This window comes from Leucoraja erinacea, chromosome 9, assembly GCF_028641065.1.
Source record: "Leucoraja erinacea ecotype New England chromosome 9, Leri_hhj_1, whole genome shotgun sequence".
Classification (NCBI taxonomy): domain Eukaryota; kingdom Metazoa; phylum Chordata; class Chondrichthyes; order Rajiformes; family Rajidae; genus Leucoraja; species Leucoraja erinaceus.
Window position 1 is genome coordinate 21,940,948 of NC_073385.1, and position 72,089 is coordinate 22,013,036.

The following is a 72,089-nucleotide window of genomic DNA, read 5'->3' on the forward strand; positions in this document are numbered from 1 at the left end:
ATGGCTCCTAAGAAGATGTTAGATGGGTGAGAAAATTTAAAGTTACTTTTTGTCAAAAATCAAATGCAAACGTAGCCTGCAGGAAGCTTATATATTAGGAAACCCGCAAAATATTGGAGGAATTCCTTCTCTCCAGAGATGCTGCCTGACCGGGCTCGCTGAGTTACTCCAGCATTTTGTATCTCCCTTCCATTTAACCCAGCATCTGCAGTTCTTTTCTACACAAGTAGAATCGTTGAATTGTTGCAAATGCACAGTGAACCAAATAGCATTCCCTTCTCTAACCTCTCCCTGCGAAGATCCGCAGAAGTTGTCCACTCTGATAATTACATGATTTCAGCTATTGGAAGCCAAATAAATAAATCCAACAAGATTTTATGGAGAGGAGTTGATATAGCCGACATGAAAACCTGGGTACACTGTGCCCTCCATAATGTTTGGGACAAAAACTCATTGTTTATTTATTTGCCTCTGTACTCCACAATTTGAGATTTGTAGAGAAAAAAAAATTCACATGTTGTTAAAGTGCACATTGTCAGATTTTAATAAAGGCCATTATTATACATTTTGGTTTCACCATGTAGAAATTACAGCAGTGTTTATACATAATCCTGCCATTTCAGGGCACCATAATGTTTGGGGCACAGAAATGTCATGTTTTGTATTTTGTTGCGTAACCTTTGCATGCAATGACTGCTTGAAGTCTGCGATTCATGGACATCACCAGTTACTGGGTGCCTTCTCTGGTGATGCTCTGCCAGGCCTGTATTGCAGCACTTCTTTAGTTTGTGCTTGTTTTGGGAGTCCCCTTCAGTTTTTTCTTCAGCACATAATAGGCATGCTCAATTGGGTTCAGATCAGGTGATTGACTTGGCCACTCATAAATTGACCATTTTTGAGCTTTGGAAAAACTCCTTTGTTGCTTTAGCAGTATGCTTGGGATCATTGTCTTGCTGTAGAATGAACTGCCGGCCAATTAGTTTTGAGGCATTTGTTTGACCTTGAGCAGATTGGATGTGTCTATACACTTCAGAATTCATTATTCTACTACCATCGGCAGTTGTATCATCAATGAAGATAAGTGAGCCAGTACCTTCAGCAGCCATACATGCTCGGGCCATAGCACCTCACCACCATGTTTCACAGATGAGGTGGTATGCTTTGGATCTTGGGCAGTTCCTTCTCTCCTCCATACTTTGCTGCCATCACTCTGATATAAGTTAATCTTTGTCTCATCTGTCCACAAGACCTTTTTCCAGAACTGTGGTTGTTCTTTTAAGTACTTCTTGGCGAACTGTAACCTAACCATCCTATTTTTGCGGCTAACCAGTGGTTTATATCTTGCAGTGAAGCCTCTGTATTTCTGTTCATGAAGTCTTCTGCAGACAGTGGTCATTGACAAATTCACACCTGACTCCTGAAGAGTGTTTCTGATCTGTTGGATAGGTGTTTAGGGATTTTTCTTTATTGTAGAGAGAAGTCTTCTGTCATCTGCTGTGGAGGTCTGCCTTGGCCTTCCAGGCCCTTTGTGATTAGTAAGCTCACCAGTGCTCTCTTTCTTCTTAATGATGTTCCAAACAGTTGATTTTGGTAAGCCTAAGGTTTAGCATCAGCTAACAGTTTTATTCTTTTTTCTCAGTCTCATAATGGCTTCTTTGACTTTCATTGACACAACTTTGGTCCTCATGTTGATAAATAGCAATACATGTTTCCAAATGTGATGGAAAGTCTGGAGGAAAGACTAGGTGCCGTGAGCTCTCTTATATCCAGCATTAAGGAGCCATTTAAACATACCTGAGCAATTACAAACACCTGTGACGCCATGTGTCCCAAACATTTTGGTGCCCTGAAATGGTTAAAAATGGCCTTTAATAAAATCTGACCATGCACTCTAACCACATGTGATTTTTTTTTTTCCCTTTTTTTTTCTATTACAAATCTCAAATTGTGGCGTACAGAGCCAAATAAATAAATGATGGGTCTTTGTCACAAACATTATGGAGGGCACTGTATATTCATTTAATACAACATATTGTTGGCTGCTTTCTTTTTCATCTTAAACATCTTTCATCTTGGACCTGGCCAAGTCCTTCCAGCATACCTCTTTTTATTACAGATTATAATGTCCACAGTTTTATCTGCTTTCTAACATTTTTCAAATAATATTGATAGAGGACTTTAAATCGTATGTGTATGTAAAACAAGTAGGCAGAGCATCATTTAAAAACTGATATGGTTTATTCCATCCTCGTGCCAAATACAAATAATTTGATGGATATTAAAGCATGTTTTCACGCTCTGTTTTGAAAGGGCCGCAGCAGGTTTTGTACAGATGGAGTTGGTTCAATGTTCCATTTAATCCTGGCATATCTGTTCTCCACCTTTTCCCCCCCATCCCTTAAAACCCATACCTAACATTGCTCCATCTATAAACCACAATAGATGGTTTTGGCACCAGAATTTTGTTTATTCTATTTCCTCTTTTTTCTTTTGTGATTATGCCAAGTCCTTACTCCTCAGTTCAGATGGTAGACTGTTTTCCTTTCATCCAGAATTCAACAGTCAGCACCATATTGATGGTGATTAAGCATCCCTGAGGACAATATTAAGGCTACTATTATCTATTCAGATAATTCTTGTACATTATCTATCGAACACACTGCATGGATTTTCATTCTTGTGGCAAGTTGTTTCAGGATGTACGTTCACAAATATTTTGTCTGAACGCAAAGTTGTGATGTAGCACCAGAACTGGATGAATGATGCGGCCATTGTGTTGAATCTTTTTCTCAATAATTGAACGATAGGAGTGGGGAAACGTACAACATCCAAAATGTTGACTTATTATGGTTATTAATCTTACCAAGGCCATCACCACTCTGAACTCTGCACTGAACACACAGCCCCCATTGCCAATATTTTGTACTGCCACAACACTATACTGTGAAATATTGCACATTATGACTTGACAACGTTTTCTTGCCATTTATTATTTATCTGATACGTTGGAGCTCCGCTCGGCCAGTGCACCTGAAATATCGTTGTGTGTATTTACAATGACAATAAGGCGTGTTATTAAATTCTGTTTCACTGCCAGTTGTGGCCATGAAGCAGAATTCTTGGCTCCATTTTAAAGTGCAAGGAGGAATTTATGGGTGCTTCCAACATAATATCAATTTACCATGACTGGCTTTCTTTGTGATATACCTGGTAATTGAGCGCAACAGAGAATTGCAGTTGATTTTGTCGAGATTACATGTTTGTGCTTGGGTTGGTGAGAGGGGCTGGGGCGTCTTGACATCGAAAGGGTTACATAAAATGCCATCAACCATAATAATATTTATTCGTCCAATAAATGAGAAAAGGCTATTTCAATAGCAGTTAAGATAAACAATGACATTTTAAGTGAGTGAATTTTACTTTTCAGCCCCCAATCATTTTAAATTATTAGTGACAGAAAATATATGAATGGGTGCATATTTAGCTGGCAGGTGTTATATGCATCAAGATGGAATGACAAAAGTCACACAGAACCTAAATGTGGCCAATCAAACCTTCCATCTGTAGATTTGTGGAATGATATTTCCAAAGGACAAAGAGGAAGGAAAGCTTTTGCATATGAAACCAACTCATCAACAACCTAAATGTTGTCTGCTAAAGGCATTTCAGGTTTTGAATAAGATCTCGAGTCTCATTTAGCATCAAATGTAATGGAAACATTTGTTCCCATCTATGGAAAGTATTAAGATTAAAAATGCATTTACAGTCCCCTCCATTGTGTTTGGGCCAAAGACCCATCATTCATTTATTTGCCTCTGTACTCCACAATTTGAGATTTGTATTAGGAAAAAAAAATCACATGTGGTTTTCATCCCATCATCTAAATCGTTAATATATATTGTAAATAGTTGCGGCTCCAGCACCGAGCCTTGCGGCACTCCACTAGCCGCTGCCTGCCATTCTGACAGGGACTCGTTTATTCGTACACTTTGTTTCCTGTCTGCCCACCAATTCTCTATCCATATCAATAACCTACCCCCAATACCATGTGCTCTAATTTTGTCCACTAATATGTATGGGACCTTATCAAAGGCTTTCTGAAAGTCCAAATACACTACATCCTCTGGCTCTCCATCCATTTTACTTGTCACATCCTCAAAAAATTCCAGAAGATTAGTCAAGCAGGATTTCCACTTCATAAATCTAAGCTGACTTGGACCAATCATTTTACTGCTATCCAAATGCATGTTATTAATTCTTTAATAATTGACTCCAGCATCTTCCCCACCACCGATGTCGGGCTAACTGGTCTATAATTCCTTGTTTTCTCTCTCGCTCCTTTCTTGAAAAATGGGATAGCATTAGCTACCCTCCAATCCACAGGAACATCCTGAATCTATAGAACATTGTAAAATGATAACCTATTTCTCCACGATTTGTAGAGCCACCTCCTCGAGTTCCTTGGCATGCAGACCATCAGGCCCTGAGGATTTATCAGCCTTTAGTCCCATCAGTCTACCCGGCACTATTTCTTGCCTCATGCTAATTTCTTTCAGTTCCTCTGTCTCCCTAGACCCTCTGTCCTCCAGTACATCTGGGAGATTGTTGTGTCTTCCTTAGTGAAGTACCTGTTCAACACTTCTGCTATTACCTTGTTCCCCATAATAACCTCACCTGTTTCTGCCTTTAAGGGACCCACATTTGTCTTTAATAATCTTTTTCTCTTAACATACCTAAAAAAGCTTTTACTATCCTTCTTTATATTCTTGGCCAGCTTACCCTCGTACTTCCATCTTTTCACCCTGTGTTGCCCTTTTTGTTACGTTTTGTTGTCCTTTGAAAGTTTCCCAATCCTCTGGCTTCCCTCGACCCTTTGCTATGTTATACACCTTTTCTTTTAGTATTATTCCATCCCTAACTTCCCTTGTCAACCACAGTTGACTCTTACTCCCCTTAAAATCTTTCTTCCTCTTTGGAATTAAATGATCCTGCATCTTCTGGATTATGCCCAGAAATTCCAGCTATTGCAGTTGGGGGCACTGCGAGCTGGCTGCCCTGCCAGCAGCTTGTTCGTTATTTCAACTTTTTTTTGGTATGTCTGAGTGTTTGTTTTGGTGTCTCTCGGTGTGTCTTTGGTGGGGGGGGGGACAGTTTTTTAGTCACTTCCTCGCTGGAGAGGCGATTTTTTTCATGTCGCTTCTCCGCCTCCCCCTCGCAGCCTATCTGCTTGGATTGGAGCGGGCTTTTCTGGAGTCAGGCCCAGAGCTTTTCCATCGCGGAGCGGGGGCGAACCCTTGCCAGGGGCCGCCAGAGAGGAGTGCTCCGATCGTTGGCCTGGTGACTTTGACATCATGGGGCTGTGGTCTGCGGAGCTTCCAGCCGCGGGCGTGGCGTGGACTTACCATCCGGAGTCTGGGATCCCTTGCCGGGGATCGTCGGAGAAGAGCGACTGCCGGCCTGCGGTCTACAACATCCTGAAGCCGCGGTCTTCAAGCCACGGAGTGTGGCACTCCAAGCTGTGGAGTGTAGCACTCCAAACCGCGGAGTGTGTTCGACTGTCCCGACGTCGGAGTTTCAATCATCCCGGCCTGTACATCTGGCCGTCCGCAGCGGTGACCACGGAGGGTTTTATGGCCTCGAACAAAGGAGGAGGACTGACTGAATATTGTTGCCTTCCACCACAGTGAAGAATGCTGTGGTGGATGTTAGTGTTGAATTTTTATTGTGTATTTGTTCTTTTTTTCCCACTGTATTGCTGCATGGCAAATTCATTTCACTGTACCTTGGTTGGTGTATATTCTGCTTCTTCTTGCGCATGAAAAATAAAACAAAGGAATAGTTGGATCTCAAGCTGGGTGTTGAGCAGCCAGGTTGTTGGTGCATGTGACGAATAAATTTGACTTTGACACCGTCATTCCTGCTAGGATCCTTTTCCAGTCGACCTTGTCCGCCTCTTCTCTCGTGCCTTCATAGTCTCCTTTGTTCAACTGCAACACTGACACTTCTGATTTAACCTTCTCCCTCTCAAATTGCAGATTAAAACTTATATTATGGTCAATACCTCCTACTGGTTCCTTTACCTTGAGTTCCCTTATTAAATCTGGTTCATTAGACAACACTAAATCCAGAATTGCCTTCTCTCTGGGAGGCTCCAGTACAAGCTGCTCTAAGAATCCATCTCAGAGGCACTCTACAAACTCCCTTCCTTGGGGTCCAGAACCAACCTGATTTTTCCAGTCTACCTGCATATTGAAATCTCCCATAACCACAGTCGTATTACCATTGTTACATGCCAATTTTAACTCCTGCTGCAATTTCCAGATCTGTTTTGGGGCCTGTGGATAACTCCTATTAATGTCTTCTTACCATTACAATTCCTTAATTCTAACCACAGCGACAGTCTCTATGTCACCCCTCGCAAAGGACAGTCAGAGGTACAGTCATTTACCTCTTCCCCCCCCCTATAAGTTAGTATACCTATATCATGTTCTCCCTCAGCCTGGTCTGCTTGTAGGAAAACAAATGTAGTCTGTCCAATCTCTCCTCCTGCCTAAAAAGCACCATTCCAGGAAGCAACCAGCTGAATCTCCTCTGCCCTCTGAAATTCAATCACGGCTTTTCTGTCGTGTGGTAAACAGAACTGTACACAATACTACAGGCTATGGCTTATCCAATGTTTTATAAAGTTGTACTGCGACCTCCCCATGTTTGTATTTGCTTTGGCATAAAAAAGCAAGTAACACATGTTCTTTGCTATCTTATTGACATATGCTGCCCTCTGCAGGGGCCGTTGGACATGTACACCGAGGTCCCTCTATTTCCCAATATATGCAACTCCTGCATTACAGTTGTTTAAGTGCCAGAAATATGTCCTTAAAGAATTCACAAATCAATACCCAAAAATTTGAGAGAGAATAGAATTCACTCGGAGAAAATGTATGTGGGGACAAAAATAAAATAAAAACATTTTTTTCAACGTGTGTTTTTGATGCAAGTCCAAAATGACACAGCTTCGCGTGACAATTGCGATATGAACTGTTTTCTAGGAATGCATCACCATCCAGCCTCTAACCCGCTGCATGATGCAGGGGTTCATCTGCACTCTGCAAATTCTTGCAGTTCTTTTTCTATTTCCTTACTATATTAGTCCTCCCAAAGTGCATTAAAAAGAAATGAAGACGATTGAATTTCCTAACTGCAATCCATACACATTGCTTTCCCCGAGGGTAAAACTAAGCCCCTAGCTAACTTCTGCATTGCTGTGTATTATTAAGTTATTTAAAAAAAAAAAATGTTTTAACCACGTTTTCCTTTCCAGATTTAGTGTCTCACCCTATTCATTCCAATAGTTTGAATTTCCCCCTCACCATACCTCCTCCCCAATTGTGCTCAGACTCTTTTCTGACTACTCTACATTCGAATAGGTACATGGATAGGAAAGGTCTAGAGGGATATTGGGCATGTGTGGGCATAGGGCATCTCAGTCGGCATGGACAAATTGGACCAAAGGGCCTATTTCCCTGCAGTACAACTCCCTCCAATTCATGAACTTCCTTGGAAAATATTCTTTCCATCTACATGGGTTTATATATGCATCAATGATGTTGAACTTTCCTCCATGCACCACTCACAAAATCAGGTGGTACACTATGCATTACTTCCTTTATCTTTGCCATGCTAAGCTATCGAAGTGACACCGCATGCTACCTGGTCTCTTTGGTTTCTTGGACTATTCTGCTGCATTTGCATAGCAAAGTGGCAGAGTTAATTCCATGTACTGATGCATGTGCCAGTTTTATTTTCATTCCCACTTTTGCAACAACACCTTTATAATTTGCTTTGATCAGTTGTAGGCCGCTGACCAACATTAATTTTCAGATCTGGGGCTGAGTGAGGGGCTGTAACTGTCCTCTTTAACAAGGGCGAATCCCAATGTCTTGTTGGCCATCTAGTGACTGACTGAAGTACAGTGAAGCAAATTCTTGCATTCATCTGAGTTTAAGCCGTCCATGGCTTTATCCATAAGCAAAGATTTTACAAAATGTCTTGTGAGCAAATCATGGGAAAATTATTTGGTCAAGCAAGGCTTTCTACATGAATGCAGAGTTCTGTTTTGTGTATTTTGCCTCATCAAAATAAGCAGATGAGGGAAGTTGACATCAAATAACTTGGGAGCAGTATGTTGCCGCCCTTTTAATCTGTTGTCATTTCTTTTCTGAACAGTAGAAACATGAAGGCTTTTGTTTCGCCCAATTTCTACTGTAAGGTCAAATTGGCAATCGGAGAACTTTGTAATTGGAGTATTCAGGGAGGCGATACAGTGAAATTCTAGAACAATCTATATACTTATAAAACTCTGATCTTGGATGTGGATGTATTTATTTGTGCATGTGTGTCTTGTTAGTCTGTGATTCACATCTCCTCAAACACGATGTGCTAACGGTGACATTTTTACATATTCCGAGAGATTTACCTCATGATCTCGAAAATCGCCTCATCTGAAAATTTGATTATTTCCCGAGTTTATTTAAAAATTGTTCACAAATCTGAAATTTTTTAAAGCTAACGACCTGATGACGTCACAGCCGCTGAACACGAAGTACGCTCGCGTCTCGGCTCGGGTTTCCCGAGAGATGCCGAGACGAGCGGCCCGCTGCGCACTCTTTTTCATGCTTGCGCATCGGCGCGGCTTTCCTGAGAGCAACCGAGGAACACCCGAGTGATGACGTCACACACCGCAGCCCAGCCACCGTCCCCCCAGGACTCTGGATTGAAGCCCCGCCACGCCGCAGGTTTCTTAACCCTGCGCTGAGGTGACGGGACCCGAAGGGTCCCCCTTTGTCTAGTTACTATTAAAAGGAAGTAGTATAAAATGTCTTGGTAGGCTGAAAAGTGGATAAATAACAGGACCTGATAAGATAAATCCCATGCAGCTATGGGAGAGGATTGCTGTGGTTCTAATAGAAATGTTCAAATCTTCTCAACCTCATGACTGGAGGGTATGGAATGCAATACCTCAGTTGGGAAATGGTGAAGGACCATATTAATCTGCTATTGAATTTGCAGGGATTTATTGCATAGATGCGATAATTTTGTTCAAGTGCGAATCCATGACTCATTCTGCTTTTCAAAGAAGTGACTAAAGAGCCTGTCCCACTTGGGTGTCATTTGCACGTCATTTACGCAACATTTGCGTGTGGTGACGCGCGGTCGCAAGCGGCACCCCAGGATTTTGGGGTTCACAAAATCTTCAAGCGCCACCTGCGTGACGTGCAAATGAAACCCAAGTGGGACAGGCCCTTGTGTACAGTGATTCAGAACAGTGTACATTGATACATTATGTACAGTGATAGCCCTTATTCAGAAAGTATTCAGACCCCTTCACTTTTTCCACATTTTGTTACGTTACAGCCTTATTCTAAAGTGGATTAAATTCATTTGTTTTATCATCAATCTACTCACAATACCTCATAATATAAAAGCAAAAACAGGTGTTTAGAAATATTTGCAAAGTAATTAAAAATAAATAACTGAAATATCACATTTACATAATTATTCCGACCCTTTGCTGTAACACTCAGAATTGAGCTTCGGTGCATCCCGTTTCCATTGTTTATCCTTGAGATGTTTCTACAAGTGGATTGGAGTCCACAAGTGGTAAATTAAATTGATAGTACATGATTTGGAAAGGCACACACCTGTCTATATAAGGTCCCACAGTTGACGGTGCATGTCAGAACAAAAACCAAGTGGTGAAGACGAAGGAATTGGCCGGAGACATCCGAGACAGGATTGTGTCAAGACACAGATCTGGGGAAGGGTATAAAACAATTTTGGCAGCATTGCAGGTCCCGAAGAGCACAGTGGCCTCCGTCATTCTTAAATGGAAGAACTTTGAAACCACCACGTCTCTTCTTAGAGCTGGCCACCCGGCCAAACTGATCAATCGAGAGAAAAGGGCCGTGGTCAGGGAGGTGACCAAGAACCCGATGGTCACTCTGACAGAGCTCCAGTGTTCCTCTGTGGAGATGGGAGAAAATTCCAAAAGAACAACTATATCTGCAACACTCCACCAATCAGGTCTTTATGGTAGAGTGGCCAAGTGGAAGCCACTCCTCAGTAAAAGGCACATGACAGATCACTTGGAGTTTGCCAAAAGGCTCCTTAACAAGATTCTCTGGTCTGATGAAACCAAGATTGAACTCTTTGGACTGAATGCCAAGTGTCACGCCTGGAGGAAACCATGCACCGCTCATCACCTGGCCAAAACCGTACCTACGGTGAAGCATGGTGGTGGCAGTATCATGCTGTGGGGATGTTTTTCAGCGGCAGGAACTGGGAGACTAGTCACGATCGAGGGAAAGATGAACAGAGCAAAGTACATAGAGATCCTTGATAAAACCTGCTCCTGAGCATTCTGGACCTCAGACTGGGGCAGAGGTCCTCCTTCCAACAGAACAATGCCCCTAAGCACACAGCCAATACAACACAGGAGTGGCTTCATGACAAGTCTGTGAATGTCCTTGAGTGGCCCAGCCAGAGCCCGGACTTGAACCCGATAGAACATCTCTGGTGGGACCTGAAAATAGCTGTGCATCGACGCTCCCCGTCCAGCCTGACAGAGCTTGTGAAGATCTGCAGAGAAGAATGGGAGAAATTACCCAAATACAGGTGTGCCAAGCTTGTAGTGTCATACCCAAGAAGACTTGAGGCTGTAATCGCTGCCAAAGGTGCCTCAACAAAGTACCGAGTGAAGGGTCTGAATACTTATGTAAATGTAACATTTCAGTTATTTATTTTTAACTACTTTACAAAAATTTCTAAACACCTGTTTTTGCTTTTTCATTATGGGGTTTTGTGTGTACATGGATGATAAACAAAAATGAATTTAATCCATTTTAGAATAAGGCTGTGAGGTAACAAAATGTGGAAAAAGTTAAGGAGTCCGAATACTTTCTGAATGCACTGTATATCGTTGAAGGTACAGTGATTGATATGGTCAAGCAATTTGACAGGGGTGAAAGTTCCTCTCGCCAATGTTCCCTTTATTGTTAGCCTCCAGTACAAGTTTCTGAAATTGCACCAATAAAGAGTGCAGAAATGTTTACCTTCAAACCCTTTACTAAAATATCTGGCATTTCAAAATGTGATAAATCTCTAATTAATCAACTGAATAATCGGCTTGTCAAATTGTAAGGAATTTGTCTGGGGAAAGTTCTGGCTAATGGCATTCAGAAACAAGTAAGTATGGATTTGAAGGAAAGTTGTATCTTTACTACATTGAATTTGTACACGGAGAATTGTGTTGGAGTACATTTGTTACCCGTCTATTTTCAATTTTGATAACTTCTCACATGGCAGATTGTTCAGTGTCAAAGCTCGTGCACATTGGAAAAACTGGCACCAGGTGGAGAAAGCAAAATATAATGCTTGATTGGAGATTGTGTGATGTTCAGCACTGTTTTCAGTACTGGATCCTTTGACATTTGTGATGTAGATAGGGGTGGTGGAGCATTACAGCAAGTTGAGCACAAATCCTAGACGTTCAATCCCGACTCCTGGTCCTGTTTGTATGGATTTGCACGTTCTTCCTGTGACTGCATTGGTTTCCTCCTCGTGCTCATATTTTTTCCCTTAATATTCCAAAAAACGTAAGAGTTGGTGGTTTATAATTGGCCACTGTAAATTGCCGCAGTGTGATTCTTTGGGGGTGGGCGTATAATCTGAATGTAGGGTGATTAGATTTCAATTTGTCGATACACAGCATGGAAACACAGGCCCTTCAGCCATGCTGACCATCAATAACCTATCCACATTACTTCCATGTTACCCCATTTTCTTACCCTCTCCCCACACACTAGGGCGATGTACAGAGAGATCAATTAACCTACAAATCCACACATCTTTGGGATTTTGGAGGAAACCGGAGCAAACCCATGTGGTTACAGGGAGACTGTGCAAATTCTACACAGACAGCACCAGAGGTCAGGATCAAACCTGGGTCTGGCACTGAGGCAGTGGCTTGGCCAGCTGTGCCGTCCCTAATTGTGTGAAAATTAATGCTTGATGGTTGACATGGGCCACAGGGCCTATTTCTTATAAATGTAGGGGGCCACAATTAAGTTTGCTGATAATGCCAGAATGTTCTAAATGGGAGACTGAGGTAAGCACAAAAATGGCAAGCTGAAATTGATCCAGTTAAATGTGGCACAGCAAGATAGGAACAATAGGTGATTAAGGTGACATACAGAATACTAGACGGGGTGGGAGATTGCAACCTTCACGTGGTCCGCCCGGCTTCAACAAATGCAATCAACCTGGCGTGTACAATCAAGTAAGATCAAATAGAACAAGTTGTCCTACAACATTAGGCTGTGCACGCCATACACAAGAAGACGACTAAACTTTATTAGCTGAACGTAGAATTAATGAGAGGGGACATAATGGCAGTTCTATTTTAAAGATGGAAAACCCATGACTTTTCTTTGGTTGTGGTCACCAAACTACATGTTGGGAAAGCATCCTGAAAGAGTATGGAGAACATTTTTCAATTGTTGCGAATTGTAGCTATGGGGATCAATTTGCCGAGGATGCAGATGTTTTATTAGGAACAAGTAGACAGGAAAGATCTGAGGCATTTAAAATTGGAAAGCCGACATAGTACGCACAGGGAGATAACTAACTTAAAAAGCTCAATATATTTAATTGAACTTCACTTCAGTCTACTGGAGTCATGGGATCTAAAAGTAAGTTATGGCTCCTCAAGTGCTCATCTTAGTACATATACTCATCTTCTGCTCACCATTAAATTGTAATAGCAAACAAAGTAAGGATACTTTGAATATGTGTAAACCACCAGTACATTAAATAGATTACTTATATCTTTTGAACATTTATGTTACCACTTTAATAAACAGTTTATGGGTTTTCTAGTCGATTTATCCTCAGTTAATGACTTTGGTTATAAAGCGATAAAATAGGCTGTAAAATCTTGAAAATCAATAACATTGACACGCTGAGTAAGCCTGGTCCACGTGTTTATTGAAGTAATGAAACAATACAGTTAGTGTTCGATCCAACCACAAATAACAAAAGATGACCGAGTAAAAACAATCCAAGTTGTACGGTACAATTTCACGCGCAAAGTTTGGGATCACTTCATTCAAGAACTGTGCAAGGCCAGGAAATGGCAGGGATAGGAGTGTTGTGTTGGAGGAAAAGGGAATAAAGAATTTATAACCTACATGATACTTAATTGGGAGTTAAGTGACAAAGTGCTTTAGAATCAAGACAGGGAGACCAAACGAGCTCTTCTAATACAATGGATTTGTTACATTTACACTCTTTACTACTTACACAATGCAGAATAAGCAGCATAATTATGACTTGTTGCTATGATTTTAGAGCATTAACTTACAACTACAGTAGGAATTACGTGCGCTGGCGAACAAGTGACTAATCAATAATATTAAACTGCACATTAAAAAGAGACATTGCCCATATTTATGTTGCCAACATTCGATTTCCAACAAACAGTTGCTTAAGAGGAAGTCAGGTCCTCATCTGTTCAGTATAAGCCATTCTAGATTAAAAATGACATGTACAAAGTGATTATTTGTGTATGCATTCCATGCCTAACCTTCATTTTTAACTACATAATAACTAAAAAATTAGTTGGAGCTCCCATTTCTTAAATACGACAAATATAACTGCAAAACATATTGCATAAAGAACTGCTGGTACTTAATAAGAAAATATATTTTGTGCAATTGTGGCTATAATTAACGGCTGGCAAAGCAACAGGTAGAAATCCTAGAGTGAATCATATAGACATGATCTTGCCGCTCCGGGTTAAAGAATGTTCATGAAAAAAGCTGCTATAATCCCTTTTAATATTTATTCAATATCTTAGAGTGATCGCTATTAAATTCAAGCATTAGACACAAATTTCAGTACTTATTAAAATAGACCACCAAAATATGTTTACTTATAGGATGTGTCATTGTCATACATTCCACCTTCCTGATGGATCCCAAGCATGTCCATATGCCTTAAAGCATCAAGTATCCATAAGATATTCAAACCGAGTTACAGACTTGGACTGACAATGCAAATAAAGAGCAGATTATGGGCGAGGTCAGTGGAGGAGTACCGCTAACTGAAAAGCTGCAGTAGCCAGGCTTTTATAATAATCAGATTTAGAAAATATAAATAGACTGCTTTGGGTGCTGGGGCTTTGCCATTGTTCATTATTTTGTTCGGGTCTGTGACCTTAATTGACATGATCCAATGCTCTAAGAACATCTTCACCCTGAAGCAGGGTTCTGTTGCCTTGAATAGGTGCATTCACTTCACAGTCATAGTTGGTGAGTGTTGGCAAGCTATTGTCCTCTGCTGAATGAGCCAGAAGCCTGGCTACTATATCTGAAAGTAAAAAGATTAATGTGAAAATAAGAAAGCATTACATCAATTAAAAAAAAAAATTAAAAAAAATTGTTCAGAAAGCAAAGCAATGAGATGTAATATTCTAATTGGCCATCATTTATTTGCTTTACATAACAGTAATGTGGCATTTTCAAAAACAAATTATCTTGTAAATTAACATTGAAATGAAATTAAATTGCCTACATGCCATTATGTCCATCTTGGGGTAATTGGCCCTGATGTAATGGGACATTAAAGTAAAAACAAAATCCCACATTATCCTGGGTATCTTTTATGCCAGAGAACTGAACTGTTTTGAATGTAATCAATGAAACAAGCTAGAACACTCTAAGGGAAAGATGAATTACCTTTAATGAAGACACCTCATCTCCTTATTTTGGTCCAATGTAACATCGCTTACTGATTCTTATTCTGGATTCTTAGCTAGGGCATCTTCCCCACACAAGAGAATTTAATACAGGTAATTCTGCTATAATGCACGTTTAATGACGCAAATTGGATATCACATGATTGTTCAATGAGGGAACACTTTGTATTACGTGGTTCTAATTGGTTATAATGCAATTTCAATCGGGAACCAGAGAACCACTTGTTACTTTGGAAATTAGGAAGCAGAAAAAAACTGTCTTGTCCCCATTGACAATTTTTATATTGCAATTTTCTATAACCAGGTTTCTTAGGAACACAACTATCATATTATAGCCAAACGACTTGTATTTTCCACTGAGCTTAACTGTTATTAAATTCAAGGAAAACTGGCTTTAACTACTTTCCCCTATAGTGACAGATCCACCATTCAAGTGTGCTAAATCTTTATGGTGTACCATTTAAAGTAAAAGATTGAAAAAGTACCAGTGGAGGGGTGGTCCAATTTGTCCCTTTCCACCCAGAACACCCTCTCCTCTGGTACTTCCCCTGCAACTGCAGGAAATGCTACACCTGCCGCTTTACCTCCCCCCTCGACTCCATCCAAGGACCCAAACAGTCTTTCCAGGTGAGGCAGAGGTTCGCCTGCACCTCCTCCAACCTCATTTATTGCATATAACATATAACCATATACCATATAACAATTACAGCACGGAAACAGGCCATCTCGGCCCTACAAGTCCGTGCCAAACAACTTTTTTCCCTTAGTCCCACCTACCTGCACTCATACCATAACCCTCCATTCCCTTCTCATCCATATGCCTATCCAATTTATTTTTAAATGATACCAACGAACCTGCCGCCTCCACTTCCACTGGAAGCTCATTCCACAGCGCTACCACTCTCTGAGTAAAGAAGTTCCCCCTCATGTTACCCCTAAACTTCTGTCCCTTAATTCTGAAGTCATGTCCTCTTGTTTGAATCTTCCCTATTCTCAAAGGGAAAAGCTTGTCCACATCAACTCTATCTATCCCTCTCATCATTTTAAAGACCTCTATCAAGTCCCCCCTTAACCTTCTGCGCTCCAGAGAATAAAAACCTAACTTATTCAACCTATCTCTGTAACTTAGTTGTTGAAACCCAGGCAACATTCTAGTAAATCTCCTATGTACTCTCTCTATTTTGTTGACATCTTTCCTATAATTGGGTGACCAAAATTGTACACCATACTCCAGATTTGGTCTCACCAATGCCTTGTACAATTTTAACATTACATCCCAGCTTCTATACTCAATGCTCCGATTTATAAAGGCTAGCATACCAAAGGCTTTCTTTACCACCCTATCTATATGAGATTCCACCTTCAAGGAACTATGCACGGTTATTCCCAGATCCCTCTGTTCAACTGTATTCTTCAATTCCCTACCATTTACCATGTACGTCCTATTTTGATTTGTCCTGCCAAGGTGTAACACCTCACATTTACCAGCATTAAACTCCATCTGCCATCTTTCAGCCCATTTTTCCAAATGGCCTAAATCACTCTCTAGACTTTGGAAATCCTCTTCATTATCCACAACACCCCCTATCTTGGTATCATCTGCATACTTACTAATCCAATTTACCACCCCTTCATCCAGATCATTGATGTACATGACAAACAACAAAGGACCCAACATAGATCCCTGAGGCACCCCACTAGTCACCTGCCTCCAACCCGACAAACAACCATCCACCATTACCCTCTGGCTTCTCCCATTCAGCCACTGTTGAATCCATCTTGCTATTCCTGCATTTATACCCAACACCCCGCTGTCGTTAGGTGTCATCTTCTCTGCATCGGCGAGACCAAGTGTAGGCTTGGCGACCGTTTCGCCCACCACCTCCGCTCAGTCCGTACTAAACAACCTGATCTCCCGATTGCCCAGCACTTCAACTCCCCTCCCATTCTGAATCTGACCTTTCTGTCCTGGGCTTCCTCCATTGGCAGGGTTATTTAATTTAAATATTTTTAATGCACCATCTTCCATCACCTGCGAGGGAAGATCATTTCAAAGATTCATCATTCCTCTGCAGGGAAAAAAAAAAATCACGTGCCTCTGTTTTAAATGAGTTCCCCTTTGCATTGTAGTTATGTGCCTTTGTCCAAGGCTGAAAACAGGTATATGAACAGGAAAGATTTAAAGAATTATAGAACAGGATGAGGTTGACAACTTGGTTAGCCTAATCGTATTAGGCCAAGGGCATGTTTCCATGCTGTAGAGCTGATTTTCCCACTTATGAACACATCCTAACATCTTATGACTCAGCAAAAGTTAGAAATTAAAACATGTGGAATTGGACGAGTGGAGACTGAATATGTGGTGTTTTCATTGCATTGGTGTACACTGATTACTTTCCCTTTAGAAATCAAAGAACCACCACGGAATTAATTAGTGCTCCCATCCCTTTGATCTGAAGGAAAGGTTCAAAAATTGCCAGAAAAACCAACAATCTTATTTTCAAGTTCTTGTTTTATTTGTTACACCACATGCTGAATAATATGCAGATAACAGTCAATGGGAAAATGATAATTAGATAAGGAAAGGTTTTACTTGAATCTCAACATTTACCAGTGGGTAACAACACAAGTGTCTTCTGTTCACTGCCATTAGCTTCAAATCCTTTTGCACGCTTCCACGTGTGTGGTATACTGACTGAAGGGTTCGTGTCACTTGGGAACAATAATTCCTGTTAAAAACAAATCATTTCAAATTTATACTGCATATTCATTGGTACCACTACATTGAGCAAAAATGCTTGATTAAAATATTATTTCAGCATGTTACCCATGCAAGTGTGTACATTTGCAACACTTCAAAGCATTTAATCTCTGCATGCAATATATAATTCTTCATAATCACGGGCAATGTGATTATGAAGAATTATATATTGCATAATGCCCAGATTATGGGAATAATCTGGGATTATTCCATCCATCCCAGATCCCTCCAGCATTCCCAAAGAGTCCATTCCCACCCTGATTGCTCTTTCCAGCCACACCGGCTCTTAACTAGCACTGCTTCAGGTTTATTTGATTTCCACTTTAATGTTAGCATTCAGTACTCGTAGTTTCTCCAAAGTAGAAGAGATTACATGTGCAAAATATCTCCATACAGTTTATTAGGTCAATGCTGAGCTTCCAGTTGCCTGCCACTTTAATTAACTGATCTCTGTCTTGGGCTTGCATGCTTTGAACAGTGTTTCCAGGCACGCAAGAGTCCTCGGCACTGGGTACCGATTGTAATTGAGTTTAGATGGCAATCCTTTCCAGTCTGCAATGGTGCTGATACAAAGCCATCAACCTGTAATATTAACTAATTTTCTTTCCACAAATGCTTCCTGAATTACTTCAAGCATTACTGAGATTGCCAGTAAGGGAAATAATTCCACGGTTCCAATTTTGCCTCAATGCTCATTTATCTCTGGTTTACATTAGACAGATAACTGTGCTCGCCCTCTCTGAGCTGACATCATCACCTATGTTATATCCACCGTTCCATCTCTGTCTCCTGTCAAACATTCTCCTCCACCAATTTAATACACTTTTGTAAAAAAATTCAGTTACACCTGAAATGTTATCTGTTTCTCTCTACGTATTAGCATGGATTTTGGTCTGTAGAAATTGACAAAAGCTTTTTGAAACCTAGGAATTATAATACATTTTTGCTTTAAATTCGATAATGCCGTAACTTTTTATTTTTAGTTTCAATGTGCCCAAGATAATCGGAGAGGATATGGACCGTAACTTTTTTGTTTATTCCTGGTCCTTTTGGTTTCAGATGTGTAAATATTTTTAAACTGCAATGCAAAATGATCCTTGCCCAAATAGTTGGAGATAAGACTGTATGCAGGAATCTTGAGCAAAAAACAAATTGCTGGAAGAACTCGGTATGTCGAAGCTTCTATTACTCTCCTCATCCCAATCTCCTCTCCACTTATCCTAGTTACTATCTCCTCCTTTCTGTTATCCACCAATCAACCCCTCCTTACCTGGATCCCCCTATCACTTGCTAGCATTTGACCCACCCCTTACCTCAATCCACCACCAGTTATCCCTGGTTTATTTGATCAATTTAAAAAGGGGTCCTCAACCAACGTCCTTTTAAAGCAATGAATGCTTTAAGCATATGGCTGATTTAACTAAGCCTCAACTGCTTTTGTATATAAGGTTTCGCCCCATATCAAGAATCTACCAGCATCTGGAGAAACAAGATATTGCAGATGCTGGTTTAAAAAACAAGGCAAAGTGCTGGACTAGATACAAAAAGCTGGAGTAACTCAGTGGGACAGGCAGCATCTCTGGAGAGAAGGAATGGGTGATGTTTCAGATCGAGACCTTTCTTCAGGGTCTGAAAAAGGGGCTTGACCCGAAACATCACCATTCCTTCTCTCCAGAGATGCTGTCGGTCCCGTTGAGTTACTCCAGCTTTTTGTGTCTATCTTTGACTTAAACCAGCATCTGCAGTTCCCTCCTACACAAAGTAATGGTGTGATTTGGCTGGTCAGACAGGACCTCTGGAGAAAATGAATGAGTGACGTTGTGGGTCAGGACCCTTCAGCCGGATTGGGGGTGGGGAGCGGAGGTGTAAAAAATTAGGAGAGGAGAGACAAGACAAAGCCTGATAAGTGGATCCAGGTGAGAGTAATTTTTGATAGGCAGATGGTTAGACAAAGGCCAGATCGTTATGCTTATATCCTTATGCTTATACCCTTTGCTTTTGGAACTCTGGACTTCATCCTCTCCCACCCCATTTGGTCAAAAGTAAGGCCCTGACCAGAAAAGTCACCTGTTCATGTTCTCCAGAGATGGTGCCTGATACAAGTTACCCCAGCATTTTTGTTGTCTTTTATCTACCAACATCAGCCCTAAATATTCCAAGACACTTTGTGTATGTTAGAAAGACTATAAAGTTTCAAAATATGTTAATTTATCTCCATTAAATGGCAGAGGAACTAAACACCCTGTAGAAATCAGATAATTTAATTGGGTCTCTTTGCACACTTTCAATCACAGTGAAGGACAACCTACCCATTCCAGGTAGACACAAATGCCTTCTCTCCAGAGATGCTACATGGCCCGCTGTTACTCCAGAATAATGTGTCTACCTTGGATTTAAACCAGCATCTGCAGTTTTTTCCTACCCATTCCAGGTACCAGTTGAAGGAACTGTCCTTTGAATTTCTCCCATCCCCTAAAATCACTTACCTGAACCATGGTCTTACTAATGCCTCTTATAACTGAAGCGTAAACCAACCCCTCACATTTTAAATTTCCCATTGGAATGAATGGCTTCCTTAATTACTTGCTATACATGCATACAGGGTTTCCTGCCCCCTCTGCCATCCCTCACAATTTACACACGATGTGTCTATTATCCCTGTCAAAATGGAGAATTTCACATGTTCTGTCAGAATTTTGTCAGTCTCCAAACAAATCCATACACCTTCACAGATTTTTATATCTTGTTCGCAACACTTTTCTGCTGAGCTCTGTACCAGCTGTGCATTCATTCATGCCATTTAGACAAATTGTAAGAAACTGAAGTCAAGCACCATCGGTCACCACCTGGAAAAATACTTATGCCTACTCTGTTAGCAGGCTACCTTCTAGCCAAGTCATTCTGTTTGCTCCCATACCAATAGCATTTATTTTCTAAACTAATCTTTGATGTAGCACCTGAACGTGGCTTCTGGAAATGTAAGAGTACATCCATTGATTCACTACAGCAGGGTACTTCTAAGAACTCCATAAATTAATCAGACGTCATTTAACCTTCACTAAGCATTGTTGACGATTACCTTTCTGAAAAAGTTAACTATGCACTAATCCAGAGGATTTTTTTGAAAAGATCATAGCATTAACAAATCTTTAAGGATAAAATCCATTAGTTCACAATGATCTGATAGCCTTGGGCTCAACAATTTGCTCAGTACTACTTCCATAGTGATTTATTTTGAGTTCCACCCTCCCTTCCAATCCCAAAATAAGGATAATTTCTGGGATGTTCCTTGAAACCTCCATGGCGAAGACTGCTGCAAAATATCTGCAACTCTTCATTCATCTACTTGTTTTTCAATATCCCCATACCCTTATAACTTCAACCACTTCTAGTTATTGTATAGAATCATACCATATTCTTTTGTGCTGGAATAAAAATAATTAAGCAGAATTACTACGAAGAAAATGATAAAACTACACCTACAATTCCAACTGCTTGGAACAGGGAAGCTGCATTTTCCAACTTTCGTTTCTTAGGTGAATTGTGCAAAACCACTGTCTGAGGGCTCGGGTCTTCTGTTGGAGCTCTTTCTTTTGCAGATCTTGAGGCAAACAAAATAGTTTTAGTGCAAATATATTATTAAACATCTATCAATATCAGACTTTTGAAATCCTCTAGTGCATGCTGCACTTTCTTTGAATAGTCCACTTTGATCTGTTCTACACAAGTTCATAAATCATAGGAGCAGAATGAAGCCATTCGGCTCATCAAGTCTACTCCGCCATTTAATCATGGCTGATCTATCTTGCCCTCTCAACCCCACTCTCCCCGTAACCCCTAACACCCTTACTAATCAAGAATCTGTCGATCTCCACCTTGAAAATATCCATTGACGTCCTCCACAGCTGTCTGTGGCAATGAATTCCAGATTCACCACCCTCTGACTAAAGAAATTCTTCCTTATTTCCTTTCTAAAGGAACACCCTTTTATTTTGAGGGTTTGGGACATTACCCATCCTATGCTTTACTACATCAACAAGACATTTTTTCCCTTTTCCTTTGTTAAATTTGCAGTAAGGGTCCCATGCTTAGTAGAAGCCGAATTTTATTGAATGAGGAAACATTAAGGATGGGCCAGGGAGACTTGCTATCAGACACCACAAAGGCGTCTTGGTTAAATATCTGCGGACATAGGCAATTCATGAATGTACAATTCAGCTATCAATTGACCACATCAGTGGCTTTATGGAATGAACTGGTAGACTATTTTACAAGTTTAGTACATAAATAAAATAATTCTGAAAGCAGCACAATAGAACAAAACAATAATATTAAGAGAAAACTGTTTTGGGGGTCAGGATAGAGAAAAGTACTACAGCGGAAAATTTAGGCAGTTTCTTGCTCAGTGCTGTAAACTGAAGTGCACAAGAAGTCTGGTATTTTCTGTTAGATTTGTTTCCTATCCCTCCATTTTTCATGTGCATTGTGGCTGAATGCCTAAGTGGATCTCTTTCTTGACTAGAGACCTGAACTAAGAGGTTTTTATTGTAATACTGTCTGAGTGTTTCAACTTGTGCTAAAGAACACAAATAACACAATAAAGATATTATTTGTTAATATATTTTACTCACTATTTGATTAATTGACATGAATAGCACAGGTGAATTTAAATAAATGTACGTAAAGGAGAATGAACGTGAAATCCAATCATGGACTGGTTGAATAACCTTATTTGTTCTGTAAATTTTGTGTAATTCCCTCACTATTTACTTGCTGGTGTACATGCATGACAGAGATCTGTTATAATGGTGCCAAAATTGGGATCACCTGACTGCCTGCAGGGGTCGTCAACACTGCCAAAAGCAAGTATCATTGGCAAACCTAAAATAGCCACTTCTGTTACCTTTTACTGTAATTAAGCAACACCTTCACAGGAGATACAAGACTCTGCGGATGTGAAGTATCAATCTGCTGTGTCAGTGGTCCTTTCCCTCCAGTTCGGACAGGTGAAGCTGTTCTGCTGCTGCTCTCACAATAGAGTGCTTCTGGGCAATTATCCATTTCATTTACATGTATGCAAGATTTAATTGCATTCACAGGCTCAATCTTTTCCACTTGGTTCAATGTTTGCGTATTCTTGTGTGGAGTGTCTTTAACAGATGATCCAGCTTGTGGGAAGATGTCAATCACATTGTTCATGCTTTGTGTGCTGGGAGGGGTGGCTGGAGATTCCGTAAGTGGTGAAAGTTGGTCCAATGACCGAAGCTGAAAGTCATCATCCATTGGTATGTATGGAGCCAGCATCTCCAAATCCAAGTTATCAATGTCCTAGTGAAATGAACCATTTTATTCAGTCATAATATACGTAGATTTGCTATATTTATTTCTTGGCTAAAATAGACAGCATAACTAAATTCAAATCTGATTCAAAATCTATCTCACTTTAATTATTTCATAGGTATCTTTACAATTAGATAAAGTTAAGATCCAGCAACCCTCATGCCTGAATTCTCTTTTTCCACAATCTATAATGTGAAAAGTTCAACTAAATGTGTCTTGTGGTATCTTGATTATAGTATGCTCAAGTAGCTGATAATCTATTATACAAAAGGAACTGGAATTTTCTGAACTTTTTTGTTAAATTTACTTTTTTTTTTTTGCAAAGTACATCATTGTACATAATTTCAGCAATATTTGAATGTCATACCTGAACAGAGAAGGGGGTTTTGGCTTCCGGATCAATTGCAAAAAGCTTTTCCACCATGTCCAATTTGAACTCATTAGACATTTCAGTGTCAACATTAAAGCAATAGGCTGGAGGACTACTGGGCTGTGAAAATAATTAACAAAGTTCAGTTAATTAGATGAAGAAATAAAAGTCAAATAGGAAACAAGTACTCCTAAAATTAAATTTATGGATTAAAATTAAGGTGGAAAGAGTGCTGCTCGGGGTTCGAGGCCCTGAGCTATAGGGATAGGTTGATAGGCTCTGACTTTATTTCCTGGCGCGCAGGAGACTCTGGGGTGATCTTTTATAGAGGTGCATAAAATCACAAGGAGAATTGATAGGGTGAATGCATAGTCTTTTATCCACGTTAGGGAAATCAAGAACCAGAGAACATAGGCTTAAGATGAGAGGGGCATGGTTTAAAAAGAAACCCGAAGGGCAATCTTTTCACGCGGAGGGTAGTGGCTATATGGAACAAGCTGCCACCAATGAACTAGTCGAGGCATATACTGTAAATGTTTTTAAAATGGCATTTTAGCAGGTACAGGGACAGGAAAGGTTTTGCAAGATATGGGCCAAACATAGTCAAATGGGACAGGCCTGTATCGGGCATATTGGTCAGCATGGACCGTCTCTTAGAGAATAACAAAATGTTGGCAGTACTGTAAAAGCACTTTACTCCAGACAACCTAACTGCTGCAAAGACAGCGGTTGAGGAGGAAGTCTGCCCCTGCGTATTTGTTCCTTATGTTATGTTCCTTGAAGCATTCTAAATGTGCAGCTGCTTGTAGGAACTACTACAAAAAAATTGCAAACATTCACAGAATACTGAATAAAACTGATGTACTTGGATATCTTGTTGGAAAACATATAGCAAGAGACTTACTTGTGTTGAATTGTGAGTGGGGCCAAGACAGGAGGATTTGCTTGTTTGCTCATTAATTTGTGGAATGGTAAATGAAAATTCCAGTGGTTCTTGGGTTGTTTCAAGCTTGATAATTGACTCCAAGGCCGACTCTGTGCTGTTGCATAGTGGCTTAACTGCATCCGAAGGAGGAAGGGGTGACAGTGCCAAGTCTACCGTCTTTCGGTCAGTGGCGGAGGGCAACATAACATCATTGTACAGAGAGACCTCATCAAACTGCTGTATTTCTGAACCTGAAACAAAATGTATTAATGGCATTTAGAATTTGCACAATGCTATCAAGCTGCTCTTCAAACAACAACGTTTATCAGTCAAAATCCTATCGTTAATACTTTTTGTGAATACTCTGCATAGTTACAAAGACATAATTTAGGATTCTCCTCCTAAAGCTGAATGTTACGTCTTTATAATAAACAATTTTACAATTAGCCACTCACAATTTCCCAAACAATATTACTAAAACTAATTGTCATTAAGATATGGTCATTGGAAAAATGTAGCTAAATCGGTTAAGTAGGTTTGAAGTGAATGTTAAAGAATGCCATAATTTAAATTTCTGTGAATTAATCTTTGGAGATTTATTTCATTTTGTAAAGTAAAAAAAAAGATTGTTTAATTTGTACACAATTCAGACACTCCACGACTTGTGTAAAAGTTACGTTCTACTTTAGTAGAGGCAAGTCAGAATCACCTCAAAATTAGATAAAAACAATGAACTGCAGATGCTGGTTAATAGAAACATAGAAAATAGGTGCAGGAGGTGGCCATTCGGCCCTTCGAGCCAGCACCGCTTTCAATACGATCATGGCCAATCATCCAAAACCAGTTCCCCGTTCTGGCTTTTTACCCATATCCCTTGATTCCCTTAGCTCTAAGAACTAAATCTAACTCTCTCTTGAAAATACACAAAACAACATTGTGCTGGAGTAGGCAAAAATGCTGGAGAAACTCAGCGGGTGAGGTAGCATCTATGGAGCGAAGGAAATAGGCAACGTTTCTGGCCGAAACCCTTCTTCAGACTGATGTGAGGGTGGGGTGAGGAGGAGCCACTGGGCTGAGGGAGAGCTGAGAAGGGGAGGAGAAAGTAAGGACTACCTGAAATTAAAGAAGTCAATGTTCACACTGCTAGGGTGCAAACTGCCCAAGCGAAATATGAGGTGCTGCTCCTCCAATTTACGGTGGTCCTCACTCCGGCCATGGAGGAGGCTGAGGACAGAAAGATCGGATTTGGAATGGGAGGGGGAGTGCTGAGCCACCGGCAGATCCTCCATGGCCAGAGTGAGACCACTGTAAATTGGAGGAGCAGCACCTCATATTTCGCTTGGGCAGTTTGCACCCCAGTGGTATGAATATTGACTTCTCTAATTTCAGGTAGTCCTTACTTTCTCCTCCCCTTCTCAGCTCTCCCTCAGCCCACTGGCACCTCCTCTTCCTTTCTTCTTCCCCCCCCCCCCCCCCCCACCCTCACAGCAATCTGAACATAGAAACATAGAAATTAGGTGCAGTAGTAGGCCATTCGGCCCTTCGAGCCTGCACCGCCATTCAATATGATCATGGCTGATCATCCAACTCAGTATCCCGTACCTGCCTTCTCTCCATACCCCCTGATCCCCCTAGCCACAAGGGCCACATCTAACTCCCTCTTAAATATAGCCAATGAACTGGCCTCAACTACCCTCTGTGGCAGAGTTCCAGAGATTCATCACTCTCTGTGTGAAAAAAGTTCTCCTCATCTCGGTTTTAAAGGATTTCCCCTTTATCCTTAAGCTGTGACCCCTTGTCCTGGACTTCCCTAACATCGGGAACAATTTTCCTGCATCTAGCCTGTCCAACCCCTTAAGAATTTTGTAAGTTTCTATAAGATCCCCTCTCAATCTCCTAAATTCTAGAGAGTATAAACCAAGTCTATCCAGTCTTTCTTCATAAGACAGTCCTGACATCCCAGGAATCAGTCTGGTGAACCGTCTCTGCACTCCCTCTATGGCATTAATGTCCTTTTTCAGATTTGGAGACCAAAACTGTACGCAATACTCCAGGTGTGGTCTCACCAAGACCCTGTACAACTGCAGTAGAACCTCCCTGCTCCTATACTCACATCCTTTTGCAATGAAAGCTAACATACCATTCGCTTTCTTTACTGCCTGCTGCACCTGCGTGCCTACCTTCAATGACTGGTGTACCATGACACCCAGGTCTCGCTGCATCTCCCCCTTTCCCAATCGGCCACCATTTAGATAATAGTCTGCTTTCCTGTTTTTGCCACCAAAATGGATAACCTCACATTTATCCACATTATACTGCATCTGCCAAACATTTGCCCACTCACCCAGCCTATCCAAGTCACCTTGCAGTCTCCTAGCATCCTCCTCACAGCTAACACTGCCCCCCAGCTTAGTGCCATCCGCAAACTTGGAGATATTGCCTTCAATTCCCTCATCCAGATCATTAATATATATTGTAAATAGCTGGGGTCCCACTAGTCACTGCCTGCCATTGTGAAAAGGACCCGTTTACTCCTACTCTTTGCTTCCTGTTTGCCAGCCAGTTCTCTATCCACATCAATACTGAACCCCCAATGCCGTGTGCTTTAAGTTTGTATACTAATCTCTTATGTGGGACCTTGTCGAAAGCCTTCTGGAAGTCCAGATACACCACATCCACTGGTTCTCCCCTATCCATGCTACTAGTTACATCCTCGAAAAATTCTATAAGATTCATCAGACATGATTTACCTTTCGTAAATCCATGCTGACTTTGTCCAATGAAGAAGGGTTTTGGCCCGAAACGTTGCCTATTTATTTCGCTCCATAGATGCTGCCTCACCCACTGAGTTTCTCCAGTGTTTTTGTCTACCTTCGATTTTCCAGCATCTGCAGTTCCTTCTTAAACATTGTGCTGGAGTAAGTCAGCAGAGGTGTTAAAACTGGTTATATTGGTGAAATTTATAACTAAAAGAAATGCCTGCAGCACAATCTTTGTGCCTCTGCAAAATGCAAAAATCACCAAAACACAAGATGTTGGGAGATAGTTTCCAACCTGAAGGGCTAAAGTCCAGTGAGACAACTGTATCGCCTGCAGCTGGTGCAAGTTGAGTCAAAGCTTCTGGTTCCTCCTTCAGTTTGTCAAACAGATTGGTGGCCTCTTCGTTTGTGGATTGATCGGTTGTTGCCTTAACAGGTTCCTCAGCCTTCTCCGTGAATGCTGGTACACGTTCAGTCTGATCCAGTGAAAGAACCACTTCTTTTTCAACTAAACCACTGAAAGAAATATTGATACATTTAACCCCCACTTTCACAATAATGAAGTGAAGCATATCACTTCAAACATCAGAACTCTTATGAACTTTGCATCTGTGCATACATGCAGGCATGAATCAGGAAAAATCTGAAAAATGAGGAAGAGAGATGGGGGTCCAGGGGGCATTGCCCCCGCCTTGTAGGGTTCCTAGGGGCAATGCCACAGGCAGGGGTAAAAGGGGGCAGCACCCCCTATATGCAGATTTTTTTGATAATTGTACCTTGAAATGACAGTTTTCTTGCCTGTTTACCCTTTATGTTATACTATTTTTTTTAAAAATTGTACCTCAAATTAACACATTTTACTTGGTTGCCTCTTCTTAATTTACAGAGAAGTTTTGTGATAATCATACCTTAAAATGACACCAACCCCTTGCTTGTTTACACTTAAGTAACATTGAAAATATTTAATATTACACCTACTTGCAACATGATACCTGTTCCTTGCTTGTTTAGCCTAATTAGGGAGATCATCATTGTATTTAAACGACAAATTAATTTCAAATCCAACTCTTAGTTAAGATGAAAATGATGATCCATCTACTTCAAAGATGATCATATTGTGCTACATAGCTACTCAGACAAATTAAGTACAGTGGACAAAATATTAACATCTCAACCTGGAATTTAAGGTATTATTTGAAAATACCATTTCTTTAAATCTATGGTCAATTTATTTATTAAAAAAAAAAGAAAAATCAAATAATCCTTTATCTTCTTTTGATTGCTGGACATTTTCTGATTGCCAGAATTTGCAAAGCCAGTGACTATTGAGGAATGCTAATTGCTGACTCAATGGCGAGTCCAATTTGGAAATGCAGCCAGAAGGCATCATAACAGGCTGCGGCCGAGGACTGGGAACGCGGACAGAGGCCTTTATCTCGATGCCTCCCGAATCGCCGCGTAGAACCCCGGCCAGGGCCACGTGGGTAGAAGCTCGGGTCGAATGAAGCGGCCGATGGTGCCCACAACTGGAGCCTGGGTCGGTACCATGGAGGCGTGAAGTGGGGCGACGACAGCGGTGAAGCCTCGCGACAATGGGGCCACAGCGGCGGTGAAGCCTCGCAGCGGCGGCGATGCCGTACCAAATTTCAAAATCCACGGATGCGTGGAGAAATCTCATGCCTGTAATTTCTTGAACTTCAGGGCACACTGGTTCAGAAAGGCAAGCCTGCAAGGTTACAATGATCTCACTTCTCTCCCGGTATTGCTGTTGGTATGAATAGATAACCTACTCCACTACACAGAAATATTTGGATAGAGGGGCTTATAACTGCTATTTCCATGAAGAGGTATGTTTTGTTCATAACATGCAAAATATCTTCTAGTTCGCTATTTTAATTAGATGGGAGGATTGTATGCTATGGAAATTATTCCTGTTCTGTAAGAATTATCACCATTTTTATTATAGATGCTTACCTCAAAACGTAGTTCACGCAGACGATGCACTGAGGTTGGGAATTTTTTGAATTGTAGATTACCGTGGCCTGAGTTTCCACCCAAACGTAACCACCTTCCTTTCCTAACATCCTGTACTGACCTGTGGTTGCTTGGCCTTTTGTAAATACTTAAGGAAAAAAAGAAACATCCTTAATTTTCGTCAAACAATCAAGGTTTTCACAATTCAAAGTATTCGTAAACAACCTGACTTTTCAGTGTAATTTTCAGGAATTCCTAAATCTGTACCGGACCACAAAAAATTGCAGAGATTTAAGGATGTAGCCCAATCGCTCACACAAATCAGCCTACATCAACACTTCACACTGCCTCAGGAAAGCAGCCAACATAATCAAGGACTATTTACAAACCAAGTCATTCCTGCTTCCCCCTCTCCCATCGTGTAGAGTATACAAAAGATACATATCAATAGAATCAGTACCATTTTTAGAAATTCTGTGTAGGAAGGAATTGCAGATGCTGGTTTAAACCAAAGATGGACATAAACATGCTAGAGTAACCAGCAGTTACTGATTTCTCTAACTTCAAGTAAACCTTGCTCTCCATCTATCTCTCCCCCCCTCCCCTTCCCAGTTCCCTGACCAGTCCGACTGTCCTCGATTACATTTTATCTGCTTTGTTCCTTTCTCCTAGCTAACAATCATCCATTCTACATTTGCCTTGATCTCCATCCCCTTTGTCTCGTTTTCACACCTTTCACTACCGTATCTCTGTATCTCTCTCTCCCCTGACTCAATCTGAAGAAGGGTCTCGACCCGAAACGTCACCCATTCCTTTTATCGAGAGATGTTGCCTGTCCCGCTGAGTTACTCCAGCAGTTTGTGTCTATCGTTAGATTACTGATTGGACTACTCAAACTAGAGGTGCAATCCCAATCTCCCAACCTATTTCATTGAAGCCCATGCACTTTTTTTAATCTGCACTTTCTTTGTAGCTGTAATGTTATAAACATTATTTTCAGAACGCTGGTATTTTTCGCTTTGCACTACCCATTGTCTTTGTGCACGGCTTGATTGTATTTGTGCACAGTATATTTAAACTAGATAGCACACAAACAGTTTTTCACTGTATCTATGACCACTGCATTACCACAACAAACCAAAACAAATATACTATTAAATTAAACCTTTCTGGAAATTTAACTGAACAGAAATTTAATCCAGATTCGTGCTTGCGGGATGAGACACCATGATTTCTTAATCACATTTGGTCAAAATGGTCCTGGCCCAAATGCCAATAAATATGTAGCGAAGAGAAAAACAAGAAGCTATTCAAAGACAACTTACGATCATGATGGGTTTTGGTCAGATGGTCTGAATCCATGGCGTGGTAATATTCATAGATTGAACGACCCAGCAATTCTTCTGGTTGGTAGCCCATTAACTCTGTTATTCTGCAAGGAAGATTACACAGGGGAAATAATTCAGATGCAGCACTGCATTGTACATTTGTATCAAACCACTATTTCCACTCCCCCGAATAAACTGTTATAAAAGTCGAAGATAGAAACAAAAAGCTGGAGTGACTCAGCAGGTCAGTCAACTGGCTTAGCTCTTCACTTCATATGTTTGGACTAAATAAAGCACTATTTGATTCCTCTCTTGCCTGCCAACGCCATTCTTTCCTGGAACATCATGGTAACAAAGATCATGCTCCACTGTTTCTCTAATCTTTAAAAAACATATTACCCTTTGTTCACTATCCTACAATTCCAACAAATGCAAACAGCTTAGGGTCTCAAATGCCATGACAAAAAGATTTGTTGAGCTCATTGTGCCTCTTCCCTTCAGAGACTAAAGATGCTGGAATCTGAAGAAATAATTTTTTTAAAAAAGGGTTCAGCTGGAGGAAGTTGGCTAGTCAGTAGATATTTTTGGAAGGAAATGGACAAGTTAACATTTCTGGTTGTGTTCCTTCATTTAGATTTAGAGTAGGGAAGAAATAGCCAGTGTTATGACATTTGGGGGGGGGGGAGCTAGAGGTTTTTACCTGTTATACCCCTTTTCCCAAAAAGAATCACAGGAAATACACTGAATTGTTGATCTACTCTAAAAGTTGAGAACTAATCAAATGCAATGAAATCTTGATAATTTCAATCCCAATAATGGAATACATTAAACATCCACAAATAATCACTTATTAGCTCTTAACTTGCCTCTCATCACAATAGGAGAATTTCATGTCCAGGCCATGACGACTCAAAAATGTCTTGCTGTCCAGTGGGACCTCTATGTTGGATGGGTGTGGAATAGGTTCACAGATCAAAACAAGACAGGTCATAGGTGGCTCCTTGTAACCACAGTGCATCTGCTCACTTTTGGATTTGTACACTTGAATGTGCCCAGTGCAATGAAGGACCTGCAAAAGACGTGTCAACATTTGGTAATTGCTACGATTTAAGTCCTTAACATCATTTGGCAATTTAAGCATATTTAACTTGGACCTTTATATATTTTTTTAAACATTTGCCTTCCTGAATTACCATACCTATGTAACCACTTTCTCAAATCATCAAAGGGTCTTTGACTGTAACAATCATCTTTGGAGATTATCACTCATTTTGATTTCTCTGGAAGCATCTTAAATGATCTGTTTGATTTGGTCTGCCGCATTTTTTTACCAGTGGTATAACGCTAATTTCCCAAACTAAGTTCTTCCCTCCTCCCTGACGGTGGATCATATCAACTTCTTTCAAATCAAAGTCTCAGTTTTATCAGCATGCTATTCAGTTCTACTCAGCACTAACACTCGCATGTATGTACTTCCCTCGACAAACAAAAAGAGACTTGGTATTTGGAAGCATTTGATTAAAGGACAGTATTACTTCCAAGCACAGGATGTTCTACCTAATTGTCACTTTCCAGTAATTGATTGTTTAATAGATTAAGTTTCTATTCGAAAATCATAGATTGTCTTCAGATCCATTGTTAGGTTGTCACAAAACCATTCCCGGTGTGTTCATGTTGATATTTTAATTTTCTTCCTCCATGTGGCACATTTGCCTTGATTAAACTTCACGTTATGCTGAACAGAATAACAGTTATTCTGTCCAGCTATATAACTGCTGAAACCGTATATACCACCAACCCCCCCCCCCCCCCCCCCCCCCCCCCCCCCAGTTTTGTTATCCTCTCAGGATTTGCCCTTTATCATTGTATTATTTGATCGTGTTTAAGCTAAAATTGTCAAAAATCTTTTCTATATCAAGATAACGACATACATTTGAAGCTTCATATCTGAGAAATCGAGGTGTAAAAAATTTGGGATTACATGTCCAAACTTGCATATTTAGAAAAGGAAGCAAGATCTAGATTAGAATCAAACCTCATACCTTCCATGTTGCTGATTTAATATTGACAGTACGGCCTCGACTCGTCAAAGTACATTTCATCCGCAAAAAGAAGTTGCGTTCGGTGTTCTGATCCTTTCCCTTCTTCAGAAGTCCTAAAGTTCAGACACCACCACCAGTGTTAAAAACATAGGTTCCAATAACAAAAACAGTGATTCATAATTGTTCTAGCACTGCAGGTGGCCACCTGGCCAATGATTCCATGTTGAGAATTCCGTCACTTCCGTTCCCCCTGCTCTAACTACACAAGTCTGGAAATCATTATTCCCTTGAGTGCCTATACAATTTCCTTTTGCAAACTCAATGGTTTTGGCCTTCACCACTCTCGATGGCCATCACCTTTTCTTGGGGTTAAGAATCCTTCCTAACTTCCGCCCTATATGTGGCCCAAAGCCACAAATCCATGTCTTAGGCTTGTACCACCAGCTAAAGGGAAACAGATTTTCGTTCCTGATCTTATTTCATCATATATTCATATTGTCTCTCTTAAATCCTTTGTTCCATGCAGGACGAGTTTTTCAAACCTACTTTCTAATTAATATCATTATCCCAAGAAACATTCTGGTAAATTTCTTCTATGTCCTTTCAAGGATCTTCCCATCCTGTCTCGAGTAAAGTGTATAGAAAGGGATGTCGGAGTCCAATCAGAGTTTTATAAAGATTCAATTTAATTTGTATTTAATGCTTCCTATTTATGAAACCCATAATTCCAAATTCTTTTCTCAATTAATATAGTTCAAGTGAGTTTATTGTCATGTGTCCCTGCATAGGACAATGAAATTCTTGCTTTGCTTAAGCACACAGAAAATAGTAGGCATTTACTACAAAACAGATAAATGTGTCCATATACCATGATATAAATATATACACACATGAATAAATAAACTGATATTCTGTCATTTTTGAAGAACTTCAGATCCCCCTGGTTGCTGCATACTTTAGCACAGTGCTATTAATTCTATACTGCCTCCCCCACCTTTCTCCCAAAACACTTCACATTCCTTTTTGAATTCCATTTACCTGCTAATGTATGTCCTGTTGCAGGTGAATGTTAGGACACTCAATGTTTGCCACAACACCAGGTTAGGTATTAGTTTTTACTTTAGTTATTATTCTCATGTGTATGGAGGTACTTTTTCTTTGTATGCCTCCCAGTCAAATGAGTGAGAAGGGAAAAAAAACGCGTACCAGATATGAATTTTGTCCTAGTTTTTCATTGCTAAAATGATTTGAAAACATTTATCTTGAACCATGTTACACAGTGAAATAAATTCATTAAATTAATCCCAACTTTGTGAACACTAATAACTTAACCACACAAAAATCATTGACAACTGAAATCTGTAACAATTTAATGTGTAAATGCTGAGGTAAGCAATTTGGTCAGGTTTATCCCCAACAACTCACATCTTCAAAATGATGCTGTGGTTTAGAGAAATGTATTTAAATTTAACACTAGGAAATTTAATGTATCATTTACGTTTCATTGCTGAGCCTGTGGCAATTACTATTTTTGCACACTAATTTACAGTATTTACATGTTTCCCATTTGTTACCTTGTATTTAACAATGTGGGACATTGCTCAATTATAGATGGATAGTAAGAGTACAAATGATTACTGGGGTAATCTGGAATAGGTACAAGTTATAATCAGATCGGCTGAGATCTGATTATATCTGATTGAAGGGGTAATGTGACCTGCTCCCACTCTGTATGGAAAAAGTCCCTAAAATACACAAGGTACAATACGTACAACTAAAATTATAAAAATGTCCTAATTATGGGAGTCTTTAATCTATTAAAAACAAAGCTGTTTTCTTACCTTGCCTGTGTGAAAGCATTTCCCGCATCTCTTCATGATCACATGGGTGAATGAAGTCAAAAATACTGTGCCCAATCAGTTCAAACTGTTTAATAAAAAGTAAAGAAAAACATTGATAATTATAAGTAATTAAGAATATTAGTTTAAACAAACTTTAAAATACAGGCTTCCAGATTTGTAAGCAACTAGCAAAACAATTGAAGAATGCAACAAATAATCTGCTGGAGGAACTCAGCAGGTTGAGAGGCAAAGAACTGTCAATGTTTCAGGTCAAAGCCCTGCATAAATGGCAATAAATTATACATAACTTCTGTACAATATCACATCACACAGTATTTACATAGCAAACATAATCAACCATACCTGAGTAAGTCCCATGCACTTGTTGACATTCTCAGACATGTAGATCATGTCTCCATCCTGTGTTAACACCAGGACAAATCCATCCAGAGCTTTTAAGTAAAAGCTGTTAAGTTGTTTCTCTAAGTCAGCTTCCAGCTCAGCATCCCCTGTATATGTTAGATATGAATCCAAATAAATTCCTTTTGTTAAGGAGTACACTTTCAAATTAAAACCAATTGTTTGATTTGAGAGCAAAGCATTTATATTACACCATGTGTTGAATGCTACCAAATGGCAGAGTAAACAAAGCTATTTTTCAGACCAAAATAGCAGGCGAATGCTATTCTTTATCCAAGTGGTACCATAGAATATTCAATGTCCATATTAACAGAAACCAAACTCTCCACGATACATTCATTAAAAAACCACATGAATATAGCAATATTCCACATAATTACCAAGCCTTGCCCAATTTACAAAACGGGGAGAGTCTGAAAAAAAGCTTGCATTATAACAATTTGTATTTATATAGCATGTTCAAAGTAAAAAGTAATTGTGAAGTACACTGGGAATTATCAAATCCTAATTATAGTTTTGACCAATGGGAGCATAGTGCAGTGAATTCTGAATTTATAATCCAGGTTATGAACTAATTCCCATTTAGATATAGTGCTTCTTTGAAGAAAAAAATCAGGTTATGAACATGTGGACACAGATTTCCAAGAGGCCCAATGAGCTAGTGCAATAATAAATTAATATCACAACTGTTTCATATTCAGCAGGTTAGGTAATCACTGCTGGAAAACAGTGAATTTCTAATAATACTGCACAGGTCTTTTTGTATTTGGATCACACATGACATTTCATGTGAATCATAAATAAACAGTCAATATTTATCAGCTTTAAATAACAAATTGTTCGATCCACAAACAACTTACGATCATTGAACAGTTTCCTCAAGTGTAGGTAGCTGATAGTCAGCCTCATGATAGAGGCTTTATCGAGATGAGAGGAGACACTGTGTGGAAGTGGCAATTCATGGGCCAACTCAAAGAAGACCTCTGATTCTTTGCTTCTTCGGCACCTGGCAGCATCACGAGACTTTTCCTTTCGTGTCTCTGAGCTACCTCTGTTGAGATTAAAAGAGCCATTAGAAATCTGTTTTGAAGATTTTTCACATAAATAACAAATAGTGAGTTTTGATCTTGCACCAAAAAATTCCTGAAGAAGGGTCTTGACCCGAAACGTCACCCATTCCTTCTCTCCAGAGGGTCCGGTAGGCGGCGCGGCTCTGGCCAGCAGCGGCCTCTGCAGCCTGTCCGCGTTTTATTATTTTTTGTCTGTGTTTTTATGTAGTTTTTGTTATTTTATGTTGGGGTGTGTGTGTGGGGGGATGGGGGTGGGGTGGGAGGGGGGGGGGGGAAACTTTTGAATCTCTCCCTGCACTGGAGACCCGACCTTTTCTCGTCGGGTCTCAGGTGTCGTTGAGGCCGCAACGAGGAGCGGCCTCCAACAGAAGAAGCCGGGGACTCTGGTGCCGACTCACCGTTGCCGTCGCGGAGCTGGCCGAGACCGGAGCAGGTGGAGCAGTGGAGGAGCGCTGCTGCTGCGGGTCTGCGGACGGCGGCACCGGGAGCCCGCGGATCCCTGGAGGGAGACCGCTTTTCGGGGTTCCTGCAACGGCGAATTCTCCCGCCCGTGTTGCGGGGTTGAAGAGCTCCTGGAGCGGGGCCTGACACCACTGCCCCGCGCGGCTGGAATGGCCGCGGGACTTTGCGAGCGCACACCGGGGGCTCCAACATCAAGACCCGGTGTGCGACCTCGCACCACCCGGCGTGGCTTTAATGGCCGCGGGACAATCGCCATCGCCAGCCGGGGGCTTTGACTTTGACTCTGACATCGGGGGGGGGGAGAGAGTGCAGTGGAGAGATAAGTTTTTTTGGCCTTCCATCACAGCTATGTGATGGATGTTTATGTAAAATGTAATTATGTTGTGTCTGGGGTCTATTTGTGTGTAATGTATGGCTGCAGAAACGGCATTTCGTTTGGACCTCCAGGGGTCCAAATGACAATTAAATTGACTCTGACTCTCTGAGATGCTGCCCAACCCGCTGAGTTACTCCAGCATTTTGTGTCTACCTTTGATTTAAACCAGCATCTGCAGTTCTTTCCTGTAGTGGCACTGTAATTTCCTGTAAAGGATTATTAAAGGATTTATCTATCTATGTATCTTTCCTACAGATTCCTGTTCACCTTTGCTTTAAAGCGACCTGCCGTTTATTGCATAAAATAACCAACCAAGTGTCAAACAACCCAAAATGCATGTCCTCATGCTTGCCTGGATTAAATCAGATCTGTTATTGAACCATCCAAATTGTCAGCTGAAGTAAATAAGTCCAGCAAAATATTTTAGGTTTCTTTGCAAGTCTAAAGTTTCATAAAGTAAGTTTTTGAATCCTTAATGCTCCAGGAAGTGCTTTTGAAAGGAGTAACAACTAGGGGGCATACCTGCACTTGTTATCAAATTTATCAAGATTTTTGTGGGTAGTGCTTGTTTTGTACTCCCACTCAGTAATTAGCAATATCATCCATTCCTACCGTGGCTTCAGCATGGGGCTATGAAGAACTTACCAGGGGATACACCCAACAGAGCAAGTGCATAAATGTCAGTGGTGAGTGTAAGTAGCACACCAATGACAGCAAAATGTGGGTTTGTCATAAATGTGGGTTCTGCAATTAATTAGCAGCTTCACAAAGTGCTAAACTCCTTATTGATGTATTAAACATAAAAGCATTAAAAAGTATTTCAATTATAATGCAATTTTATCCACCCAAACAATCTTGAATAGCACAAGTGAAAAAGGAAAAAAAAATGCATCAAACATTAATTCACTTTCCAGTGACCTTAAAAAGTAGACGGAGGATTACCTATGCTCATTATAGTATGGGAGGGAGGGGGAAAGAAATTAATTGGGGCTTGGTCTTGCATTCTGCTGGAATATTTGATTGCCATAACACCAAACTCCTCACTAGAGGGAGCTTTAACAAAACCATTAAATGGCTTTCCTGCCTTACTGTAAGACAAAATATTAGTTAGATCGTGTTTCAAAGAAGGTTTCTGATATTATACTATGGGAAAAATCAATTTGGATAGCTCAGATTATTTCAATAACGATTTACCCAGTCTCAAAACTAATAATCCATGTAATAATCTTGTTTTTTATATAAGAGCATGAAAAAGAGCATTACACTCACAAAATAACATTCTAGAAAAAAAGGTACTGGGATTTAAAAGTAGACTAGAAGAAAATCCAAAAGTGAAGAGGACAAGTAAATTGGTGTCTAACAAATAGTTTAGCTGTACGTTGTCACTTTCCCACAAAGCATTTGGAATCCCTATTTTTATAAATTGTCTTTTCAAATCACCCTGGTCCCTTAAAATATTATGTTAATGGAATCCCTGTGTCTTTAAAATTGCACTATTTATCATTACATTTCATAGTCAAACACACTCTACACCTACATTACATTACCAGTCAAGACTACACACTGAACTGTCTGGTTTTAAGTCTATTACGAACTACCATGCTCACCGTTTCAATTTATGCTGTTTGCAATTTTGGTATATGTGTATAATTTATAATCCAGTCCATTTCTACATATCAAAAAAGGACATAAATGCTCTTCCCCTGAGAACGATGCTCCACCCTGCCCATAGGAATATCCACCACACACTTCCTCGGCACTAGAAAACAGTTTACAACTATCCTAAAGACACAACACTCGAGTAAAAGTGATGGTAGGCAAAAATGCTGGAGAAACTCAGCAGGTGAGGCAGCATCTATGGAGCAAAGGAAAAGGTGACGTTTCGGGTCGAGACCCTTCTTCAGACTGAAATGCAAAAGATCCTTGACTACTAGGACTTATTTGTAAGACATTAACAACTATGTCTCATATAATGACAAAGGAGGGCATCCAATCAATTTCATTTCACGGTACTCTGAAAGATTTCCATTATAATTCCTGGACCTCTTACACGCCAGCGGCATGAACAATGACTTCTCTAACTTCAAGTAGCCTATTGCATTCCCACTTTCTCCATCCCCTTCCCAGTTCTCCCACCAGTTTTACTGTCTCTGAATACATTATCTCTGTACTGCCCACTTTCCTGACATTAGTCTGAAGAAGGATCTCGACCCAAAACGTCACTCATTCCTTCTCTCCAGAGATCCTGCCTGTCCCGCTGAGTTACTTTGTGTCGGCATTTGATTTAATCCAAGACTAACTAGGATGTTGAGACCTCAGTAAATTGGGTCAATACTGAAGGCTGTGCTTGCATTTGCATTTTTATTATGGATTCCATAAGTCATAGGAGCAGAATTAGGCTTAGTGAAAAATTAGAATAAAACCAAGTACAAGTTACAACTGAAATACATCTGCTCCAAAGATTGCTGAAAACGATCGCTGGAAATTGCATCAATTTGTGAAAATGTTGTTGAATAAATGAAACAATGTTTTACTATATGTCCTTTGCACAAACTTCTGATCAGAATCAATATATGTGAATGAAAATTGTATTAAGTTGGCCAAAAAATTGGAAAAACCTGACAGCACTGACAATCTCATTTCTTTATTCAATACCATTTGCACTTCCATCCTGGATTCTGTTGCTCCTCTTAAAATGAAAAAGCCTAAGCCTAAAGGCTGGCCGTGGCTCAATGAAACTATCAGAGCCCGAAGAAGAGAGTGCAGAAAATCAGAACGGAAGTATAAATCCGATGCTTCAAATTTCCTTTGAACTTGAGAAACAATCTTCTCAAATACCAGGAAGCAGTAAAGTCTGCGAGAACACAATATTTTTCCGACCTTATTTCCAAAAACGCCCATAACTCCAAGGTCCTATTTAGTACCATTTCCTGTCATATGTCCTACCCCCAGGACCAACTTAGCTGGGTCCCCTGCTAAGTGGGAAGAATTTACTACATTTTTCACCAGCAAAGTTGAGAACATCAGAACGAATATTTCCCTTCCCATCCGTGACCTAGCTGTCTCATTGGTCTGTTCTTCTAAATTAGACTGTTTCCAACCCGTTACTCTAACCTCCCTTGTAAAGCTGGTCTCCACTATGACCAGCTACCTGCCCCCTCGACGTTGTCCCCTCTGCCCTTCTGAAGGATGTCATTGCAATAGCCGGTCCCAGCATCCTCTCTATCAACAGTTCTCTGGCCACTGGCACTGTTCCAACCTGCTTCAAGCATGCAGTGGTCCAGCCACTCCTGAAAAAACCTAACCTAGCCCCACCATACCTAGCAACTACAGACCTATTTACAAATTGCCTTTCCTTTCAAAAGTCATTGAAAAGGTGATTCTAAAATAACTAATGCCTTACCTACACTAAAATACCATCCTGGAAAGTTTCCATTCAGGTTTCAGGACCCACCACAGCACAGAGTCTGCCTCGTTGAAGGTACATAACAACCTGCTTCTCGCCATTGATTCCGGCGACTGTGCAATCCTGCTCCTTCTCGACCTCGGCGCAGCATTTAAAAAATAATCTGATATCCCATTTTATATAAAGGACTTCAAGAGTATGTAAAAGGAAACACTATAGAAACAGAAATGGGAATTGGAAATTAATATTATTATTACTGATGAAATGTGGGAAAAGACATGTCTTTTGGGTCACAAGTTAACAAACAGACCCACCTGCAGGGAGTATGAATGGAAAACTAGAATGAGAGTATTTAAGACTCCTCTTATGTTAGCAAGATACAGCAACACCTCAGATTTATGCTGGAGACAATGCGGGAAGATTGGTGATCATACTCGTATTTTTTGGGATTGTCCCAAATTGTATCAATATTGGAGAGACATTCAGGCTAATTTTGGGGGTGGATCTACCTCTGGACTCGGCATGCTTCATACTAGGGGATACTCCAGAAATTATAGATATCAAAAATCAGATATACTTGCTTGAAGTGTTGCTGTTGATTGCAAAGAAGATGATTACAGTGTTATGGAGAAATGTAAAACCACCAAATGTTCAACAGTGGAGGGAAAGACTGAAAAGTATATATTTGATGGAAAGTATAACAGCTAAACTCCAGTTAAGGACTGAGGCTTTCAGCACTATGTGGACATCGGTATTACTACAACTGCCAAGATTGATTAAGGGCACGATTTGATGAGCTTGCTTGGGTGCCGGTAAATCTGATGCTTCTACGACAGAACTATAAGATGATTTGATGTGATGCTGATAGATGCTATGTAATTTGTATATCTTGTTTGTATGTGTACTTTGTCTTGTTAATAAATGTTGAGTTCAAAAAAACGTAAATCCATCTAATTAAAATGAGTAAGAAGGTAGACAAAAATGCTGGAGAAACTCAGCAGTGAGGCAGCATCTATGGAGCGAAGGAATAGGTGAAGTTTCGGGTCGAGACCGGTCTGAAGAAGGGTCTCGACCCGAACCTTCACCTATTCCTTCGCTCCATAGATGCTGCCTCACTCGCTGAGTTTCTCCAGCATTTTTGTCTACCTTCGATATTTCCAGTATCTGCAGTTCTTTCTTAAAAATTAAAATGAGTAAGTGAATGCATCTGACCAATTAATTCAGCCTGGGTTCTGTGCCTATATAGCTACTTGTTCACACTGTCACTTACACAGTGGTAGCCATGCCATTATGAAAGTTGCATAACAAAAACCTTTGTATATGTTGCAGTAGTGGAGAAATTGCTCAAGTATTTTTCTTCCATATGCTTCCTTATTTTCTATATTTGCATAACCTTACCAATGTGTAGGTTTCTTAACTCCAGTCAATGATTTCCCCTTGATGAAAAATTTATACTAATGGAGAAACCATCTCTTAATTACATAGAACGGTACAGTCCAGGAGCAGATCCTTCAGACCACTACGTTTGTACCGAAATTGGTGACAAGTTAAACTATTCGCCTCCACCTGCACATGATCCATATCTCTACATTCTTTGCAAAACCCTCTATCACATCTGTCTCCATCACCATCCCGGCAGCACTTTCCAGGCACCCACCATTCTCAGCAAAAAGGACACACCCCGTGCAACAACAGAAGGGCCCCGATCCGAAACATTGCCTGTCCATTTCCTCCACAAATGCTTCCTAGCCCTCTGAGTTACTCGAGCACGCTGTGTTTTGTTCAAGATTCCAGCATCTGAGGTTCTTTACGTTTCCTTTAAATTTTATCCCTCTCATCTTAAAGCCATTCCCTCTTGTTTTTTGAGCTTTCCAACCTGGGGGAAAACAAAATCTGACTATCTAACCTGTCTCTGCCTCTCATAATTTAATATATTTCTATCAGGTCACCCCTCAACATCTGATACTCCAGAGAAAGCAATCCAGGTTTGTCCAACCTCTCCTTGTAATTCTGGCAAATCTCTTCCATACCCTCTCCAAAGCCTCCACATCCTTCATGAAAAGAGGGAACCATAACACACAAATACTCTAAATGCAGCCTAACCTACAAAGCAGCAACATCTGACTCGTACTCAATGCCCTTGCCGATGAGAGTAAGCATACCACAAGCTGTCTTCAGTACTCTATTTACTTTTCTTGCACTTTCATGGAGTAAGTATGCAGGTACAGCAGGCAGTGAAGAAAGCTAATTGCATGTTGGTCTTCATTGCGAGACATTATTGCTATTGAGGGAGTGCAGCGTAGGTTCACCAGGTTAATTCCCAGAAATGCGGGACTGACATATGATGAAAGAATGGGTTGACTGATCTTGGATACACTGGAATTTAGGATGAGAGGAGATCTTATAGAAACATATAAAATTGTTAAAAGATTGGACAGGTTAGATGCAGGAAAAATGTTCCCGATGTTGGGGGAGTCACGGTTTAAGAATGAGGGGTAGGCATTTAGGACCGAGATGAGGAAAAACCTTTCTCACCCAGAGTTGTGAATCTGCGTAATTCTCTGCCACATGACAGTGGAGGCCAATTCATTGGACGTGTTCAAGAGGGAGTTACATTTAATGCAGGGCTAAAGGAATCAAGGGATATGGGGAAAAAGCAGGAACGGGGTACTGATTTTAGATGATCGGCCATGATCATATGGCTGGCTCAAAGGGCCGAATGGCCTACTCCTACACCTATGTTTCTATGGAGCTATGGGCTTGGACCACAAGATCCTTCTGTACATCAACACTGCGTAGGGTCTTGCCCCTTACATCCGACCTCTCAAATTCCAAACCTCACATTTGCTCAGATTAACTGCCATCTCTCAGCCCATTTCTGTAATTGATCTATACCCTGCTTTGACAACCTCCCTCGCTCCGCAACTCCACCAATCTTTGTCCCATCTGTAAACTTGCCGTAATCTGCTATACCCCAATTTAGTACCTTCCCCCAAGGTCCAGACGTACGTATTCATAACTATCTTAAAATTTATAAAGCTGCGATCACTATTCCGAGGCACTCTTCCACTATTCTCGAAATGGACTTTCCACATACGGGTTCAGGAAACTCTCTTGGATATACCCCACTGAGCAAGTTCCTGTCAATATTGGGGAACTTAACCCAACTATGACAACCCTGTTGCTTTTGCACTTTTCTGTAATCAATCTACATATCTATTCCTCTTTCTCCTGCTGGCTATTGGGAGGCCTATGGTATAATTCCATTGGAGGGATTACACCATATCACCGCAGCCATTTCACCTCAGTATATCTTCCCGGAATTCTTCCGTGACATCCACCCTGATTAATAGCATGGAAGCAGGCCCTCCACCCAGAGTGCACAGTGACCATTGATCACATGTTCAATGTTATCCCACATTTTCATCCATTCACCTACACAGAGGCCAATTAACTGACAAACCCGCACGCCTTTGGATGTGGGAAGAAACTAGAGCAGCAAGAGGAAACCTCCATAGTCACAGGAGTATCTGCAAACTCCACCCGAACCCAGGATTCTGGCATTGTGAGGCAGCAACTCTACCAGCTGCAACACCATTGAGACTTACTGGTCCTAATCGCTACCTTCAAATCAGTCCAGTGCTCAACTTCTACCCTGGTTCCCTCCAACCCTGCCTCTCTAGTTAAAACCCTCCCAAGTGGCACTAGCGAATCTCCCATCAAGAATATTGGATCCCTTCCCCACAATTTTCTTAAATAATGTAATCTGGAATATTAAAATCCAAAACATCCATCATGGGTGGTCACAAGTCTTCATAAGGTTTTAAGATCAAGTCGTGCCTTTAAGTTTAGCTACAAAACTAGAAGCAATCCAGGTACAAATTAATTTGTAAGTGAAATATGCCCACGCATTAATTAACAAACATGACGATCATGGTATAATTTTTTTTGAATCCCCGTTAGACATCAATATTTTATTTCATGTCATTGGAAAGGGGAACATCTGAAAAGCTTTTGAGAATGGGAGGTAATCCATGCTGTCAGTGCAAAGATTTCCCCCCAGTGTTGAATATATGTGGAGGGGAACGTGCAGGAGGTAGTGTTCCAAAATGCCCCTTCTAGGCATTGAAGATCACAGGTTGGAAAAGTTTTTCCAAAGAAGTATTGGTGAATGCCTGCAATCAATTTTACAGACCATGTAGGCCCTAGTCACAGGGCTACTGCACTGGTAATAGTGGACTTTCAAAGTCTTGGACAGAACATCCAACAAACGGAGTGCTCTGGCCTTGAAGATGTTAAACTTTGATTATTGTTTAAATAGCACTCATGAAGCAAGTAGGGAAAATGCATTCCATCATTCGCCTAATTTGCACCCTCTCGATAACAGAGGTGCTGCTGAATTGGGACGGAAACTTCTCTTTGTGGAACATTCAGATTTGGGCTTGCGTTGTAAATGGTGGTGTGGTCATTCCTATTCATTGTATCAATTATATACCTCCCCATGCAATCACAACCATAATCAATCACTCCCTATCCCTGTAAGTAGAATACAAGCAATTCTTGGCTTAACAGAGGATAGAGTCCTGAAGAAAAGCACTACATTGTGATTTTCTGTAATACAAAGCCATGTCATCATTTTCAAAATCATCAATGAATGAGAGTTGGAGAAAAAATGTGTTAATAATTTATTAACTATAAAAGGTTATGCAACTACTAACTTTATTCCGTATATCAAATATTTATATAGCGATTTGCCAATTCTGAATGGGCGTAGTTTTGTATAACCCAACAGTCACGAGAGTTCTAATTTAAAAAACATTTTTGTTTTGTTTCACTTTTTAAATGCAAGACAAAAAAATCTTATTCTAGACCACATTCTTTAAAAAAAAATCGAATTCAACAGCGGCTCTAACTGCACGCATAAAAAAAATTATGTTCTTTATCCAATGTGAAAAAAAATGATTTAACTATACAATGATCTACCCCAAGTAAAGGCTACTCACCAAAGGTGATTTTTATCTGGGCTACTTATGTGGAACAGCTTCAATTCTTGGACAGAAATATTAGATGCAATTTGCTTAAGAGAGCCGTAATTAACACTGGGATTCTTGAAACATAATTTGGATGACTTTCACTGCGATTAAATAGCTGCATTTATCCATGATCAGAAATTGTTGCAAATATACAAGCAGGTCAGGTAGCACAGACGAGGACAAAATCAACTCAACTGAGTCTCCTAGATACAACAGGTTATCTAATATAATTGATCCGGTACTCCTAAAAAAAGAAATGGGTGGGTTGATGCAAGAGAGTGGTGAACCATAGAGAGAAAAAAGAAAAAGGGGGCAATGATAACTCCAGGGTACATGTAATCCCTCAACTTGATCATGGATAAATCAGCCACGGTCTGATCCAGTGATTCGTGTTTACATCTTGCACTATCAATGTTCATGAACAAAATTCTCATTTAAATTTCATCTACTACAGGAGTATTAATTTTCATTACAAACTATTTATACTTATGCTCACATAAGAAGTACTCCATCCAAAGAAAAAGACAAAGGATGACACCAAGCCTAGTAAAAATGGGAAGACCTGGTCCATCATGGGCACAACCCTCCCCACCATTGAAACCATGCATGAGGCACTGCCTCAAGAAGGTGGCATCCATCAGCAAGGATCCTCACCATCCAGACCATGCTCTCTTCTCACTGATGCCATTGGGCACAGTACCAGCTTTAGGAACAGCTATTTTGCTACAACTATCAGGTTGTTGAAAAAACCTGCGCAACCCTAATTCTCCCTCACAACAGAAATCTACAGATTCCTCCTGTGCTTTTTTAAAAATTCTGTTTTGTACTAATGTCTTATTTCTTTGCATTTTCTTTCTTTTTACTGCCATGTGTGTAATTTTATGTTTTTGTGTGTTTGTTCGAGTCTATGTTTAGTTTAAATACAGCGTAAAAATATGCCTTTTGGCTGACCGACCACCCGTTCACACTAATTCTATGCAATCTCACTTTCACATCCGCTTTCTGTACACGAATTGTAATGTTTATGTAGGCCTAAAATAGTACACCTTGAGAGGCCAATTGACCAATTGACCTACGAACCAACACATCTTTGGGATGTGGGCGGAGCGCCCGAAGTAAACCCACAGTCACATGGAGAACATGCTACCTCCATGTCGACAGCACACAATGTCAGGATCGAACCTGGATCTGGTATGCCACTGATGCTCCAGCAAACAAGATTTTCCATTGTACCTGTGCATCACCGTACTTGTGGATATGACAGTTAAATTTGATTTAACTTGGCAACTCTTCTGGCAGAGTTATGACCTTTTGTTTAAATGCATGCTCTTGCAGATTTGGACACGTTCCAAATCAACTTCTAGACCAGGAGGGAAGGAAGAACAAATTGGTTCACCTAATGTCAGCCCCAGCTTCAGATTTAAGCTCTGAATGCAATATCACTCATCTCGTGGAGTTTCCATAGTTCCTTTTAGTTTTCTCGTCTGACGGTCAAATAGCTTGAGTCGTTGACATGTGCAGAATGCAGATAAGAAATCTCCCTAAAATTCCTTTCCATTACAGTGGATGAATGAAATTGGCTTTGTGCAGATAATAAACATCAGGAAAACAAAACACCACACACAAAAAAAAACAGAAATACAAATGAAATGAAAATATACAAGAATTATAAGGTCCTTAGCAGTCACATTTCACATGCTAAAACTAGTAACTAGAGATATCAATTCAATTCAACTTTAATGTCATCGCACAAATACAAGTATGAGTACAATGAAATGCAGTTTTGCATCAGTCCGTAGTAGTTGTGCATAAAGAAATTTTAAAAAAAAATAGAAAGAGAGAAGATACAGAATAATAAAAAAAATACAGTATAATTAAACAATGGGGACGGAGGGACCGGAGAAATCTATCGGCGGGACTCCAAGTTTAGCAATGTGATTGTATTATTGTAGAAGCTGTTCCTCATCCTACTAGTATGTGACCTGAGGCTCCTGTACGGCCTCCCTGATGGGAGAAGGGCAAACAGTCCATGGTTGGGGTGTGAGGGGTCTTTGATGATCTTCCCAGCCCGTCTCAGACACCGTTTTCGGTGGAGGGCATCCATGGCAGGGAGCGGGGCACCGATGATGTGCTGCGCGGTTTTCACCACCCGTTGTAGTGCCTTCCTGTCCGCAGCAGTGCAACTGCTGTACCATACCGTGAAGCAGGTAGTCAGAATACTCTCTATGGGACAGCGGTAAAAGTTGGTCAGGATCCGGGGGGACGGGTGGGCTTTCTTGAGCCTCCTCCGGAAGTAAAGGCGCTGCTGTGCCTTTCATAGATAGTTTCATGGTGCAATGATAAATCAAGGCATTTAAGTTTATGTTCACAAGCCAAGTGAGTTTAAATCATAACTTGCTTCTCCGTGAGAGATTTGCATTCAGATGTTGTTATAGTTTATGCACAGAACATAGAATAATATAGCACAGGTGCAGTGTGCATGCCAAACATGAGCCCAAGTTACACTAATCTCCTCTGCCTGCATGTGATCCATATTCCTCCATTTCCTGCAAAACCACGTGCCGATCTAAAAAACTTTTAAACGCCACTATCATATCTGCCTATGCCACTACCACTGGCATCCCATTCCAGGCACCTACCGCATGTGTAAAAATCTTGTCCCGCACATCTGTTTAAAACTTTGCCCCTTTCACTTTAAATCTATGATGTTTAAAACTTGATGTTTCCACCCTTGGTCAAAGGTTCTGACTATCTTCTCTATCTATGCCTATGACTATCTCCTCTATAACCATGCACCATAATTTTATATATTCCTATCAAGTCTCCCCTCTGAGATTCTAGAGAAAATAATCCAAGTATGTTCAACATATCCATATTTGTACACCCCTCTACATCCTTTTCATAATGAGATGATCAGAAATGCACAATACTCCAAATACAGTATAGCCAAAGTCCTATAAAGCAGCATCACGACTTCCGGCCTCAATAATTCATGCCCTGACTGATGAATTCATGCATACCATATGCCGTTGTTATAGATATATCTGTGTTGCCACTTTCAGTGAGCTATAGACTGGGACCCCAAGACCCCCCCTGTACATCAATGTTGTTAAGAGTCTTGCCATAATTGTATACTTTCCCCTTACATCCAACCTTCCAAAGTGTAACATCTCAAACTTGCTCAGATTAAACTCCATCTGCAATTTCCATGCATATTTCTGTAGCTAATCTATATTCCACTGTACTTTGACAACTCCACCAATTTATGTCATCCGCAAACCCACTACTCAAACCATTTAAATTTACATCCAAGTCATCTATATATAATCGATGCAACAGAGGTCCCAGCACGAATTCTACCAGTCACAGACCTGCAGCCAGAATAACACCCTTCCACCACAACCCTCTGCCTTTTACAGTAAGTGAGTTCTGAGACCTTTTACGAGTAAGTGGGTTCTGAGACCAAATGACCAAGTCACCATGGATCCCATGCATCTTAATCTTCTGGATAAGCACACCATGAAGGTCTTTATCAAATGCCTTACTAAAATCCATGAACACAGCATCATCCACTGCCCCTATCATTGATCAGCTTTGTCATCTCCTCATAAAACATCAATTGTTTGTTTTCAGATACACTGACAATTGTTAAAAATTTGCTGATTTAAGATTCATTCACCACTTTGAATAATTCTTTAGAAACCCATTCACAGGTTCAAATTGGATGTGCCAGCAAATGTTAAATACTTTAAGAGCTTTGGTATTAGCTTAAGACACGAGTATACAGCAGATGCCCATAGTTTTGATGCTGCCTGTCCCACTGAGTTACTCCAGCATTTTGTGTTTACCTTTGATTTAAACCAGCATCTGCAGTTCTGTCCTACACCCATAGTTTTGACATCCTGGTTCTAAGAATAGATAACTTATTATTATACCGCTACTTTACTCAAGATCTTTTCAAATTTATGTCACCCATCAATAATCTCACTTTAATAAATTACTAGTTTAATCAGTCAATATTTTCAAAACTAAGGAATCTCAATCACCCTTGATATAATTAAACAGAGTAAACATGTTGTAGACAAAATTATTGCCCCCACCCCTCCACGAACAGATCTGCGATGTTTTTAAAGTGTAGGAAGGAACTGCAGATGCTGGTTTACACCAAAGGTAGACACGTGATGCTGGAGTAACTCAGCGGGACAGGCAGCATCTCTGAACAGAAGGAACAGGTGACGTTTCGGGCCGAGACCCTTCTTGGAAACGTCACCTATTCCTTAGCCCGTCCCGCTAAGTTACTCCAGCATTTGTGTCTATCTTCTTGTGATTTTTTTTAATATCATTCGTTTTTGCTGGGTACTATCAAGTGCTGTGTAGGCGAGTAGTAGAAGAGTTGATGGGAATGCGAGGAAAAAGGGTTAGTGGATTGGGTTGTAAACTGGCATAGACTCAGCGGACCGAAATGGTCTTCTCTGGCGAGTGGAAATCCGATCCGATTTTACATGCCCAGAAAATAAAGCTTATTAAATTTTAAAGAGAACATACAACTAACCTGGATGACTAACTATAATTTCACCGCGATCACTGCGACATTTAACCAAAGCTGTAAAATGCGTTCAAATCGCAAACATTTCAACACACAAATGTCCCAGACGCTGACAAATCCATCAAAAACAATGACCCAAATTCTCTAGCTCACAACAACAACAAAAAGCGCCGGACTGCAAAAGCAAGATATAACGCGAAATCTAAGCGAGAAAGCACGGTCCATTCTGAACTTTGAGACTGAGTGAAGTTCGGTTGTTATCCCGGAGTCAACTAAAAGCAGATAGCAAAGCGAGTCCTTTGGAGCAAGCGGCCCAAGGTCAAGAGAGAGCAGGCCAGATAGCAGCGAGAGAGGCGGCCGCAGAGCGCCCTCCGCCGCCCCTAGTCCAGCGCAACTCAAACTCAGCTTCACAAAATGGCGACGCGGGCCTGGGGCGATCAAAGCTGCAATCCCTGCCTCTCTACTTGCGGCGATGCGGACAGCTGGCGGGCTGAATCTGATCCGCCGGCACCCCCTCGGGCAGCAAGAGGCCCAGCCACCGGACACTAGCGCACTCACCCCTTCTTCTCGCCGTCGACTTGCATCTTGTTATTGTCCTCGCCGCTTCCTTCCTCGATCTCTCGCATCGCGACCGGGCACGGAAACGCCGGATCTCGGCTTATAATAACTGGCAAACGAATGCCAACACTCTCCTTCTCAAGTTTTAAGAAAAAGGTGGCCTCTCGCGTAGTCGCAGGCCTGTCAAACCGGATGTCTTACTCCAGACACAACACAGAATGGCGACCGATAACTTAGCGCCGCTGCCGCCAACAACTTTCTTTCGGTCGCTTCGCTTCCCGTGCACGCGCGCTAGCGGGCGGGCGGGCGGGCGCGCTCACGCACACCTTCGCTGACGTCACAGCCGCGTAGCCACTCACGCGAAGGCCGCGCGCCACCGCCCTCTTGCGCGTCACCGCCGCCTCGTACGTCACCATCCCCTCGCGCGCCGGCGTCGTCACCGTCTGGCGAAGGCAACGCGAGCTGAGCTGAGAGCGTAGGCGCCGGCTCCGGCCCATCCACTCACCTGACACTTTAACTCTCTTGTGTAACAAGGAACTGCAGATGCTGGTTTAAACCAAAGATAGACACAAAATGCGGGAGTAATTCAGCGGAACATCTCTGGAGTGAAGGAATGGGTGAGAGATGTCTTTTCTCACAACGGACCCAGATTTCCCTCACCCATGTAACAATAATAATAATAATAATAATAATAATATTTATTTATATAGCACTTTTCAACAAAACCAGTATTTGAACCAAAGTGCTTTACAAAGATTGATTAAATTAATTGAACAGATCAATGCAATAAATCCATACAAATCAAAAAAAGAGAAAAAAGAGAATAAGAAAAAAGACACAGAAACAGTACACTATAGAAATCAACATGAAACGTCCCCCCACAGCAGAATTCACTGTGAGGGAAGGCACCAAAAATAACCAGTTCTCCCCCTCATAGTCCACCCGAGGTCGGGGCCTATATCTGGCCTCCTCAGCCAGCCCGGTGTCTTCAGGCCCTCCTGCCGCGAAGCTGGACCATCGGCGTCGGTGAACATCCATCAGCGGCCTGGACTGAAGCGGCCGCTTCCCGACGCGAAGACTGCAACGACCAAAGTTCACAGGCCGCGCCGGCCGAACCTCCGACTCTGGCGATCTCGGATCCCAGGCTCTGCGGTGCTGTCGGCGGTAACAGTGCCCCGGAGCTTACCGCAAGGCGACCCGGCAAGGCATCGCCCGCTCCTTGTAGGTGTCCCAGCATCTACACCGCCGTCGAAGCTGCAGTCCCCGCAGGAAACGCCGCTCCAGCGCTGCTCCAGTTCGTTCGTAGGCCGCACAGAGAGGACGAAGATGCGGTTCGGAGAAAAACCGCATCTCCGACCAGGTAGGACTGGGGTTAAAAATAATTTCCCCCTTCCCCTCCCCCACCCACCACATAAAAGAAGACCTCCAACAGGACTAAAAATAAAAATAAATAAGGGTGAAAGGACGGACTGCAGGAGGAGCGGCCATACACAACGGCGCATCACCCCCGCAGTCCGCCATCTTGAATATAGAAGGGGAATATACTGATGATGACAGAGGAATTTAATAGGGTGATTTCACGAAAGGTCACTGGAGCGTAGATCCGCACCCACGTGACCGAAAATCTCAAGTGGAGGACATGCTAGACATCCGGTACATGTTAGTGGATGGGAAAACACGCACTTTCCCACCCGTTAAAAACATAGAAAACGGCCAGGTTTTGATCTGCAATTTATGGTGCCAGTCGGGGTGACCGTGAGGCACAGCTACCTAGATTTACAGTTAAAAAAAAAGATAGAAACTAAGGTAAATTAAAGAGGGAGCTGAAGGTGCCAATCCAGCGGAAGTGAACAGCGGACATTTGCCGAGGAGATTTAAAGGTCCAAAACATCGGGAATTATCGCGTTTGCTCGCTGAATTTCATCAAAAGTAAGGCATTATTGACTTACTTTTGATGAAATTCAGCGAGCAAACGCGATAATTCCCGATATTTTGGACCTTTAAATCTCCACGGCAAATGTCCGCTGTTCATGGGATTTCATACCATCACTGACTACAAGCCCCCCCCCCGCTGCGGATATGCCAAAACAACCCCTCCCTACCAGATGAACTGAACGAGTTCTACGCACGGTTTGAGGTTAAAAACAGCACCCAGACACGTGCACTACTGCCATCTCCCAGTGACCAGTCGCTCAGGCTGTCCGCAGCCGGAGTTAAAAAGGCCTTTGCCAGCGTCAATCCACGCAAAGCTGCAGGGCCGGACAACATTCCTGGATGCGTTTTAAGAGACTGTGCCGAGCAACTGAAAGATGTCTTCACAGACATTTTTAACATCTCACTCAGCCAGGCAGTAGTGCCCAACTGTGATAAGAGTGCCACCATCGTCCCTGTCCCAAAGAAACCAAACCCAGCCTGCCATAATGACTTTCGACCAGTGGCCCTAACACCCATTGTAATGAAGTGTTTTGAGCGACTAGTTATGCAGCACATAAAAAATAGTCTACCTGCCGACCTAGACCCACTGCAGTTCGCCTACAGAGCCAACCGATCCACAGAGGACGCAGTCTCAACAACACTGAACCTCGTATTGTCACATCTCGATCGGAAAAATACCTATGCCAGGATCCTCTTCATAGACTTCAGCTCTGCTTTCAATACAATCATTCCGCAGCAGCTGGTGGAGAAATTGGAGCTATTGGGGGTTGATGCTGGCACATGCAACTGGGTCCTGAACTTTCTGTCGCAACGGCAGCAGACAGTCAGGGTGGGCAGTAGGACATCAAAAACCATAGCCGTGAGCACTGGCTCACCCCAAGGCTGTGTCCTAAGCCCCCTGCTGTTTAGTCTGCTGACACACGACTGTACTGCCAGACTCAATAACAACTTCATCAACAAGTTCGCTGATGACACAACAGTGGTGGGTCTCATCAGTGACAATGATGAATCGGCGTACAGGATGGAGGTGGAGCTGCTCACAGGTTGGTGCAAATCCCACAACCTCATTCTTAACGTGGGAAAAACTAAGGAGATGGTGGTTGACTTCAGGAGGGCGGGGAAACAACACCATACACCTCTGCACATCGACGGAGCTGATGTGGAAAGGGTCAGCAGCATGAAGTTCCTAGGACTACATCTGTCTGATGACCTGACGTCCACGGCCAACACCACAGCTCTGGTCAAGAGAGCCCAGCAGCGACTACACCCTCTCCGAAGACTACGTAAAGCAGGCCTCCCCACTACACACCTACGGACTTTTTATAGGGGGACTGTCGAGAGCACATTGACCTACGGCATCACTTCCTGGTTCGGGAGCTGCAAGGCGTACGAACGGCACCAACTAGACAGGATAGTGAAGACCGCCAGCAGGATTATTGGTGCTCCACTCCCCTTCCTGCTGGACATATACAGGAAGAGATGTATCAGCAGAGCCATCTCCATCATCAAAGACCCTTACCACCCATCGCATGACATTTTCTCCATCCTGCCATCTGGGAAGAGGTACAGGAGCATTAGCTGCAAAACCAGCAGGATGCTCCTCAGCTTCTTCCCACAGGCTATAAGACTGCTAAATGGACTTTGCCCCCTGCCAAGTATCGCGCACAAACCCCCAACCTGGACACACTGCAGCAGAGCCACTGTTGTGCCGCTGCCGGTCGGAACGCCTGTTGAATGTTTAGTAGAGTGTTAAATTTGTTCATGATACATGTATTTTTTTATTTCTATTTATTTTTCATGCACACTGAATGGACACTGGTTGAGCAACGTTTTTTTGTTTCCTCTGGGTATGCGAATACTCAGGAAATGACAATAAAGATATACAATACAATACAATATATTGCAGATCAAAACCTGGCCGTTTTCTATGTTTTTAACGGGTGGGAAAGTGCGTGTTTTCCCATCCACTAACATGTACCGGATGTCTAGCATGTCCTCCACTTGAGATTTTTGGTCACGTGGGTGCGGATCTACGCTCCAGTGACCTTTCGTGAAATCACCCTATACAAATATCAATTAGCAATGTTACAAAAATTTTGAGATTTTAAAAATCAAGTCTGTAATTTATCCCATCAGATAAAGCATAAAAAGAAATTTAATTTGACACCTAACTCACTTTCATATCTTCAGTATTAAAATAGTTATGGCCATTTTCATACTCGGAAATGAGCATCTTGTTCCCCATTGCTTTTTCATTGACAACACAAAAGCTGTGATCGAGAATAGTCAAAAGCCCATAACTTTCTTAAAAATTTGGAGAACTGAAAGAAATTTTCAGTTATTATAGATTGAAGCCTTCTGAAACAAATATGAAACAATCTTACTTGGATGACGAAATTAAAGCATATAATTAGTTAGTTACCTAATTGTAGCTAATTACAAAATTCAATTACTAGATCTAAACATCTATCCATTTCTTAAGAATATATTAACATTTTTAAATAGCCTAAGTGTCCAAATAACATTCACATAAGAATTCACAATATAACATAATTTTTAAATCTCATTGTCATGGGTTTATAGGCCAAATGGAAGGAATTTAATGTTTAATACCTGTAAATTAATGGCCATTTAAATCAACTTGCGAGTGGGTTTTTCTGGAATGCGACCATTTGGAACGTTGCGGTTGCAGTGATTTTAGTCCCCCATATCGGCAGCAAATACACTGCCGTTTCGCAACTTAAAATGTGAATTAAATGCATCTTAAGAAACTTTTATACATAAAAAGAAACTACTTTCTTTTACCTGTCCCCTACGTAAAATCCGGCCCCGTTGTCGGCGTTGACGGCTTCAGAAGCTGATTTTAAAATCACTTAACTTTTCGGGCAAATTTAAAAAAAAACCACATAGAACGCCCATCGGAACGATTCTTCGGCAAAATCTTGCACTCCAACAAAATATAACACAGGACAAGGTAGGAAAAAAAATGCGTTTTAATCCCCCCCCCCTCAAACACGCCAAAATCACGCACACGGCCAGTGGCAGAATTGCAGCGCTGCTGAAGGTAAGTATTATAACATACCTATATCAATTGGGTACAACAAATAATTAATATGGAGGATGAATTTGTTGTTTTCTAGGTCATTAAAGTGATGAATCAACTAGGGAAAATTTGATTTTACATTTAATACTGTGCAATGAGGGTTTAATTAATGACATAGAAATATATTCTCCTGAAATATTAATTCTGTTTCTTTCTCTCTCCACAGATGGTGTCCAACCTGCTGAGTATCTCCAGCAGTTTCCGTATCGGATTCAGATTTCAAGGGTCTGCATTTTGCTTTTTAAATAATTATCTGTTAATTAGGAGCCTTTCTGAGTAGAGAGGATGTAATGTAGCAGACTTTTATATAAAGACTTAAAATGATTTAGTTTAACCTGAAATAAAGGTCTTAAATAAAGGTCTTAAATATGAACAAACACTAGGGGCGCCACATTGATGGCAGTCTCTCCCTACAGTCTGTCTGTTTGTCTTTTTTTTAGTCTGTTTTAAAAGTTTGCGTTGGAGATTCCTTTAGCTTTTCTATGTGGGGGAGAGGGGTAGGGCAAGGGGGAAACCGTTTCCCAGTCACTTCCTGGCAAGGAAGCGACTATTCTCCGAGTCACGTCCTCGCCCGCCTCCTCGCGGCCTACCACCTGGATTGGAGTGTCTTTCCTGCTGGGGACCCGGACCAGAGCTTCAGCAATGGCGGCGCAGCGCTGAATACATTGCGGAGCGGGCGATGCCTTACCTGGATCACCGTTGAAGCTCCGGAGTGCTGGGCCTGCTGTTTCAACATTGGAGCTGTGGTTTGCTGAGCTTCGAGCGCGGGCGGCGCTGACTTCAACATCGCGGAGTCCTGGGGCCCTTTGCCGAGGGCCTCCAGCGTTGAAACTCCGACCAGAGCGGCTTGTGGACTTTGAGAGCCGTGGCCTCCGGTAAGAGGTGGCCGATTCGGATGTCCAAGCAGCTGAGGATGTCCTCCAGTCCCGACGTCGGACTTCCATCACCCGGCAAGCGGGCCTGAACATCGGGCCGCCCGTAGCGGAGACACCCGACCACGGGAGGACAACAGGAGGATGACTGAATTTTGGAGCCTTCCCTCACAGTGGGAAAGTTTGATCCCGCTGTGTGGGGATGTCTGTGTTAAAGACTATCGTGTTCTGTGCTCTTTATTATTCATATGGCTGTATGGCGACCACACATTTCACTGTACCAATTGGTACATGTGACAAATAAATGTATCTTGTATCTTGTAAATATAATGTGTAGGAAGGAACTGCAGATACTGGTTTACACAGAAAATAGGCACAAAATGCTGGGGTAACTCAGCGGGCTAGGCAACCCTTAGAAGGGTTTTGACCCAAAACTTCACCTATTCCTTTTCTCCAGAGATGCTGCCAGACCCGATGAGTTACTCCAGCACTTTGTGTCTATCTTATCAAAATAATGTTATGTTATTACTATTTTGAAAAAGTGAGGTAAAGCCATCTATGACAAATATCACGAAAAGCCACTAATCCCTTCCTCTTCCATAACAAAAAGACTTTCTCAGTACTAGAAGGTTGGAAGAGAAAATTGGATAAGATAGGACTCGATAAGATAAAATCATTTAGTCCAAAAAACTTACGAAATTTAAACCATATTCAGAACGTATGGCTAAATTTGATCAGACTTGGGGAAAATGTATTCAACATTTTCATACAACATCAATTGCTCCCTCTCTAACCGTTATAAAAACTATTTTACCTCTATATGGTATTTTACCTCTATAACGGACTTGACGACAAACAGACTTATAGTGTTGAAATTCTCAGTTCAGATTCTTGTTTGCTTTGTTTTGTTTTCAATTTATTTATTTATTTTATTTTAATTTTTTTTAGTTTAGGGGGGTTTTGTTTCTTCCTTTTTTCCTCTTCTTTTGTCTTTTTATCTATGTGTTTTTTTTTTCTACATTATATAAGTTTTCTTTTAAAGATTTAACTAAATCTACATAGAGACCAGGAGGTCTATATTCAATGTGTATTTGGACACTGGTCTCATATTAGGTTATACCTGTTATTAATGTAATCCTGATCCCTATGTATCAATATCATTGTTATGTTTATCACTTTCCTTTTGCTCTGTTTATGTTTTGTTGTTTTGGAAAAAAAACTATAAAAAGAATTAAAAAGAAAGAAAGACAAATATCAATATTGTTCTCCTATCCATTGTTAGGACGATAGTTGCTTGTGTCCTACTGAATCACTTATTCTCTTGTGAAAGAAGTACTGTCAGTGCCCCATGGTGGCATAGACTATCACAAGGCATTGTTGATGGTATTTTAATGGCCTGGCAAATCGTGGAACAATATCAAGAACAACAGCCAGAGCTATACATGGTCTTCATCTAACTGACCCAAGCCTTTGACGAATAGTTTTTTTTCCCCTCTGGTATCCAGTCACCTCAGCAGCTTTCCCAACATCTATGGCATTGGATATTAATGCCCTGTTACAGACGATCGTGATTTTAATCTTGGACTGTGTTCCGCAGGGCATTTTCATCCAAAATCAAACTGACAGCAACATCCTTTCTCTCTACACTAGAACTAAAATAACATCACCAGAAATAACAACTTCAGCAGGCAGAACATGCTTGTGTTTGACTGTGCAACTACAGTACAATGTTCTGCCTGCTGAAGTTGTTATTTCCACTGGAAGAGCATCAGATGTAAATGAGGAAGAATTTGGGTTCACCACAAAGAGTCCATAACTACTTATCTGATGTTCATACAGCTTTGATCTAATCCTGAACACTGGCATACACCAATGTTTGCCCCCATGCAATCAGAAAAGTAAATCTACATTGACAGATGACATAGATAATATGGAACACCTTGCTTACCTTGGTAGGCCATCTATCCTTGAAGACCAATATAAATGATGAATACAACACATGATCCAATGCCGATAGCAGAGTGCCTCTGTTGTTGAATAACTACAACAGAATGTATACTTTTAATTTATAAGCCAGTGGTGAACCCAAATTCTTCCTCATTTACATCTGATGCTCTTCCAGTGGAAGGTTTGTGTGAAGTACTTAATGCATATTTTGTATTTGGCTTCAGAGAAGATGAGGATGATAAAAGAAAGGGCTTTAAGGAGGAAGACTGAAGTATTGGAGATGATAACAAAGGAGTGGGAAGGCATGGTAAAATGTATACCAAGATCTTAAAAAGTATGTGAGGAAATATCACACCCTCTGACTTATTTTCCAATAATCAATTTCTGCAGGCAATTTCGGGAGGAATGGAAGAATGTTACTGTGGTAACATTTTTGTGTTATTTATGTGATATGGACTTGGTTGGTGGGGACGCTGCTAGCTGGCTGCCCTGCCAGCAGTGTGTTAGTTTTTTCTACTCTTTTTGTTTTTTTAGTGTGTCTCAATGTGTGTTTTTGTAATGTTTCTTGGTGTGTCTTGTGTGGGGGATGATGTGGCGAGGTAAGGGGGAAACCGCTTTGGTCGCCTCCTCCACAGAGAGGCGACTTTTTCCATGTCGGTTCCCTCGTAGCCTAACGTAGAGGGTCGGTGCGGCCTTTCCCGGAGACGCGCCCGGGGCTTCAGCTGCGGGCGCAGCGCGGACTCTCTTGTCGGGGAGCGGGCAAGCCCTCGCCCGGGCGGGGGGGGAAGGGGGGGGAGCGCTCCGTTCGCTGGCCCGCGGCAGCCTGAAGCCACAGTCTGCGGAGCTCCAGCTGGCGCGGCGTCCGGAGCCTGGGATCCCTTGTTGGGGACCCCGAAGGAGAAGAGCTCAGACCGCTGGCCTGCGGCCTACTACTAACAGCGGGCGCGGCGGGGACTTACCAACCGGAGCGGGATCCCTCGCCGGGGATCCCTGGAGAGGAGCTCCGACCGCCGGCCCTGCGGTCTGCGGCGCTTCTGGCTGCGTCGAGGCGGGGACTTTAGATCTTCGACCGCCGGCCTACACCATCTTGGAGCCGCGGTCTCCGGTGGGGAAGCACCGATTCGAGACTTACCTGGAATTACCTTGTCTGCACATCTGGACGCCCGCAGCACGACTGCGGAGGGTTGTGGTCCCGACCACGGGGGAATATGGAGGAGGACTGACCAAACTTTGTGCCTTCCATCACAGTGATGAATGCTGTGGTGGATAGCTGTGTTAAATTTTGATTGTGTTTTGTGTGTTCCTTTTTTATTGTACCGCTGCTGGCAAATTCATTTCACTGCACTTTATGTGTAGGTGACAAATAAAACTCGACTTGACTTGTCGGAATTACAGAATTGTGAAATGTGAGGAAATACATTTGGAAAGGCAAACAAGGCTAGTGAATACATGATTATGGGAAGATACCTTTTATACTTTATGGACAAGACATGCAAAAGAAGGTAAGAGGGATCATGCTATAACATCAATCAGGCCATATATAGTTTTCTGGTAATCATATTACAGGAAGGATGTGGCAGCACTAGGGAAGGTGAAGAGGATTGTAGTTAGGGGAGAGGTTACCAAGCTAGGGAACAAAAGACTAACGGAAGAATTAGTTGAAGTGCTTTAAATTATGAGATGTCCTGACAGGGTAAATGAAATTGGACCTTATTTCATAAGATCATAAGATCAAAAGTGATAGGAGCAGAATTAGGTCATTCGGCTCATCATGTCAACTCCGCCATTCAATAATATCTGATCTAACCTTACTTTCCTGCCTTCTCCCCATAACCTCTGACACCTGTATTAATCAAGAATGTATCTATCTCTGCCTTAAATATATCCACTGACTAGGCCTCCACAGCTTTCTGTGGCAAAGAAATCCACAGATTCACCACCCTCTGGCTAAAGAAATTCCTCCTCATCTCCTTCCTAAAATAATGTCCTTTAATTCTGTGGCTAGACTCTCCCACTAGTGGAAACATCCTCTCCACATCCACTGCATTCAAACCTTTCGCTATTCTGTACGTTTCAATGAGAAACGTTCCCCCTCATTCTTCTAAACTCCAGCGAGTATTGGCCCAGTGCTGTCAAACGCTCATCATATGTTAACCTACTCATTACTGGGATCATTCTTGTAAACGTCCTCTGGAACCTCTCCAGCGCCAGCACATCCTTCCTCAGATATAGTGCCCAAAATATTCCAAATGCGTCCTGACCAGCAGCTTATAGCCTCAGCATTTCATCCCTGTTTTTGTATCCAAGCCCTCAAAATAAATGCTAGCATTGCGTTTCTTTCTTTCCAGCGATTCGACTTTCAGATTTACTCCCAAGTCCCTTTGCACCGCCGATTTCTGGATTCTCTCCCCATTTAGAAAATAATCCATGCCTTTATTCCGACTACCAAAATGCATGACTCCACACTTTGCTACACAATTTTCCATCTGCCCACTTGTCTGCCCACTCTCCCAACCTATCCAAGTCCTTCTGCATAGTCCCTAATTTCTCTACACTACCTGCCCCTCCACCTAGTTTCCCAGCAGGGATGTCAGTAAAAAAGGGACATAAATAATTATAGTAAATTAATTGATAGAAAAATTAAAGGAGTGCTGAGGAAAAATATTTTGCCCAGTGAACGGTGGTACACAGACAGATTTCACTATGCTAAACAGTGGTAGAAACAGAAGCCCTTGCCATATTTTAAAAATCGTTAACCTGTGATCAAGATGATGAAGCTGTGGGATTAACCTGGAGTCTATTTTAATTTATGTTTTTGCCTGTTGTCTGAATATATGTGCCCATGATGCTGCTTGCATCTTGCTGCAAGCAAGAATTTCATGACACCGATATCTCACTTGTTTATTGTGCATATGACAATAAACTCAACTTGACATGACTCTATGATCATATAGGATGGCATGGTTAGCACTGTTCAAAAAGCTTTAAGAGCTAATCTGAGTATTTTTAAGAACCTGAAGCCACTCTGCAGAAGATATAGAAACACCTTGAGTATAGAAGTTGGGAGGTCATGTTGCAGATTTTTAAGACATTAGTGAGAAAGCATTTAGAGTATTGTGTTCAATTCTGGGCATTGTCAATCTTGAAAGCGTTTAGAGAAGATTTACAAGGATGTTGCCAGAACTAGAGGGTCTGAGCTATAGGGAGAGTTTGTGTAGGTTGGGTCTCTATTCCTTGGAGCACAAGATGATGGGGGGTGATCTTATAGAGGTGTATAAAATCATGAGAGGAATAAATCAGGTAGATGCACAGAATCTCATGCCTAAAGTAGGGTAATCGAGGACCAGAGGACATTCAAGGGGAAGGAGAAAACGTTTAATAGGAACCTGAAGGATAACCTTTTCACACAAAGGGTGGTGGGTGTATGGAACAAGCTGCCAGAGGAGGTAGTTGAGGCTGGGTCTATCCCAACATTTAAGAAACAGTTAGACAGGTACATGAATAGGACACGTTTGGAGGGTTATGGACCAAACGCAGGCAGATGGGACTAGTGTAGCTGGGACATGTTGGTTGGTGTGCGCATGTTGGGCCGAAGGGCCTGTTTTCACACTGTATCACTATGACTCTATGACCTTCCAAGTCAGTGCAGATAAAAGATGAACATGGCATTCTTATTTGTGACTTCCAATCACTCTTATTTCCTATTTTTCCTCTAGGATTTGTCTGATAAATTAGATACTGAATGCACATTCATGGTGCTTGAAGACCAGAAGTTAAAGATACTCTGGACAAGCCAAGACGAGTTTTCTGATCTTCCAATTGCAGCATGTCATGAGTTAGTACAAGCCCAGGCCAGTGGCAAACCAACCTGAAAATTTGGAATCACGGAACAAGCTGATTACAATTTAATGATCTAATGTTTGAAGTTAAAGAAACTCTGGCACAGGCCACAAACTGTGTGTCCTGTTTAATTCAGCACGCACAATAATGAAATGTAGGAGGACAGGAGTTTTAAAAATAAATAATTTTAAAAGAAGAAGCAGTTTTTTTTTAAATCTGCACTATGCCAATATTCTGAATATCTATCAGTGATGGCAGCTTTGCCTCACTTTCCAAGGAATCTTCTGCTATCTGTACACTCTCATTTTCTACTAGATCTAGTGGGCATTGACACCATCTCCCACACATCAACAAAAACTTAATTGTATGTAACAATTTAAACAATTAACATAATTTGAAAGGGGAAATGGTGCAACAGCCTAATTGGCTTTCATGGCCATTCATCTACAATTATGGAAATCTCCTTCTTTATCAGTATTTATCAATTACTTACCTTATTTTAACAATGTAGAATCTGTCAAGACCTTGACAATCTGAGGTACAATGCATTCAGAAAGTATTCACTTTTTCCACATTTTGTTATGTTACAGCCTTACTTTAAAATGGAATAAATTATTTTTTTTATCATCAATCTACACACAATACCCCAGAATGAAGAAGTGAAAACAGGTGTTTAGAAAATTTTTGCAAAGGAATAACTGAAATATCACATATACAGAAGTATTCAGACCCTTTCCTATGACACTCAAAATTGACCTTAGGTTCATCCTGTTTCAATTGATTATCCTTGAGATGTTTCTGCAACTTGAGTCCACCAGTGGTAAATTAAATTGATTGGACATGATTTGGAAAGGCACACACCTGTTTATATAAGGTCACACAGTTGACAGTGCATGTCAGAGCAAAAACCAAGCCATGAAGAAATTGTCCATAGACCTCCGAAACAGGATTGTGTCGAGACACAGATCTGGGGAAGGGTATAAAACAATGTCTGCAGCATTGCAGGTCCCGAAGAGCACAGTCACCTCCATCTTTCTTAGTTCCAAAGAAATTTGGAACCACCAGGTCTCTTCATAGAGCTGGCCGCCAGGCCAAACTGAGCAATCTGAGGAGAAGGGCCTTGGTCTGGGAGATGACCAAGAACCTGAAGGTCACCCTGACAGTTCCAGAGTTCCTCTGTGGTGATGGGAGAACCTTCCATAAGGACAACTTTATCTGCAGCACCCCACCGATCAGGCCTTTATGGTAGAGTGGCCAGATGGAAGCCACTCCTCAGTAAAAGGCACATAACAGCCCGCTTGGAGTTGCCGAAAGGCATGAGAAACACGATTCTCTGGTCTGATGAAACCAAGATTGAACTCTGGCCTGAATGCCAAGCATCACATCTGGAGGAAACTAGGCACTGCCAAATCCCCTGGCCAATGCCATACCTATGGTGAAGCATGGTGGTGGCAGCATCATGCTGTGGGGATGTTTTTCAGCGGCAGGAACTGGGAGACTAGTCAGGATCGAGGGAAAGATGAATGGAGCAAAGCTCTCTGTACAGAGGTTCCTCAACTCAGCTCAAATGGCCAACATCTTCGCCTCAGACAGTGACCCTAGTTCCATATTCCCCAGATTGAGGAATAAACCATTCGACATTGGCCTCTGCTAATTTATCTTAGAATTAAAATGATCAAATTTCCCTGCCTTTTCCCCTATCATAACAATTAATTTGGCTACACTGACAGTGAAGACACACGTCATTCCTCAAGTTCAGAGACCAAAACCTACACACACTACTCCAAATGTACTCACCCAAGGCCTACACAATCTCAGCGAGATTTTAAAAACATTTTCCACTCCATTTCCTTTACTTTGGATAGTGGCAAAGGATTTAAAACAAGATTAATGACTTGACTTGCTAATCTATTGAAAGTTCAAAGATAGACACAAAATGGAGTAACTCAGCAGGACAGGCAGCACCTCTGGAGAGAAGGAATAGGTGATGTTTCAGGTCGAGACCCTTCTTCGGACCCGAAATGTCACCTATTCCTTCGCTCCAAAGGTGTTGCCTGTCCTGCTGAGTTACTCCAGCATTCTGTGTCTATCTTCAACTATCTTCAATAGCATCTGTAATTCCTTCCTACACATTTATTGAAAGCTCTTTTTCCAAATGATTTGTAACCAACTTTGAACAAATTGTAGCCCGTACAAAATAAAGGACATGCCACGGTGAATGAAAATCTAAAAATTGCAGATGCTGGAAATATGAAATAAAAATAAAAAATGCTGGGAACTCTCAGTATCTTCAACTTGAACCATCAACTCTTTTTCTCTTTTCACGGATACTATCTGATTTACTGGATGTTTCCAGCATTTTCTGTTTTATAAGATGAAATGATACCATCTATAAAATTGTGAAACTGGATGTAGATTTCTGTTTAAAACTATCTGATGCCTTTGGCCATTACTCATGGTGCTGGTGCATAGGTTTAATAATTTAATTGAAGGAATGATCAATAATCTTTGCATGTGACGTGATAGTTAGATTGGTGGGTATATTGATCTTTCGCTATCCTGAGATTCAGTAGATTAATTCAATAACCAAGAATTTTCAGCTGCAATCAAGATCTGTGGTTCTTGCTTCACTGGTTCATATCCTTCAGGCTCGTTCAATGAAAACCATGGAACAGATTGATTTCAGTGCGCAGAATGATGGAAACCAAAGATCCTATAGCAAGCAAGATAGATCACTCGACGAAAAAGACGTAGTACGGTCATGGGCAGATTCATCGGTAATTTTTGGCCCCATTTCCGTAAGTCGGGTCGGGTTACTGAAATGGATGAAAAAAAAGGCCCACGTTCCGCTCCGTTGCATACTACTCGTCAGCCCATTGCATTTAGCAGGAGTGGTCTATCTTGATCTTTGATGGAAACAACCCAAGGTCCTTTTCTCCTCCACTGTGCAGCAATGTTGGGTGTGTGCGTGCGTGCGTGCGTGCGTGTGTGTGTATATGTTTCATGGAGATTCAGATTTCTGAATGCAGTGGTTGTAAAGTCTGCCAACATTCACGGTGAAAAATCTCAATGTATAAAAGCATGTTGAATGAAATATCAGAAGTGAAATAATATCAGAGAAATTGTACCTAGTAAGGAGTTAAAGAAAAAGGATTGGGATGAGAAGAGAAACATTGGCATGGTGAAGAATATAAAATGTATATGGAAATAATTCAAATTACATACAACATAGAACAGTACAGCACAGACACAAGTCCTTGAGCCCACAATGTCCTTGCTGAACATGATGCCAAGTTAAATTAATTTATTTGCCCGACCTGATCCATATCCTTCCATTTCCTACATATCTAAAGATCTCTTAAATGTTACTACTGTACATGTTTCCACCCACATACCTGGCAGTGCATTCTTGGCACACATCATTCTCCACATCAAAACCTCTCCCTGCACATCTTCTTTAAACCTCCCCCCTCTGACCTTAAAGCTATGCACTCTATTGTTTGACATTTCTACCTTTTGAAAAGGGAAATGACATTCTTCCATATCTATGCCTCCCATAGAACATAGAACAGTATGTTCTCCTTCCTCAACTCTGTAACAGTCCTTTCAGATGAGGCAGAGGTTCACCTGCACCTCCTCCAACGTCATTTACTGTATCCGTTGTTCAAGATGTGGACTCTTATACATCGGCGAGACCAAACGTAGACCGGGCGAACGTTTCGCTGAACACCTTCGCTCAGTCTGCCTGGACATACTTGATCTCCTGGTTGCTAAACACTTTAATTCCCCTTCTCATTCCCACACTGGCCTTTCTGTCCCAGGCCTCCTCCATTGTCAGAGTGAGGCTAAACGTAAATTGAGGAACAGCAACTTACAACCCAGGGGTGAATATTGATTTATTTAACTAGTAGTTCAACAGGCAAAAGGTACAAAATTGTGGAAAACGCACACCGCCAGATTCAGCGACAGTTTCTTTCCATCTGTTATCATCCTACACAACCAGAGAGCAGTGCTGAACTCCTATCTATCACTTTTTGATGACCCTCGGACAATCTTTGGACTTTGCTGGCGTTACCTTGTACTAAACATTATTCCCATATCATGTATCTACACACTGTAAATGGATCGACCGTAATCATGTATTGTCTTTCTGCTGACTGGTTAGCATGCAACAAAAGCTTTTCACTGTACCTCGGTACACATGACAATAAACTAAACTGAAACCCTCTTGCATCATCACTCACATCAATAGGAGATAAAACATTCTTTCACATCTTCCCATTACCTTGATGGGCCTGGCATCAGAAGGGTCCAAAACGTTATCTCTACCATGTCCCATTATCTATTGTACAGTAGATCTCCAGTGCATATGTGGCCTGGAAATATAAACATTCAAAACTTCATGAAGCAAGCAATTCTTCAGAAAATGTACAGATGTTCATAATAAATTATAGGAGTAAAATTAGGTCATTCGGCCCATGGAGTCTACTCCACCATTCAATTATGGCTGTTTTATCTTCTCCTCTCAACCACATCTCCTTGTCTTCTCCGTGTAACCTTTAACACCCTTGCTAATCAGGAACCTATCAATCTCCACTTTAAAACACCCAAAGACTTGGCTTCCACAGCTGTCTGTGGCAATGAATGACACGGATTCACCACCCTGTGGCTAAAGATATTCCTCCTCATTTCCATTCTAAAGATGCGTCCTTTTATTCGGAAGGCTGTGCCTTCTAGTCCTAGACTCTCCCACTAGTGGAAACATCCTCTCCACATCTGCTCTGTCTAGGCTGTTAACACAGTCTGGAGTAAAATAAATGTTTTCAAAAAATTGTATTTCCTTAAGAGTTCTCTACTTGTAAAACAATATCCAAAATCTACAGCAGATGATCATAAACACCACTGGCCCATAGGCAGAATATATTAATAATGGAGCCAAGGTCCAGCAGCACTGTGCATTTCTAATTCTTCATTAGCAAGTATCAGCATACTAACAAGATTTATGGGAAGGACACTAATAATAAAATCTTTTTCTTAGCTGACACCAGAGTAAGATTTTATCGCCACTGGTCCAAATGATATGCAAAATTTATTACAACCTCTTATATAAATTAATTTAAATACTTCAATATGCCATTGAGGCAAATATTCCAGTAGAAACAAAAATATTGATTTATTTCAAGCATTTGATTTTGTTAACTAACTTCAGGAACTTGCAACAATTCAGCAAAGGTTATGCAAACATGTTTTTTCTTGCCCATTCCCCCCCCCCCCCCCCCCCCCCCCCCCCCCCATCTAAAATTCTGCAACTCCCGGAGGAAAGATAAATATTTTGCATTTGCCTAGATTTGTTGCTGCACTGACATGCATTCATTCGCATTATCATGCAGTGAGACACAATGAGGCCATGTGGTCTATCACACATGACAGTTCTCTGATAAAATATCCTCCAAGTTGCACACTTATGTTTTTCCCTTTGACTTTTCAAATTTATATGTAATTACCTCTGAAAGGTATATTGAAGATGCTTCCAACATCAACATAGCTAATATGATCGAAACTGTAAATAATATCATTAATCATTCTTTAGACTTTAGTAACGTTTCTTAAATCTGTCCCCTCCTTTCACTCTCCTTCCTCCCAGTAGAAACAGTTTCTCCTTGTTACAATAATGAAAGTTCTCATTTTTGAACACCTCTATTACATCGCCCTTTAACCATATCTGTTATAAAAGAAACATCCAAGATCTCTTATCTCTCTGAGAAAAAAGTAAACACAGCCATCAGAACCATGTACTGATCGTTCAACTAATAGGTCTCGTCATATCACACAGTCAACCGTGCCTTATGCATGATCTTGAATTGGCACCGATTACTGCACGGTGCGAACGTATGAATTTCAAAGTATATTGATGCAATAGGTTTATGAATAAACTGGTCTGATATAATAAAGAGTTGATTGAAGTTGAAACATTTGCCCATGCAGGGACCAAATGCAATAAATGTTACCCCAAGCCACTCTTTGCCACCTCATGGTTATTGATTATTAGTAAAAGGTCACAAGTCTAGAAACAAAACCCCATTTACTTATCTTCGGTGAAAGTTGCATGGAGGAAATCACTAGGGCGACACGGTTGCGTAGCAATAGAGCTACTACCTTACAGCGCCAGAGATCCAGGTTCGATTCCGACCACGGTTGCTTATCTGTAATGAGTTTGTACATTCTCCCCGTGACCTGTGTGGGTTTTCTCCAAGATCTTCAGTTTCCTCCCACACTCTACAGATTTGTAGGTTAATTGACTTGATATAAATGTAAAATTGTCCCCAGTGTGTGTAGGGTAGTGTTAATATGCGGGAATCGCTGGTCAATGCGGACTTGGTGGGCCGAAGAACCTGTTTCCGCACTGTAGCTCTAAACTAAACTTCTGAGTACTCTACATTGGGAAATTGACCCAGGTCTTTCCATGTGCAGTTCACCTTGATCATCCTGCACTTCTCCATAGCTGGGGGCCAATCTCTCCCAGGGAGTCAATCAGGCAAGGTGATAACCTTCTTAGAACCCTGACATGCAGAATACCCGAATGTCACCCCTTTCCCAGGTATTTTGTGTACCTTCATTGCAATCTTTTCTGACCCATGCATACTTTAAATAGTGTCTCAGTCAAGTTGAGGTTACTACCATATGCACAATTATGGTGAGATAAATGTACAATGACAAGCTTGCTTGTGCAGCATCACAGGTATAGAAACTCAGACAACACACTAAACAAATTATACATAAGACAGTTAGAAGAAAAAAAGCATTATTGCAACAACACAATTAGAAACAAGCTCATGGCAATGTAACAGCTGGTCCGTAGACCTCTGTTTTGTTGCAGAGATAGGATTAAGATAGGATCAAGTACCCAATGTTTGAAGGAAAGTACTTGTTTGTGAACCCGATGGTGGCGACTCTCATCCCTGTGATTCATTTGACAGATACTAGTGTCTTATGGGAACCACACAAGCCTTATTTTAGGGTCTGAATGTGTGTGCAATAATCTATTGTGGTTTTAATGGATTTTGCTACATTTCATATATTTTTTCGTTTGGAGAAGTCCCTGTACACATGATTACCTGAAGATGATGAAACCCAGTTTTAAGATAATTATATAATTTTGTCTATGCAGTGTGCTTGGCAAGTGGCATTACTTTTGCGACACTTTTATTTTAACATGGTTTTGTCAGTCATGATTACCCTACATGTTTGTATAATTCTGCCATTTTATCCCAATTTGCTATAATTCATGACCAATAGGGAATTCATTTTGCATTGGGTTTTGAATGTTTGTGCTTTTAGAATTATTGTGAACCAGTTAAAAATAAGTAGTTTTTATTGGAACTGAAATGCAAAAATTCATTCATCTTCGAACAAATTAAAATCATTGCAACATACCAGGAAGACATCAAATAGGTTTGTCCCACCCTGCCCACAAGGTTCAGAGATAGAGTGTAATTAAATACTGATCAAGAAATGGAAGGTTTAATCTTAGTAAGTGTGTGCCAGTGACAACAAAGTTACCCTGAGTGTATTTGAATTGGGTTTGTCTGGGTGGGGAAATGTGTAATATGAAAATAATTTCCGTAAGTGATTAATATCCTGATTTTCTAACAGGAATTGGCAAGAAATGTTTGCGCAAGACTTACTGCTCTAGTTTACACTTCAACAATGGCAAGGTATCAAACGCAGCTGCACTCTAGCAAATAAATATTGAACATGCTTTTCCCACATAAATGATTTTTTATGCATAGTGGATCACTTTCAAGTGTCTTGTTGGTAAATAAAACAGCCCATTCATATAGAGACTTTAATGTAGAAAACTAATCTTAAAGTGCCTTAGAATAATGTTTTTAAACAAGTAGTTGAAGCTAAACAGCATATGGACATATTAGCCCTTCCTGATCAGTACTCAGTTACTCTCTATTTCAGAACCTTATTGAAATGGCAACCTATTTGATGTCTTCCTTTTGCATTCTTTTTAATTGCATTTCATTTCAATTCTGATAAAAGCTATTAATTTTTATCTGGTTCACCATAACACAGATAGCTGAAAAGTTCATATTAGGGTGGAGAATGAAAAGCTTAGGCAAAGCACAGACTGCTGGAGGAACTCAGTGGGTCAGGCAACATATGTGGAGGAAATTGGCAAGTGACCTTTCAGGTCGTTACCCTTTTTTTTAGACTAAGACATAAGGGTACCTACCCGAAACATCACTTGACACAATTTCCTTCACAGATGTTGCCCTACCCAAGTTCCCCCAGCGCATTGTGTTGGTCTAGATTACAACATCTGTAATTCTTTGAGATTCAATCAAAAATGTGGATAGGTTTTAAGGTGTTTCTTCAAGGAATTAGTGTCAAGTGAGTTTATTGTCAATTACTAGAGATAGGGAGGGTGAAGACATTTAGGAGGGAATTGCAGAGCATAAGATATGCAGAAAGTATCTCAATTTGAAATAGATAAAGTATAGAACCAGCGTGGGATAATATCATAACTTTATTTGAAAACCAGAACGGACATTTTAAAATTCAGTGATTGTTAACCAGTATAAATTCACAAGCTCAGAAATGATGGAGACTCCATACAGTAAGATGCAGACAGTAGACCTTTGGGTGACCTCAAGATTAGAGAGATCAAAATGGGGAAGTCAAGAGCTAATGAAGGCATGAGGGTGGATTTCAGTGACAGGGTGGGTTGTGGTGCCACAGAACAGCTAAGAGAGATAAGAGGAACAGGCAGTCTAAGAGAGCTGGAAATAGGTAATAATAGGACAATAGTATATTCAAGCTTCAGGGTGTAGTAAAATATTCAGTAGCATGCTTCATGTTTGAACACGTTGTATTAATTTGTTCATCTGACCCTCCTTTTCTAAAAGCTTGCATCAAGTCACTGAGTCATTGGACCCAGGAAAACCATATGTGATGCAAGAACATTTCAGGGAAGTCACAACTGCAGAAAGTTACTTGAGGTCTGTGAAAGGCAACAGAATGTTGTAAAAGACACATTACCCTTTTGTTGTCTTCTTGCCAAAAATTGCTCAATTCAGTTCCTGCCTGTTGAAATATTGCACAATGGTATCTTCATGCTCAATCGGCAGTCAGAATTCATAACTAGGACCTTAACTAACATATTTAAAGCCCAGATTTTTGAAATGCCTTTGAAGAAGTTTTCAACATTGGGGGACCGAGGTATCTAAAGCACGAGGATATTTATTTAAGGTGAGAGGAGCAAATTTTAATATGAACCTAAAGCAACTATTTCATTCAGAGGGTGGTTGGTAAATGGAATGAGCCTCTAGAGAACGTAGTTGAGGCAAATACTGTAACAGCATTTAGAAGACATTGGGACAGATAGGTGGCTCATATTTTCTCACCAGCTCGGTAAGAAAATCTATATCCAAACTACTTCTTGAACGCAAACTCTTGCCAGAGGGTTTAACACAATGCTAAAGGAGCACTGCACTATCAGATGTACAAAAGTTTATATGAAATCCCAGTCTGCTTTGTGGACCCGTGGCCTACCAGGAATTGCTATCTCTGGATGTGGGAGGAAGGACAAAACATAGAAACTGCCTTCTAAGGCAGAGAATTCCACAGATTCACAACTCACTGGGTGAAAAAAGTGTTCCTCATCTCAGTCCTAAATGGCCTACCACTTATTCTTAAATGGTGACCCTTGGTTCTGGACTCCAACATTGGGAACATTTTTCCTATATCTAGCCTATCCAATCCATTAATAATTTTAGGTACACAAAAATGCTGTAGAAACTCAGCGGGTGCAGCAGCATCTATGGAGCGAAGGAAATAGGCAATGTTTCGGCCCGAAACGTAGCCTATTTCCTTCGCTCCATTGATGCTGCTGCACCCGCTGAGTTTCTCCAGCATTTTTGTGTACCTTCGATTTTCCAGCATTTGCAGTTCCTTCTTAAACACATTAATAATTTTATATGTTTCTATAAATCCCCTCTCATCCTTCGAAATTCCAGTGAATACAAGACCAGTCAACCCATTCTTTCATCATGTGTCAGTCCCATCATTCCGGGAATTAAACTGGTGAGCCTATGCTGCACTCCCTCAATAGCAAGAATGTCATTTCTCAAATTAGGAGTCCAAAACTGCACACAATACTCCAGGTACAGTCTCACTGGGGCCATGTACAATAGCAGTAGGACCTCCTTGCTACTAAACTCAAATCCTCTCACTATGAACTGGCCCACCACACCATAGAGTAGTCATGACTTGGCATTCCACAAGAGGCTCAAATTCTACAATGGCTTGACACTCTTTGTCAGCTGGCCAGCTGCATTTGGAAATCTCCAATAGTCATGGA

General features: G+C 41.2%; 1 protein-coding gene across 1 annotated transcript; it reads right to left on the reverse strand.

Moving 5' to 3' along the window:
* Positions 1 to 13,020: 13,020 nt before the first annotated feature.
* hif1aa (hypoxia inducible factor 1 subunit alpha a) lies at positions 13,021 to 50,262 on the reverse strand. Its single transcript, XM_055640311.1, has 15 exons — positions 50,024 to 50,262; positions 35,433 to 35,623; positions 34,516 to 34,661; positions 34,153 to 34,237; positions 32,312 to 32,424; positions 31,136 to 31,338; positions 30,267 to 30,373; positions 28,942 to 29,089; positions 27,263 to 27,483; positions 24,188 to 24,459; positions 23,281 to 23,403; positions 22,477 to 22,901; positions 21,057 to 21,174; positions 17,424 to 17,541; positions 13,021 to 14,424 (listed from the first exon to the last, which is right to left on the reverse strand). Exons 1-15 carry the CDS (start codon positions 50,089 to 50,091, stop codon positions 14,273 to 14,275), a joined length of 2,490 nt encoding a protein of 829 aa, XP_055496286.1. The 5' UTR covers positions 50,092 to 50,262; the 3' UTR covers positions 13,021 to 14,272.
* Between the last annotated feature and the right edge of the window lie 21,827 nt (positions 50,263 to 72,089).

Bases quoted from the DNA above. Each gene is read 5' to 3' on its own strand.
- hif1aa (XM_055640311.1), bottom strand. From the start codon at position 50,091: ATGCGAGAGATCGAGGAAGGAAGCGGCGAGGACAATAACAAGATGCAA. The intron at 32,425-34,152 runs GTAAGAAAACAG...TCTGAACTTTAG, and splicing joins AATGCTTTCACACAGGCAAG to GACTTCTGAAGAAGGGAAAG. The intron at 21,175-22,476 runs GTAACAGAAGTG...GTTTGCCTCAAG, and splicing joins TTGCTTAATTACAGTAAAAG to ATCTGCAAAAGAAAGAGCTC.